The 72,089-nt window shown below is 41.1% G+C and overlaps 1 protein-coding gene across 6 annotated transcripts; it reads left to right on the top strand.

The window, feature by feature from the left end:
- The first annotated feature begins 19,309 nt into the window (after positions 1 to 19,309).
- On the top strand, positions 19,310 to 65,776 carry ADGRF1 (adhesion G protein-coupled receptor F1). Of its 6 annotated transcripts, XM_078446976.1 has the most exons (17): positions 19,310 to 19,632; positions 23,540 to 23,624; positions 35,742 to 35,817; positions 37,778 to 37,943; positions 39,261 to 39,318; positions 41,282 to 41,431; positions 42,678 to 42,851; positions 44,533 to 44,633; positions 45,488 to 45,546; positions 49,668 to 49,828; positions 50,544 to 50,707; positions 52,115 to 52,303; positions 54,978 to 56,351; positions 58,460 to 58,501; positions 59,518 to 59,577; positions 64,141 to 64,207; positions 65,436 to 65,776. In XM_078446976.1, the coding sequence occupies exons 4-17, from the start codon at positions 37,875 to 37,877 to the stop codon at positions 65,507 to 65,509; spliced, it is 2,742 nt and encodes a 913-aa protein (XP_078303102.1). In that variant the 5' UTR covers positions 19,310 to 19,632; positions 23,540 to 23,624; positions 35,742 to 35,817; positions 37,778 to 37,874; the 3' UTR covers positions 65,510 to 65,776. The 6 variants fall into 6 exon arrangements, with proteins under 6 accessions (XP_078303102.1, XP_078303104.1, XP_078303105.1 ...); XM_078446978.1 differs by lacking the exon at positions 23,540 to 23,624 and having other exon boundaries at positions 37,818 to 37,943; XM_078446979.2 differs by lacking the exon at positions 23,540 to 23,624 and having other exon boundaries at positions 64,144 to 64,207.
- Positions 65,777 to 72,089: the final 6,313 nt, after the last annotated feature.

Raw genomic sequence — 72,089 nt, 5'->3', positions numbered from 1 at the left:
TGTGAATTCAAGCTAGTGAGTTTCTCTCCCAAGGATACGTGCAATTATCTCTATAGGTATTAGAGAGGCAAGACACCTTTCTTATCCATTAAATCATTGTTTTAAGCAAAAAATCGTATTTAGGCCTTTGGTTTCTCTTATAGATGTTGAACAAATAACATTACTTAAGCAGAACATACCTCCTTCTTTCACTTTATCTAGGCCTTTTATCTGTTTATTTAACAGCTGTTAGATTATAAAAGGTCACTATCTCTAGTTTATGGTAGCAGGTTCAGCAGTAAGAACTCAACCAAGAACTTCCAATGGATTTGCCCAAATTCTTCATTGCTACTAGAAAAACAATTCACATTATTACATATACACAAAGATGGAGGAGGGACCCTTAGAGGTGGAAACAGCAATCATATCCTAAAGGAAATAGTTGGCAAATTTTTGCCAAATACATAAAGGATATCCTTTGTTTTTTGCAGAATGGACGAATTCAGGACAATTTAACATATCAATTCAGGGAAGATGTATGAAAGCATTTACTAATGTTGATTATAAATTTTTTTTTTCAATAATACAGTCTCCTAAAGAACTTTAAGAGATAACTTGATTTACAAAATACAATTTACCTTTTCAGAAACACATTTTTTGAGTAGACTTAGACCTACCATTGGTACCTATTTGTAACTGTTCTAACATCCCAGAATTAACATTCAGAAGACTCCAGCCAACAAGCTCAACATCAAGAAGTCTGTGAAAAACAGTCCAAGATAGCAGAAACCTGAATAAAGGGAGCTGGAGAATAGTAATGAAAGAGAAGAGATATGATAACAATAGGATGAAAGGATTCACTCATTTATTCTCCAGCCCTTTTCCAGAAGGAAAAATAAAAAAAAGAAGATGGTGGTAAATTACACTCAGAGATTGGGTTTGCAAAAGATGGCCACATCTCCCATTCCACATGCTTTTCCATAATGGGACCTTGTTATGCCCTCATCAATAGGTGGGGTCTAATTCCCCTTCTGCTTGAATGTAGAATGGTATTATGACTCATTTGGAACCCACAGAACTGGGTGGAATACTGTTTGCATGACTTTTATTTGTTTGCTTTCTTGAAAACAGTGGATACTATATTTACCTTGCATTGCTGCATGATGTGTCCTTTTAATTTTTTTTTAAATTAAGCTTTTTACTTTTGATGTAACTATAGAATCACTTATGGTGGTAGGAAACAGTAGAGGGTTCTGGTTTACTTTTACCCCTAATGGTAACTGTAAATACCTTGCAACACTACAGTCCAACATCACAGTGCAATATGGATATTGGCATCGATACGGTCAAGATACAGAACACTCCTCTCACCACAAGGATCATTAGTGTTGCCCTCTTACTGTCACATCTATCTCCTTCCCATCCACACCCCCTTCTTAGCCCTTGAAACCACTCATCTGTTCTCCATTTCTATAATTGTGACATTTTGAGGATATTATATAAATATAATTATATGGTATATAATCTTTCAGAACTGGCTTTTTTTTCACTCAGCATAATTCTCTGGAAATTCTCTCAGAGGACGTTGCAGGTATCAGTAGTTTGTTTCTCTTCATTGCTGTGATGTATTTCATGGTAGGATGCAACACAGTTTGTTAACTATTCCGCTGCTCAGGGATATCCGAGTTGCTTGCAGTTTTTGGCCATTATTTTTTTAAGCTTATTTATTTAGCTTGAGAGGGAGAGAGAGGGAGAGAGAGCTCAAGTAGGGGAGGGGCAGAGAGAGAGAGGGAGAGAGAGAATCCTAAGTAAGCTCCCTGCTATCAGCGTGGAGCCCAATGTGGGGTCGATCCCATGAACTGTGAGATCATGACCTGAGCCAAAATTAAGAGCCGGATGCTTAAACAACTGAGCCACCTAGGTACCCCCCAGTTTTTGGCTATTATGAATAAAGCTGCTCTGAACATTCATGTACCGCTTTTTGTGTGAACATAGGTTTACACAAATGCCTGGGAATGCAATTCCTAGTATACAGAAATATAATTGCCTTTACACGGGAATTCTGCAGATTTGTTAAATGTACGTGGTAGTTCAAACAGTTGGTGTGTGTGTGTGTGTGTGTGTGTGTACAAACACGCACGTGCATGCGTGTATGTGTGTGTGTGCATTTTAGTTTCTCTGGGATTTTCTATGCAGGCAATCATACTATCTGCAAATAGGGACAATTTTATTTCTTAATTCTGGTCTATATACATTTTATTTCCTTGATTGCCCTTTTGCATTGGCTAGAATTTCCAGCATCACGCTGAGCAAGAGTGATGAGAGTGGATATACTTGCCCTGTTTCCAATCTTAGGAGGAAAGTACTCTGTTTTTCCCTATTAAGCCTAATGTTAGCTGTAGGCATTTTGTAGATGTTCTTTATCAATTGAGGAAATTCCTCTTTATTTCTAGTTTTCTGAGAGGTTTTTAAAAACTCTTTTTTTAATGTTTATTTATTTTTGAGAGACAGACACAGAGCGTGAGCAGGCAAGGGGCAGAGAGAGAGGGAGACGCAAAATCTGAAGCAGGCTCCAGGCTCTGAGCTGTCAGCACAGAGACAGATGTGGGGCTCGAACTCACAAACCACAGGATCATGACCTGAGCTGAAGTCTGCTGCTTAACCGACTGAGCCACCCAGGTGCCCCATAGTTTTCTAAGAGGTTTTTTTTATATCACAAATAGATGTTGAAGTTTAATATGGTTTTTGCATCAGTTGATATGATCATTTGATATTTCCTCTTCACTTGTTAATATGGTAGGTTACACTGATTGATTTTCCAATATCAAACTAGTCTTGCATTCCCAGAATAAGCTTCACTTGATCATGGTATATAATTACTTTTATATTTTGCTGAATTCTACTTGTTAATATTTTGTTAAGGATTTTTGTCTATATTCATGAGGCATACTGGTCTATAGTTTGTTTTTTTTTTAATTCTGTGTTTGTCTATCTGTGTATTTGTCTGTGTTTAATCTGTGCAATACTGTCTCTATTAAACAAATTAGAAGTGTTCATCTCCCTTCTATTTCCTGGAAAAGAGTGTGTAGAATTATGTTAATTCTTCTTTAAACATTTTGTAGAATTCTCCAGTGAAATCATCTAGATCTGGAGATTTTTTTTTTTTTTTTTTATGGGCGAGGGCAGTTTCTAAATTACAACTTCAATCTCCTTACTTATAGGGCTATTCAAATTGTCTATTTCATACTGGGTGAGTTGTGGTGGTTTTTAAGAAATAGCCCATTTCACCTAAGTTGTCAACTTTACGTGTATAATGTTGTTTGTAGTGTTACATTATTATTCATTACTTTATTATTCTTTTAATATCTCCAATGATATCCCCTGTTTCATTCCTAGTATTGGTAATTTGTGTGTTCTCTTATTTTTTAAACCAGTCTTGCTACAGGTTTGTTAGTTTTATTGATGTTATCAAAGAACCAGGTGTTTGTTTCATTGATGTTACTATTTTTCTGTTTTTAGTTCCATTGACTTATGCTCTTATCTTAATTATTTCCCTTACAATTGCTTTGGTTTATTTTGCCCTTCTTTTCCTAGATTTTGGAGGTGGGAGCTTAGAATATTGATTTGTGATTTTTCCACTCTTCTATTTTTTTAATGTTTGTTTATTTTTGAGAAAGAGATAGAGACAGCGTGAGCAGAGAAAAGGCAGAGAGAGAGGGACACACACAATCTGAAGCAGGCCCAGGCTCTGAGCTGTCAGCACAGAGCCAGACGTGGGGCTGCAACTCACAAACTACAAGATCGTGACCTGAGCTGAAGTCAGACGCTTAACCAACTGAGTCACCCAGGTACCCCATGCCACTTTTCTGAAGTATTCATGTAGTGTTATAAAATTCCCTCTCTGCACTGCTTTCACTTTGTCCCATAAGTTTCAATATGTTATTTTTTCAAATTTTCATTCAGTTTAATGTATTCTTTTATTCCCTTGAAAACTCCCTCTTTGATCCAGGGATTATTTCAAGATGTATCGTTAGGTTGCTAGAAGTTTGGAGATTTTCTTGCAATTTTTCTGTTATTGGTTTCTAGTTTGATGACATTGTAGCTGGAGATCATTTTCTGTATGATTTCAATTATCTGAATTTTTTGAGATTTTTTCCTATGTTCAGGATATGGGTTATCTTTGTGTATGTTCTATGGGCACCTGAAAAGTGTATATTCTACTGTTTTGGAGTGGAGTGCTCTATAGATTTTGATTAGATTCTGTTGGTTGATAGTGTTGAGTTCTTCTATATTCTTCTTGCTTTTCTGTCTATTTGTTCTATTAGTTGCTAAGCGAAGCATGTTGAAATCTCCTACTATAATTGTGGATTTGTCCATTTCTCCTTTCAGTTCTCACTCCACATAGTTTGCAGCTCTGTTCTTTGGTCCATATACATGTACGGTTGCTATGTCTTCTGGGTAGATTAACCTTTTATCATCTTATAGTGCCTTTCTCTGTCTCTGATAATTTCTCTTCTCTGAATTTTACTTGATTTTATACTAATATAGACACTCCTGCTTCTTAATCTTTTTTTTTTTTTTGCTTAATAATTCTATAACATACTTTCTTTTACTTTTAACCTGCCCATATGATTATATTTTGAAGTGAGTTTCTTGTGATAGCATATAATTGGGTCATGATTCTTGGTACATTCTGTCAATTTCTGTCCTTTATTTGCTGTTTTCATACCATTTGTTTCAGACCATTTAAGGTAATACATTGATATGTTAGGGTACAAGCCTGCCATTTTATTTTTGGTTTTCTGTTTATTCTCTCTGCCCAATCATTTCTCTGTTTTCTTTTTCCTGCCTTCCTGTGGGTTACTTGAATATTTTTATAATTCTTTTTTTAGTTACTTATGGTGTTTTTGAGTGTGTCTTTTTGTAGAGCTTTTTTTAGTGATTGTGTTAAGTGTATATACACATAATACACTCTACTGGTGTTAATCAGTTGGAGTTAAGTGTGGAAACTCTACCTCCTTGTAAATCTCTTTACCTTCTGTCATTTATAATTGTCTTAAATATTTCCTCTTTATACATTTAGAACCACACCAAATAGCAGTATAATTTTTGTTTCAACCTTAAAACATAATTTAGAAAACTCAAAAGAAGAAGAGCCTATTGTATTTATGCATATTTTTGCTTACCAGTTTCCTTCTTCCTTTTTGATTCTCCAAAGTTCCCTCTTTTCTTTTTTTTCTTTAAGTTTATTTATTTATTTTGAGAGAGAAAGAAAGCATGGGTGGGGGAGGGGGAGAGAGAGAGGAGAGAGAGAATCCCAAGCAGGCTTCACATTGTCAGAGTGGAATCTGATGCAGGGCTTAAACTCACAGACAACAAGATCATGACCTGAGCTGAAGTCGGATGTTCAACTGACTGAGCCACCCAGGCACCCCCGAAAGTTCCTTCTTTCATTGTTTCTTATTTAGAGAATTTCTTTTTTTTTTTTTTTTTAACATTATGCTCCATTATTATTTTTTAAGAGAATTTCTTTTAGCCATATTTGTTAGGGTGGGATTGCTATTGATAAATTTTCTTAGTTTTCTTTCATCTGAGAATGTCTTGATTTGCTCTTCATTCTTGAAGGATATTTTTTTGGATAAAGAATTCTTTTCTTTCAATTTAATTGTTTCTCACTATAGGTAAAATATCATTTTCTCTAACTGCTTTTAAGATTTTTTTCTATGTCTTTAGTTTTCAGATATTTGAATTTGTTGTGTCTTGGTGTGAATTTCTCTGGATTTATCTTATTTAAGATTTGTTTAACTTCTTTAGCTTGTAAATTTAAGTCATTTGTCAAATTTGGAAAATTTTCTGACATTTTAAGTACTATTTCAGCCCTGTCTGCTTTCTTCTCTATTTCTAGGACTCCAAAGACTTCAATGAATATTAAATTTTTTGTTATAGTGCCACAGGTCACTAAGGCTTTGTTCATTTATTTCCAGTCTATTTTCTCTCTGTTATTCAAATTGGGTGATTCCTAATGTTATATTTTCAAATTAATTGATTCTTTTCCTGGTGCCTTCTATTTTATTGCTGAACTTATACATTGAGTTTTGTGCCCAAGTCTTATTGAGAAATAATGGATATACATCACTGTATAAGCTTAAGGCACATAGCACGATTGTTTTATTTACGTGTATTATGAAATAATTACCTCAAAAATTCGGCTAACATCCATTTTCTCATATAGCTACAATAAAAAGAAAAAAGAGAAAAAGGAAAAAAAATTTCCTTGTGATGAGAACTCTTAGGATTTGTTCTCTTAACAACTTTCCTGTATATCATACAACAGTGTTAACTCTAGTTCACATTTAGAACATTACATTCACAGTACTTACTTATCTTATACATTGGATTTTTATTTTGATTATTTTACTTCTCCATTCTAAGATTTCCATTTGCTTCTTCTTTATATCTTCTGTTTCTTTGCTGAAACTTTTTATTTTTGCATTTGTTTCAAGCATGTTTATAATTGCTCATTGAAACATTGTTGTTATAGCTGCTTTAAAATATTTGTCGGATAATTCTAACACCTCTGTCATCTCCATGTTGGGATCTATTGCTTACTTCTTTTTATTCGCTTCGTGATCTTTCCAGTTCTTGATATGACAAATGATTGGCCACGGAAATCTGGACATTTTGAGCATTATATTATGAGACAATACAATGGTTTGGCAAGTGTAGACCAAGCTGAGTTTCAGCCTTTACTGTCCCAGGTGCTTTTGGGAAGATACAACCTACATAGTTGTATGCAGTTCCTTGATAATGGCTTCCAAAGACTGCTGCCTTCCCACTGTGTGTGAGGTACAGCGTTGGCTTTGGGCTCATGGCCACTCTCACCAAGGACCTACTCCTGTAATGCCTAGGGCAGACCTGTGGGGAGACAGGACTTTCCTGGTTACAGATTGGATCAGGACTCTTGGCTCACAAATTCCTCTTTTCTCCCGCCAGAAGAAGTCCCCAGTCCCCTCTTCTGTCTCTTTGTCATTTCTCCTTGAGATTAGTCACCAGGCCAGTATTAAAGAAAGTAGACAAGCTGGCTGTCTTTCCCAGAATCCTCCCCATTTATAAGAGGTCTAAACGGCAGGGGCTCTTCCGTCCTTGCTGCTTATTTCCTTTGAGACGGCAGCCAGAAGGAGGGGTGGCCGTTGAGGCAGGCAGGGAGAATAATGTTGTTGTTTAACACTGTTCAGCTCGGCAGATGAAAGCCTGCAGGCCCTTGGCTGAAGATAGCACAGAAAGGGACGGACAGAGCCAAACTTCCATCATTCCTCGTCAGTGTTTACATCAGCAAGCCCTGGGCACTGCCCTGCTGGCAGCCTGGGTTCAAGTAGCTGTTGGCTCATGAGCCGTCACTGACTGGAAAGAGATTCCAGATTTTGGAGGGAGTGGAGGGAAGTAAGAACAACATGTCTTGTTCACTTGGAAGGTATGGAGGCCTCTAGAGAGGCCAGATGTACAGGTCACCTGGCTTCAGGGTGTTGCAGCCTCCCACACCCAGGGGCACACGTGCCAGGAGAATTTCAGATCTGGCGGTGAAAGAGGTTTTACAACTAGGGTATGGTTCAGCTTTCCTACCGCAGCTAGGGAAAATGGGATCCTTCCCATTTATAGGTAAACCAACCAAACCTGGGCTTATCGCGGGTTGTACAGCTAGAGAATAGATTGCGGGGGTAGGAACGTCAGGTAGAAACGCAGTCTTTGGTCCCCTCTTGTGCCCTCCTGGGAACACTCTGACATCCTGGCCAGCCCGGACCAGCATGAGCAGCACTGTGCTTGCCCATTTTGTCCCTTACCCACCAACCAAGCTCCTCTTCAAGAGTCGCCAGAGTCTAGTAAACCTATTATCCAGGGCTTACATGTGTGGTACTGGTTATTTAAAGGAAATCATTCCCGTTAAGAGCCAGAATCGTCAGGGAGAAAGTAGCCATGGAGAAGAGCACTTGATTCAGCCTTTCAGTTCACTACAGAACCTGATGAGATGGAGAAGAGGGAAACGGACATCCATCGGAGGAGACCACTTTAGAAATTTATTTTATTTCATGTTTCTGAAGCCGCTTTTTGTCAAAGCATTTATTACACGCTACTTGTTAGCAAAATGTTCTACATACGTTGTCCTATTTAATCTGACAGCAACCCTCCGAGGTAGGCGCGAGGTGCTGTAGGTTTATGGATGAGTTTAGGGGGGGATGCTTATTTAGCGTCACCAGCCCATGACGTGGCGTTGGATTTTAAACCCGGCGGTTGTCCCCCTGAGCTCTGTTCTCAACCCCTGCACTATCTGCTTCTCATGGTGGAACAGGAGAGACACGAGGGAGTTCTGGGAAGAAGCGGGGAGTGGATTTGATTGGCAAAACGGGCGCAATTTACGTACATTTTCTGCGGTCGGACATGGCTAGGTGCTCAGTACCTCTTTGGGCATCTGTTGATCTAACGCTTAGCTATTATATTAATCCTACAGAAAGCTCGGCTTTCTGTAAACCACGTCAACGAGATCCCCCGAATTCAGTTTCATGGGGTGTAGGGTCAGCTCATTGCGTGGCTAATGAAATGACCCGGGTGAGTCTGCTCATCACCAGCCCTGTTACTCCCCAATTCCCAAATTTATAGGTGAGGTGGTTACACTATTATTATTTGTCCATGTCCTTTATTAATTTGTATGTCCCCTGAGGGTGGGGTTGCTAGTGTTTAGCTCAGTTAAGTCCCTCAGTAATTAAAGAAACTCCGGTTACCTCAATCCCTTCAAGAGGTCCTCAAGTTGAGTTGGTGAAATCAAATTATTTCGTGGTACTCCTTTCACAATAGACACACATGTCGAGTTATTCACATTGTACACTTTAAACGTCCACAATGATATATGTATGTCAATTATATCTCAATAAAGCTGGGGAAAAGGAAAAAGGAAAAAAAAATGTCAGCCATATGATTTTGAGTAAAATTACAAAACAGGCAGGCGCAAGGCTCCCATCGTGTCCTCAAACAGTCAAACTTGTTTTAAGAATCTAAAGCAGTAATTTAGATTTATGTTCTGGGACCCAAATAAAATCTCTGAAGTAGCATTTTTTTTTAACCTGCAGGTTCAGAAAATTTTATGCATTGCACATATGGGGGAATTTCATCCTTTGAAATATCCCAAGACTAATAAAGTTTGCTTTAAACCATATACTTAAAGTCTCATGATTTCTAAATTTGGACTGACAGACATTAAGGCATGATTTAAAGATAAATAAGGAAAAGTTCAGAAACCCAAGGTAGGCAGACTTGATTTCCACAGTCAGCTTTTCTACTGATTCTGTGACCTTGAATGAACTGGCTTTCAAAGCCTTGGTTTTGTCATTATAAAACGGAAGAAAAAATAGAACCCATCATAGGTGGTTGTTGTGAAATTTAATTGAGAAAGTCCATGCCAAAGTATTTCCCGGCATTAGTGTGTTCCATAACTGTAAAATTAGTAGGTGAAATAAATTAGTAGAATTGCCTTGGTTATTTCCATTCAAAGCCTATTTGTGTCCCCTAGGAAGGAGTAGGTGGCACAGGAGGACGGGTGGTTGAAGGAAGCGTTGTGGTCTGTTTGTTGTGGGACAACCACATGGAAAAGCTGCTTCAACAGGTTCCGTGAGTCAGTGGCGGAATTGCATAGGTATTGTTATGCCTGAATGAAATTCACTGCTCCCCATGTCCACATCATAGAGAAAGATAGATCCTCACATTTTCTCTGAATGACAGTTCTCCCTGTTTCTTAGTTTACAAACCTGTTCTATATCATATACTTCTTTTCCAAAGACCACCTGAAATAGTGTACGCTCAGAAAAATCTTTTCTGTCTCTTGGATTTTGTTTCTTGTATCTGGTAGGCAAGCCAATACTTTAAAATGCTTTAATGCAGGGAAGAACTGCTATTTGTAATTCTCAGTGTATTCCCCATTCTCAAGTATTCGCTCTGAAAAGGTGTCACCCTTGGAGACCTCTTGAAATGTTGGGTCATGTTAAACACAGCATTGATGCTTGTTGAGTGAGTCTGAAGGGTCTAGATATTGTTTTAGCTGGTCAGAGTTGTTGGGGACAGTTGGATTTAATATTGGGTTCTTCATGTATTGTGTATCCAAATACCTGATATCTACCAGGTGATAGGAGTTATCTGTGGGATCAGGGTGGCTAAGGTGATCTAGATGAAGTGTCAGAAATTTTCCATGCCATTAACAAAGATGGCAGGTCTTGATCTACTGATGGCTTCTGTGTAATGCCCAATATTTCATTGATTTTTATCTATTTCTGGCTGGTTAAATAGATGAGTCTCAACAAAATAGTACAGTATTATAATTTTCGAAGAATGTGGTAGAAATCATGGGGTGTGGGAGGGTGGGTGAGTGATGGGTATTGAGGAGGGCACCTTTTGGGATGAGCACTGGGTGTTGTATGGAAACCAATTTGACAATAAACTTCATATATTGAAAAAAAATAAACTTAAAAAAAAAAAAAAGAAATCATGTGGAGGCTGATAAGAGTAGCATGAAAAATCCAGAACCTTGGGTTGGACAGTCTGTGGCTAGTTAGCTTGTAATGAGGGTGAAGGTGTTTTTGAATGAGATTAACATTTGAATTTCTAGACTGAATCAAGAAAATTGCTCTCTATAATGTGAGTAGCCCTCATGTAATCAGTTAAAGGCCTGAGTAGAACAAAAATACTGACTTCCCTGTGAATAGAGAGAACATTGCCACCTGATTGATAGAGCTGGGACATTGGTCTTTCCAAGCTTTCAGACTTGGATTCTTTTTGGGTCTTGGATCTTGAACTTGCCAGCTTTCAAACTGGAACTCACACCATTGACTCTCCTGGTTCTTAGGGCTTTGGTTTTGGACTGGAACTATACATCACCTCTCTTGGGTCTCCAGCCTGTTGATGGCAGATCTTGAACTTCTTAGCCTCTGTAATCACCTGAGCCAATCCCTTATAATAAATCTCTTTCTAAGTAGGTATATACATATACCCTATTGGTCCTATCTCTGTGGAGAACCCTAACTAATAATACACTTGGTAAACTAAACATACTTTTGTTTAGCCATGGTATTATGTTCAGGCACTTGATGAGCCATTTAAATTTGCTTTCCCACTTTAAGTAACTGTACTCCTAACTCTGACCTGCTGCCTAACTGTGAACTAGGAAAGAGAATATAGATTTATGAAGATATGTTTACACGACTCCCTAATATCCTTTATGTGGATTTATGTGGATTTTTGTTTAAGTTTTTGTTAAAAGGTTTTGTATATGACAAATTATAAATTAGGTCTCCAGCTTGCCAAGTGTAAGTGTGAGAATGTGTTTGATCAAGTTTATGAATAAAGGCTTACAGAATACGTGAAAGACACATTTAATGTGAGAATACTTTACATAAAAGTCTGCTTTTGAGGTCTGAGAATTAGAGTTAAGTCAAGTGAAAAGAAGTCTTTTAAGAGAGGTTGTCAATAATCAGTGTTGATGCTTACCTGGGGACGGAACACGTATTTCTTTAATTCAAAAGAAAGGTTTTGGATTCACTCTTCATCATCTGCAGTACCCTCCCCCACCACGCCAATGTGAGGAAATGGTGGAAGGGAGAGAGAAAAAAGGGGGGGTAGCAAATGTAGATGGATAATTGAGCATGCTCTGGCCCTGTTGAAATTTCATTTGTGTGCAGGAAAATAAAAGCTGTCTGAAAATACGCATCATACTCCAAGGTCATCAAAGAACAGCAACAACCAGAAATAGCCAGAGCAGCAAAAGGGAGTATATATATTTTTTGTCTCCCTGTCTTCTTTCCTTTCCCTTGCCACCCTTTTCTTATGAAGAAAATGTACCTATTTTTAAAGGCGTATCTTTTTAGAGAGGGTTGATGGAGGGAGGTGGGTGGGGGATGGGTTACATGGGTGATGGCCACTAAGGAGGGCACTTGTTGGGATGAGCCCTGGGTGTAGTATGTAAGTGTTGAATCACTGAATTCGACTCCAGAAACCAATATTGCACTGTTTTTTTTTTTTTTTTAATGTTTATTTATATTTTAGAGAGAGAGAGGGACAGAGAGTGTGTGTGAGAGAGTGGCAGAGAGAGAGGGAGACACAGAATCCGAAACGTGCTCCAGGCTCCGAGCTGTCATCACAGAGCCCAATGCAGGGCTCGAACCCACAAACTGTGAGATCATGACCTGAGCCGAGGTCAGCCACTTAACCGACTGAGTCACCCAGGTGCCCCACACTGTATGTTAACTAACTGGAATTTAAATAAGAATTTGAAAAGCAAAACAAACAAACAAACAAATAAATAAGTAAAATAAAGGTGTATCTTTTACCCATTTATCCCAGAAGCTCCTCTTTGCAATTTCATGATAAACTTGCAATGGAACATCATCCTGAGTGGAAATATTTCTCAACATCAGGTTAGTTTTATTCTATATTTTAATGATACATGTGAGCATGCACACATGCTTCACAAGCTTTGGATGTAACTAAAAAATTCTTTTTTGTGTTCTTTAGTAAATTTAGAAAGATTTCTTCACATTGATCTTGTATATTTGTTAGAATCATTCCTTAATATTTTATTTTATTTGAACTAGAAAATCAAATCATATTCTTAATTATGGGAACTCAACATTCAAAAGACATTAATGGCTCCCAAGTTTATTTATACATTTAACAAAATCTCAATAAATATGTTAATAGATTTGGGAAGGTGGTGTTTGCTGGAAGGAGGGACCCACAAACTGATTTTAAAGTCTATGTGGATGATATGTGGCTACTCTCTGATGATGTTTTTTCCCCAGTGACACACATAAGCAGGAAACATTTACTTCTCTGACACCATATACTTTGGGAAAAGAGACCTCCTTCTTAGGAATATTTATGGTTCATAATCTTCCTATATACTTCTATCATCATCCTTGGTGAATTCAACATCTAGGTTAATGATCGCCTCAAAACATATTTGCATCCATCTTCCTCTTCAACCTTAGTAATGTCTAAATGACTATTATTATTAACCATTAAATTGGTTTCTCTACTGCCTTATTTTCTCTTCTTTAGTCCTTCATTCTTCACACATCATCTTGAGTATTCCTTTTATATCCCAAACAGATCATATGAATGCCCCTCTTGAAATTTTTACAGGATTATGCTTAATATTACTTACAATAATATTTAATTTTGTGCCTTATTTTAAACAAGACTTGCAAGGCCTTGAAATTCCAAACTCTCAAATTCACCTGCTGACTATTAGTGGCTCTCCATTCTCTTGACTTTTTTCTTGTCTTAAATCCCTCTGACATTCTCTGGATTGTGTCATGTTTTCTTCCCGTTTAAAGATCTTTACAATATTTTTTCTCTCTTTCTCATGCTCTCTCTCTGAAATACAGAATATAGTTCCCCAATTTTCCCAATATATTGATAGTAATATAGTTATCGTTCTCATCCTTCAACTTAAATATGAACACTTAGGAAAGAACTTCACTCATTACCCTAATAATACCTTGTCAATTTAGTGTTTTATTCTGTTGTAAACTGCTATAAGACAGAAGCACTATATTACTATTTTTCATAAATAACTATATCCTTTAATACTAAGAGGGAATGAAAGATATATATATACACATAGGATATCTGTATCTCCTAACTTCATATGCTACAATGAAAATAAGCCCCAAATCAAATTCTGTCATATACCTATTATCAGTTAGCAAAACCCAAACAAATAAAATCCAAAACAATTTAACATTCAAAAAATAAATAAAAAATAAAGTCTATGTGGAAAAAGTATTCGAAAGTTTATGTATAACATTAATATTATTTCTTAATGGGGCACCTGGGTGCCTCAGTCGGTTAAGTGTGTTGGACTTTGGCTCAGGTCATGATCTTGAGGTCATGAGGTCTTGAGATCTTGAGGTCTTGAGGTCATGATCTTGAGGTTCGAGCCCCGTGTGGGGCTCAGTGTTGAGAGATCAGAGCTTGGAGCCTACTTCGAATTCTGTGTCTCCCTCTCTTCCCCTCTCCTGCTCATGCTGTATTTCTGTCTCTCTCTCTCTCTCTCTCTAAAATAAATTAATAAATAAATAATAAATAAATAAATAAATAAATAAAAAATATTTCTTTATTTTATTTTTATTAAAATTTTTTTTTAATGTTTTATTTTATTTTTTGAGACAGAGAGAGACAGCACGAGTGGGGGAGGAGCAGAGAGAGAGGGAGACACAGAACCCGAAGCAGGCTCCAGGCTCCGAGCCGTCAGCACAGAGCCCGAGGTGGGGCTCGCACCGACAAACTGTGAGACCACGACCCGAGCCAAAGCCGGACGCCCAACCGACTGAGCCACCCAGGCACCCCAGAAATAAGTATTTCTTAAATGTTTATTAATTTTGAGAGAGACAGAGAGCATGCACAAGCATGTGAGTGGGGGAGGGGCAGAGAGACAGGGAGACGGAGAATCCCAAGCAGGCTCCATGCTGTCAATGCAGAGCCCCACGAAGCGCTGGAACTCACAAACTGTGAGATCATGACCTGAGCTGAAATCAAGAGTCGGACACTTAACTGACTGAGCCACCCAGGCGCCCCTCTATAAAAAATTATTAAACATTGGAAAGAAAAACATTTGAAAAGGAAGAATGATAAGGGAGACTTATTGTATTGGATACGAAAATATATCATGAAGCTACAGCAAATAGTGTTGAGTTTAGTCTCGAGTAAACAGATGAATGAAAAGAACAACAAAGTCCATAAGTAGACCCAAAGATGCCCAGGAATTTAATATTTAATGCAGGTGGCATCTCAAAACAGTGAGGAAAAGATGGATTGTTCAGTCATTGGTGTGGGAAAAATGGCTAGATAGCTGAAACCCCAATTATTAGCACGCCTTAGCTGCTATTGGCCCGCTTAGACTACATGTTGCAAGAAAGCAATGATGAATTCTCACACAGGTGCAAAAAGGAAAAAAAATAGGCAAAAAAATTCCAACTAGAAGATGCAACGTACTTCCACCTCTAACTAGTAACTAATTCCTACCTCTAACTGGTAAAATATAAAAGTGAGATGGACCTTCAGTGATTAGGACCAATTACAGCTAAGACTCATGGCTAGAAACAAGTCAAGGTAGGGCCATCAAACCTGTTGCTTGAAGAGCTGGAATGATTAAGGTGCTTCTTTTTTTTCTTTTTTTTTTAATGTTTATTTATTTCTGAGGCAGAGAGAGACAGAGCATGAGTGGGGGAGGGGCAGAGAGAGAGGGAGACACAGAATCAGAAGCAGGCTCCAGGCTGTCAGCACAGAGCCCGACGCGGGGCTCGAACCCACAAACCGTGAGATCATAACCTGAGCTGAAGTTGGTTGCTCAACCGACTGAGCCACCCAGGCGCCCCTGATTAAGGTGCTTCTAAGTCAATACTCTCCTTTGAAAAAGTGCTCAGGGAAAAGAGGCAAAAGGTGTGCCTCTCCCTCTGAAGCCCGATTCCCTCAAGGTTATCTGTCTGGAAAAGAATTGGGCTCATAACTACTGGCACTAAAAGTTCTGCATCCCGTTCCATTGTGTGTGGGGGAGGGGCAGGGGGCGGGTTTTCCACAGAAATCCAAGCAATTCTTGGACACCAGCTGGGTGTCCCAGAATTTAACTCAGTTCTGACACGGTCTATCTGGAGATAGGGTCGGGTTCCATAGGTTAAGGGCTAGTCTCACAAGACTGTCCCACTTGTGTCCCACACCCCCCACTTCAGTTGCAACTCCATGTTGTTACCTGTACTGCTGACCGACTGGCTATAAATCAGAGGTTCCCATGACTTCCTCCTTGGGTTTGCTCAATTTGCTGGAGTGGCTCGTAAAACTCAGAGAAGCATTTTACTTACTAGATTACCAATTTATTATAAAAGGATATTACTCAGGAACTGCCAGATGAATCAGATGCGTGGAACAAGGCTGGGGAGAGGGCTGGAGCTTCTGTTCCCTCTCCAAGTGTGCCACTGTCCCCAAATCGCCACATGGTTACCAACCTGGAAGCCCTCTGAAACCCGTCCTTTTGGATTTTTATGTCGGTTTCGTTGCATGGACATGGTTGATGAAATCACCGGCCATTGGCGATGGATTCAAGCACCTCCAGCACCAATCTCTTCCCCCGGGAGGGAGGTCAGGGCGGTGGGGTTAAAAGTTCTAATCCTTTAACCACTCAGCTGGTTCTCCTGGCAGCCAGCCTCCCCCACCCTGCATCCTAGTGCTAAACAAAAATCATCTCGTTAACATGAGACAATTTTACTGCATTCATTACTTAGGAAATTCCAAGGGTTTTAGGAGCTCTTTGCCAGCACAGGAAAAAGGCCAAATACATGTTTCTTCTTATTAATCATATCACAGGCACCTAGAGCTAACTGGAATAAGATAGGTAAAAAGCCAAGTATATTTTAAAGAGGCTTGCCCTGTCAGGAGAGCCACTGTTGCACTAAAAGGGATTCTAACTTCTTTGCCTAAAGCCACAAGCTTGGTTAGCACATTATCTGCCATCCAAGTTCATAAAATGTTTCACTGCATTACATACACAGCCTCCGTTCTTTTCCAATAAATTTCCTTGCTTCCTATTGGCAGACCAGAGGCTAATGCCATATATTTTCAGATCTCTCTTATGAGAGCTTTTGCCCCACTCTCAGGACCAATTTCCGTTGTAACTTTAGCTAATTGACATTGTAGTAACAATTTCAGAATTTCAATTGCTTGACACAGACAGGAAAAAGGTTTATGGTTTGAGCATATAACACATTGTAAACAAATACAATCCACCGCATCTATTAATGGAACTTCATACCGCTTCTAATTTCCACATATCAGAAATAATTCTGCCCCGGGCATATTTGTGTGGATATCATTTTGCACATGGGCAAGCATATCTGTAGCTTACATTTCCGGAGATACAGGCATGCTTTGGAGATACTGCCAGTCTGGTTCCTTACCAACGCAATAAAGTGAATAGAGCAATAAAACAAATCAAACAAAAATTTTGGTTTCCCAGTGCATATAAAAGTTATGTTTACACTGTATGGTGGTCTAGTAAGTGTGCAGTAACATTATGTATACAAAGACAGTGCACATACCTTAGTTAAAGAGCAGTTTATTGCTAAAGATTGCCAACCATCATCTGAACTTTCAGCGAGCTGTAATCACAGATCACGAATCACTGTAACAAATGCAGTAACAATGAAAAAGTTTGACATATTGTGAGAATTGCCAAAATGTGACAGAGAGACATGAAATGGACAAACGCTGTTGGAAGAATGGCACTGATAGATTTGCTTGACGCAGGGTCGCCACAAGTCTTCAGTTTATAAAAAAAACACACACATTATCTGTGGAGCACAACCAAGTGAGATGCATTAAAGGAAGGCTGCCTGTAGATCTGCTAAGCCAAGGGACAAGCACGTTTTAAAATTTGATACTGACTTGCTAGTTTATCCACCCACCAGCTGCATATGAGACCACCTGTTTCTTCCCACCTGCACAAATGTTATCATTTCTGCTGAATTTTTTCTCACCTGAGAGGTGAAACATCACTTTTCATCCTTTTAATATATTTTAGAACTATTTGTATTCTTTTTTTGGCTTATTCCTGTTGGCCCATTTGTGTCCTTGGGCATGTTTTTCTCGTTTAGTGTTTATTTATTTATTTTGAGAGAGAGAGAGAGAGAGAGAAAGCAAGAGGGGAGGAGGGGCAGAGAAAGACTCCCAAGCAGACTCCATGCCACCAGCACAGAGCCCGGCATGGGACTTGAACTCATGAGCCATGCGATCATGACTTGAGCCAAAATCAAGTCAGATGCCTAACCTACTGAGCCACCCAGGTGCCCCTGGTGTGTCTTTTTCTTATTGATTTATAAGGACTACTTACATATTCAAGAAAAAGTCATTTCTGATATAAATCAAAAATATTTTTTTAGGTGCTTATTTATGTTTGGATGCTGTTCATTGTATTTTTTGCCAAGAAGAATTTTCCCCCTTTTTATGTAGTCAAATATCAATTGTGTGTGTGTGTGTGTGTGTGTGTGTGTGTGTGTGTGTGTGTGTCTGTGTTTGTGATGCCTGAATTATGGTCTCTCTTTACAAAATGCCTTAATCATAAATGAACATATTATTTAAAGAATACAAAGAAAATAACTTTTTTTGTTTTCTTCTAGTATTTGTAGTTCTATATTTTGTTTTAAAATTTGTAAAACAGATGAAATTAATTTTGATGTGAGGGGTTAGGGAGGGATACGTTCAATCTCTACCTGGTAACAATAGTGAGTGCCTTTGTAGGTGACGATTTGTTGGCTGTAGAACAAGGCATTGCAGGAGACTAATTTTTCAATGAATAGAGTTTTGTAATTTTGACTTTTGTACCCCATTCGTGTGAAATCTACCAAAACTTCACTGAAATAAGTAAATTCTTTATTGTTATGAAACAGGAACAGGAAGGTGAGCAGCCCCTACCCAGCTCCAGTTTAATATCTCCCTACAGCAATATGGAAACCATGCTGTCAGATCTTGTCATTTTTCAAAAGAAGCTGTAATCTGGATTTTCATGTGAAATCCCCTGTTGTTTAAAATGTTAGCAACTAATTCAGAGTTTTAAGAACATTGCATGGGCCAAGCAAAACACATCTGGAGGCCAGATGGGGTCCACAGGGTGCCAGTTTGGGAATTGCGGTCTAGACATTTATTCCTCTCACCCTTGGAGATTCATTTAAGTGACTTTTCTATGGGCTACTATAACGTAGTGTGCTCAGCCCCTATCATGATGTATTTTAACTGATTGTTGCTGGTCTAGTCTTTCTACTAAGCTACAAGATCCTTGAAGGCAGTATATATAGATTTTGAGGTCCCCATGGCCTAGCAGTCTTGTAGCTAGTCAATATTTAATAAGATAGCTGAATGAATGAATGAATGAATGAATGAATTCCACCACAAGCAAGATCCCTGCCAAGCATCTGAACAAAGTAACTCAGGGTCTCAGCGGTTACCTGATTCAGATCACTCCTTCTTTCTACTCCCTTCTGGCCAAGTGCCCCAGTCCAATCCTCAAGGCAACTGAACCTCTGTACCCTACAGTGATTTTATGAACAGGTGGCCTCTTCTAACATGCAAATCTTGGCCACTAGATGTCTCCCTTTGCTTAAAGGACATTCCGAAACCCTGGGGTCAACTGGCAGTTTGCTAAACAGAAACCATACTTCCGCAAAAAATAGAATGTCTTCATCTCAGGCCGCCTCTTCAGATGTTTGTCCTCATGAGGAAGTTGAGTACAGCCACAATGACAAAGAAAAAAATGCCCAGGGACAGAATCGGATTTATTTTGTTCTGGGAGAGCTTCTCACCCACAGGATCTCTCCCTTGGGAGACGGAGTGACAGTCTGTTGGGTTTTAGCCTCTAATCCAGCAGACTCTTGACTGTCGTTTGGGAGCCTTGTCTGTGTTACTTTTGTCTGGCGCTATAAGCCAGTGGAGAAATGCACGTTCCTGTTAAAGGTCTGGTGTTCTAGAACCTGCACAGTCAAAGCAGGATTCTTGTAAACTGCATCAGATTGAGCATTTCCACTGAGGCTGCCCCGACCCGCGGATGGATTTTTCCACATCACGTTGAGTGTAAGTGGATGGGCTCTGTTGCCTGTGACTGCACTGTCCCCACCACACCGGGAAGGTCCCTTGAGTCTAGAGAGAAGGCTGCTTGATGTTGTGTAATTCTCATTTTAAAGACAGGCAGAGGGAAAAAAAGCAAAGTTCATGATTTTCATAGTCAGTGTTACCTCTGGCATTCAAACCCTGTAAGCTCTGAACTGATGACAGGCAATGGGGGAATTCTGCTTGGCCTTGCTAAGTTTGTCCAGGGCTTTGAATTTAGGGACACGTGAAGCGTACTCGCTGAATGAAATGGAAACGTGGATTCTCTCCTCGGGCTTTGGTGGCCCTTCATTTTACTATGAAAGGTTCAGCTGATAAGAATGCTATGTCTCATTAGTGCCTAAGACCATAATGTTGCCTTGGTCTTTTCTTTGGTTATTTTGGAAAGGTTGGACACTTCTGTTTGTATTTCTCACCTGCCTTTTCTCACAGGGTGCCTTGGTGGCTCAGTCGGTTAAGCGCTCAACTCTTGATCTCTGCTGAGGTCATGATCTCATGTTGCGTGAATTCGAGCCCCGTATCAGGCTCCACACTGACAGTGCATTGCCTGCTTGGGGTTTTCTCTCCCATTCTTTGTCTGCCCCTCCCCCATGCACTCTGTGTCTCTCAAAATGAATAAATAAACTTAAAAAATTCACAACAACAAAAAAGAGGAACACAGACTTTGAAGGCAGGCCCATCATTTACTTACCTGCTCTGTCCCTCCATTTCCTCACCCATAAAAGGGGAATGACGGTGGGAACTGCCTCGAGGGTTGCTGGGAGTATAAAAGCACTTGGAAACTGCTCAGAACACTACTTGGAACATAGTAAGTGCTTAGTAAATGGGGGCTGTTACTACGTGCTTGACTGTTGATCTCTTCTCTGATTTTCTGCCCAGGCCAGTGTTCATGTGTATAGATTGCTACACTTGTCTGTGATATGGATGGGAAAAGATTTCCTACAGTTTTGTGAGCTCTCTGTTTGTTTATTTGAGTATACCTTATATTCAGGCTAAGTAGCATTACAATGATTAAATACCACCCCCAAACAGTTTCTCATAAGCCCCTTTGACTAAGCTTTATCCTCAAATAATTTAATAATTCCCATCTCTCTTTATTTTTTAAGCCCTGGTGTTGAGTGTTAAAAGACTGTATCAGTTTTGATAAAATCTTTGTTAGTTAGGAAAACCTTCTCACTATAATGTACATTTTACACTCAACTCTTCTCTTTACTGTTCCTTTCAGGTTTGTGTTTTTTGTTTTTTTTTTTAAATTATACTTGAAATATTTCTTATTGCATTTAATCATTTCACAGTGTGGAATAAAGCCACCCGAAACAGCTCAGGGACTATCACACCCTCGAGTTACCATATCATTCAAGGCGACCAACTGTGTTTACAGCCCCTGGATTAGAGCTTCTCTAAGACCAAGGGCAGAGACCTCCTAGCACCTCTGAAGGATAAACACTGCCCTCCAGGATCCTCTCCAGCTCACCTGCTGACCACATTCAGATAGTGCCTCACACCCAGTGATAAGGTGTGATAAGATTTAGAAAACTAGTTCCAATAACGAGATTCTGTTCGCTTCGTCCTTTCTCCGGGGCCTCAGGGTTGTTGCTATTTATTGCTGTGACTCTACTCTTTACCAGGAAAGCAAGCCATCAGACTGCCCAGGAAACCAACGCAAACAGAGAGATGATTTGACAGGGTTCAAAGTGCTTCCTCGGCCCCCTGGTCTTCCTCCTGTTCTCTTGGGCATCTATCTATAGGATGCCGGGGCTGGGGGCTGGTTTAGTCAATGAAGTTCTGAGGTCCAGATGAGCAGACGATGTAAAATATACCAGAGGGACCAAAACACATTCGTTTAGCTGCCTTTGGATGCTCAGGTGGACACCTTGTACCTGCTTCACAGGGGAGTGTGTGCGATTTTGCAGCCAAAGGAGAGTTGCCGTTGTACCGGAGGAGCAAGCCTCCCTCAACTCTGCCTTCCCAGAAGACCAGCTCTCCTTGGGCTCAGAAGAATGATATGTCACCATGCTCCACACTGTGCAAAAACCCGTGTTACTCTCTTTTGCTTTCTGTCCTCCGCAGGGACTCCGGAGCCCTATAACCTAACCAGGAAGTATCGAATTCAGCCTCGCATGTGTTAGTAGATGGTTAGGAGGAAACTAGAAGGGTTGAGTAAGTGGCTTACTGGTGAGTCACCCATCAGTAATTCAAAAGCACACCCTATTTGTGAAACAACCTAAATATTGGGCATACTATGATCTCCTTCCATTAAATGCGGAATTAACAATTAAATATATTCATTTGTTTGGATTCAGATTTTCTCCAAAACCAATCTACTCAAGGAATTATTGATGTCTATTGGGTGCCTAATTTTCTACTATCTGCTAAAGTGTTTTCGGTCTAAGAAGAAACTATAGGGGTCCCTTTGGTTCCAAGGGCCACATGCCAGCCCCTAGGAAGTTGCTGGGCTTTGCAACATGATGAGCTGGAGGTCACTAACAGACCTTCTATCTGAGCTTCAAGCCCTCCCCCATTAAGCTCCAGAATGATTGGCCATTTTGTCTGTCTTACTCCTTCGCCTGACCCCCTTCCAATTCCACGGGCACTTTCCTCCCTAAGTAGTTAATAGACTATTAGTACCATTTTATAAACACATTCCCACTACAGTGTCAGTGACTTCTGTGCTCCTACATGCACTTGCATTTTAACACAGACAATAGGAAACAAATAGCACTGAACTGAAAAGATGGCATTTAATCCTAGAACTTCAGACATCAGATCAACTGAGTGAGGACCTTCTGGAAGCCCTCGACCTCCTTCTGTACTGAAAGGAAATTTGGTCTCCATTTGCAATTGGTGGATCTGGAAAATGCGCAAAACCCTGCAGAAAGAGCACAGCAGAGAGTGACATTGACTTGATTAGATTATGAGATCAGCTCTATTTTGCCCAGGCTGGTGGCCGACAAAGGAGGGATGACTGATGCCTTTGAACAGTTAGGGGTTGTCAAGTTGTCTTTGTCCTCTTGATAACTTCTCCACTGGACCAGACTTAGACCTGATCATGAAAAATTATGCTATAGACCAAGTGGCTCAATTGGTATTGGAAACAAGAAGGTCACATTGTGTTTAGGCCTTCTTGACACCAAAGGTCTTCAGCATGAAATTATGAGCTCCAATTTTATTCAGAGAATTGTTCACTCTAAAAGAGATATTTCTATTAGAATCCAGTGCTCTGAAGACCATTTTCTCCTTCTGAAGAAGATGAATGTTTTCTCTTCTAAGAATAATGTACCTGATTGACTTCTCCTTTTCTTGAATGCTAGGAAGCTCTTCTCCTAAAGTTAAGCTTCAAATTTATAAAATAGTGTAGATACCTCATAGGTTTCTATTTGCATTCTTTTTCTTCATTGACACTCTACTTTATAGCTTCCCTTTCTATCATTTGTGTAGTGTACATAGAACTTTTATAGTTCACGTTTCCTTATTTCTAGTCCAATATAATGTTTTTAAATGCATTGACAGGGTGAGCCACCTCAAGTCATTTGCAGAATATAAGGGTGTTAGGGGCACCTGGGTGGCTCAGTCAGTTAAACATCTGACACGCGATTTCAGCTCAGGTTATGATCTCGCAGTTTGTGAGTTTGAGCCCCACCTCAGACTCTGTGCTGAGAGTGCTGAACCTGCTAGGGATTTTCTCTCTCTCCCTCTCTCTCTGCCCCTCCCCTGCTTGTGCTGTCTTTCTCTCAAAAATTAATAAAGAAACACTTAAAAAAAATATATGTGTGTGTGTGTGTGTGTACGTGTGTATGGTAATTTTCAAATCAGATGGGTCCTTAGAAAGCAAAGAAGCATTTATTAAAAAGTTAAAATGATTCCATTCTAGGTTTTCTAAGGCCAAAGAGCATTCCACCCTCAGCATGTATGCTGTTGTTCTCTTTTGCCAGCCCCCATTCCATATTATCCCACGGGTAAGTCTGAGGTTCCTTTGTCTGGGAAAGAAGTCAGAAAAGGAAAAATAATATTGACCCCTATCTTCACTCCACTGGAATTGCCCACCTCCTCCGCCATTGGAATTATACATGAAGGGCCGCATTCCTTCCGCTTTATGGGGTGTGACCCGCGGGTGTCCTGAGGCTGGACATGAAAGCTCGACAGAGTGGCATTTGATAGCAAACTGATCTAGGACAGAAGTGTTCCGCGTTCCCCTAGAGCATTTTTTTTCCCCCACTTTCCTTTTGTGGTTTCAGAAATCTGTCTGCTGCAAGAATCGTTAGGTCTTGGGCTCAGATCTCCTTCCTCTTACCAGGCCTGGTATTGACTCCAAGTGGGAGGGAGAGGCAGCATAAAAGTATTTCTCTTTTCCTTCTTGAAGGGGGTGTGTCCTGGGCTTGTCTGCCTACAAGGGCAGCAACATGCACCAGGAGTTGCTTATGAATCAGTGGACCTGCATGAATGCCTGTGAGCTGCTGGTCAGATATTAGCGATGTCTTTCCAAACAGCATTAAGAAGTGATTGAACCACAGGTACACTGGAGGAGGGGCTCCCTAAGGCTGTGATGTGAAGAGAGGAATCACCAGGTAAGCCCAATAGCTGAGATTTGATTCCTTAGACTGTGTATTGCTATCACCCAGTACTACCTGTTGAGTTGAGATCCCTTTCCCCCGGGGAAAACTCTGATTTCAACATCCCATTTCCCAAAGAAGGCTAAATAAAGGAACAGAGGATGGAAAAAGCAACAAGCAGAGACGAGCAGAGAGTTCATCCTCTTGGTGACTATATAAATTGAGGGGATTTGCTGATTCGCAGACTCCAGGTTTGCTGACTCAAAGCACACACGTCTCCCTAACGATTATAACACAGAATAAGGGGTACCCTCTTCTTCAGGTGTGCCTGGGAGGTAGATTGGCTGGAATAAAGAAGGTGCCACCAAGGAAACTTACAAATATCAGTCTCACAACTTCCACTGGTTAGTAATATATTAGCTTTAGCAATCTCTTAAAATACAAATATGCTCGAGAAGATTAAATTTATTTTCACTTTAGAATGAATTCATATAAGCTTTGCATGAACCAGTATAAATCTGGAAAGTACTTTGCAATTTAGCTCCTTCCCTGAACTGAGAAAAAATCCAAACATTGACCCTTACAATCATTTCCCTGCTCCTTCCCACTAATATATATAAAGCGATAACTCTCTATTTTCTGACTGATGGGCCTTGAAAATTGGTAATTTTTCTTTTCCTTTTCCTTTTTTTGAAATGAAAAATTCATTTATGTGAGCCTGATATCCTAGATATGGGAAGTCACTGGAGAAAGTACAGCAAGAAGATCAAGGTGGAAGAGATATAGATAAACGATACCTGTGGCTTTTCCGTGCCGACACCTGTTAAACTAATCTTGATAATAACACACATTGGTGCGAAATTACAGATAGGAAAAATAATAAAAATAGATAAGCATATATTCTATAATTTATTAGAATATTTTCACAGCCTTTTGTTTATTTTTTTCTTTTTCTGTAACAGACCACTGCTACTTATACAACCATAATCAAAATTAAGAGCAATCTTACAAAGTGGCTACACTTAGTAATACTAGCAAGGGTTATAACCTTGAGCACATTATTTAAGCTTTTCGTGCTCTGATTACTAAATTTGCTGAATGGTGGCAATAAGCATTAGGACTTAAAATCAGAGCACGTGCATGTTGAGATTTACCAGGTTGACTTGCAAACACTTCTGTTTTGTACACAGCCACAAACTGATGGGAACTGTTGTTGACATGCCTCACCGGTGTACACGCCCTGCCCCTCTAAAATGGCAGTCAATTTCTATAATTTTTTTAAATTTTATTTTTATTTATTTATATTTGAGAGAGAGCATGAGCAGGCAAGGGCAGAGAGAAAGAGAGAGGGACAGAGAGAATCTCAAGCAGGCTCCATGCTGTCAGCCCAGAGCCCAATGCGGAATTGGATCTCATGTATCTCGTGGGGCTCAATCTCACAAACCTGAACCTCACCTGACCTGAGCCGAACCAGAGTCTGCACTTAACCAGTTGAACCACCCAGGCACCCCTATTTATTTTTTAAAGTAGGGGTAGGGTTCCCATTACAGACTTTGTCTCTTGCTGTGCTGAGGGTAAGGGGAACACCAGATTTTTGCATCCACATGCCCTCTGATGTCATTCATTCATTCCACAATTAAAGGAATGTAAATATTTTCCTAAAAAAATAAACGAACACATTCATTTAAACTAGGGTCTGTAAGTGACCGATTTAGCACTTTGATTGGGAGCAACAGTAAACCGGAAGCAGCCAGAGGATACTGAGTATCGAAGGGCATTACCAGCGGGAGGGGTGTGCCATAAAGGGTGAAGAATTCAGACAGTGGAGAAGTGGAATCCTGGGTACAATGTCACTGAATTCTCAGTTTTGCTTAACGCCCGCTTAGGAAACTGTAGTCCAGCCAATCTAAACATGTATTTACCACTTCAACAATATTCTGCCTTGTTTTCTTCCTCAAGCTCTTTGACAGGAAAAACCCATAGCTACAGAAAAGGGGAACCTGTTCCCAAACACATCGGGGAGTTCTAGTTGTGTTTGAGCAGGGAAGTGCTCACAGGATGTCAGGGTCTCTACAGTTCAAGGATAGATAGACACCTGTTCTTAATAGTTATGAAAAACACCTAGAAACTTGGAGGGATAGTGGAAAAGGTCTATAGTATCATGGCCTGAAACATAGTCTGTCACATGCACGGCTGATTCTAGCTTTGCTGAATGGTACACAAAACCCGTGGGGAAGGGAGGCCCTCTTACCACCCCTCTCCCCTCAAAGCCAAAGATAATCTCAGGGGGTCCTGTTCAATGGCAGGTGGAAACCTGGGCTCTGAGATGTTGAGAATGAAATTCCGTAAGAATCAGTGTGACAGTGCCTGGAACTTCATAAGGTTGGAGTAAATTCCCCACGAGTAGGCAGTTGAATAAATAACAAGTAAAGAGGAGAATAGCAGTGAGGTATGTAGCCCTCAAATTGTGAAACTGTAGTGAAATCTCGTTGATGAGGGTTCTCAGGCCCCCATGGTGTCTCTGGGTCCTCATTGTAAATGTCAGTTTTTAATCTCTGAGGCCCACACACCTTGGAAACTCTAGTTTTTTTGTTTTGTTTTAAATAAAGTCTTTTAAAATTAAGACGTTAAATAAAGTCTAAGATAATTTCCTTATTTGCTTTTTTATACTAAGATTAAATAAAAAAAAAAAAACCCTGATCATATAAGTTCCTTTATTGTTTAGGGATAAGCACCCATTTACTGTAAATTTGTGGTATTAGGATAACTGGTCACAATGGAACAGGTTCACACCTGCGAAGTTTTGGGTAAAGAGACCTTGTCTCAAGGAGATTATATTTTCTATGAAAACCTTGCACACTTGTGTTTGTAGTTTAGCCTAATTTTGTTTGAAGACTTTTGTATACTTAATCTCTTAGCGAATCTGGCTAATTGTTTCCCATAAGAAACTTAACGATATAATTCTTAGGCATATAACACTCTACTGTATCGTTGATCAAGATACCAATTAAACAAGTAAATGGCAAAAAAACAAAACAAAACAAAAAAAAACGACACAGTGGTACAATTCACAGATACATAAATCAGAATTTCACTATGTGACAAGGTGGCTTTTAAAACTGTCAAAGAGGGGCGCCTGGGTGGCTCAGTCGGTTAAGCGGCCGACTTCGGCTCAGGTCATGATCTCGCAGTCCGTGAGTTCAAGCCCCGTGTCGGGCTCTGTGCTGACAGCTCAGAGCCTGAAGCCTGTTTCCGATTCTGTGTCTCCCTCTCTCTGACCCTCCCCCGTTCATGCTCTGTCTCTCTCTGTCTCAAAAATAAATAAATGTTAAAAAAAAAAAAAAAGAAAAAAAAGAAAACTGTCAAAGAATTATCAAGGTGTCTTGAAAAAGAATGGTTCAGTTAAGAAACATAGTTGGGATAACTGGTTGTTCATTTGGGGGGGGGAAATGAAAGTAAACGCCTATTTCATACCAAAACCTAAAGTAAGTCCAGAAGGATTAAAAGTTTAAATGTATTTTAAAATGAAAGTTTAGAAGGAAACATAGAATATTTTTAATTTTTTTTTTTTCAACGTATTTTATTTATTTTTGGGACAGAGAGAGACAGAGCATGAACGGGGGAGGGGCAGAGAGAGAGGGAGACACAGAATCGGAAACAGGCTCCAGGCTCCGAGCCATCAGCCCAGAGCCTGACGCGGGGCTCGAACTCACGGACCGCGAGATCGTGACCTGGCTGAAGTCGGACGCTTAACCGACTGCGCCACCCAGGCGCCCCCATAGAATATTTTTATAATCATTTTATAAAACATTTTTTTTGAGGTTGACTTCTAGTTTAAAATACAAAATGGGAAAGATCAACAGATGTGATTTCATGAACATTTTGAGCTCTTGTGCAGAACATAAAAAGTTAAAAGACCAAAGACAAATGGACACAGATTTATAACAGAAGTGAAAAAAAAGCCAATATCCATGTTACATAAAAGCTCCAAAGAAGCAGTTCTTAAGAAAAAGTAAACATTTCAATAGAAAAACCTAGAACAATGACTTAAAAAGTCAAGCCAGGAAAAAAAAAAATACAAATGGCTAATAAACATCTGAAAACCAATGCTTATTCTTAGTGATAATCAAAGACATGGAAATTAAAGCAATTAGAAAAAAATTTTGCTTATCGATTTGGCAAACACTAAAAAAAGATGCTGGGGACAGGGTGATGAAACTGGCATTTCCACACCTCACTGGGGTGTGGACAGGGGTACAAACGAGGAGGGCACGTTGGCCATGCGGATCAGAAGTCAAAGTGCATAGAGGCAGGACTTCACTCTAACCTGGAAAAATCCCGATTTGCTTGGAATTAAGGATATGCAAGAAGTTTCACAGAAGGAACTTTTGAGGGCAGATGGTAAGAGTCCAAATAACGAATTTGCCACCATAATGCGTCTTTATCTGAACATAGAGTGGAGCCTGGAAGGTTTTGGAATATCAACTGCCATAATATTTGCAAGGTAGGGGGAATGCCAGGAAACTGGTTCTATTTCTAGAAGAATCACTTGGGGAATATGATTGAAAAACTTTTACTCATTGGGAAATTATGATGAAAATACTGTTACTAGGCATAGGGAAACAAAGAATGATTGTTTTTTGGTGTATTTGATATAATTAAGATTTACCACTCTATGGCTCTAAGCATTGAATGGAAGTTGGATATTTGTGTTATTTAAAAAGATACCCAGGAAGAGCTTGTTACGTCTTTAATCTGAACTTTCAATAAGAAGTTGCCACAAAGCCTGTTCTCTGGTTCTTTCCAGTAGGCCTGATAAAGTGTGTTTTCATCCGTTGACACTGAAGACACTCATATTTGTTAGAAGGATTGCTTTGAAATGTATACTCTTCTTTTTCTTGAACAAAGAAACCTTATTCGTAAGGAAGTCAGATGGAGATCAAATTAACAATCAGGATTTTCTTAAAATCATCTCCCAAGCCACAAAATGCATTGGCTCAAAGTCCAAGAGGAAGGTTAGATTGTTTTGGGGAGAGAAATTTAGAGAAATAGTTGATAAATTCTTTTTAAAGAATAAAAATCTCTTTAAAGAATAAACATAAAGACATAAAGACATAAAAACATAAAGATAAGTCTTTATGTAGGATTCAGGCCTGCCCTTTTCATTTTCTGCAAGTGTGAAATGGAAATAATTCCCACTTTATTTACAAGATTGCCAAGATAACTAGATCAATCCATATGAAAGTATTCTGTAAACTAAAAAGAATTATTCTTATTTCTTCTTCTTATGTAACCATCACCTCCCTCAAGTGCTATGCAAATACTTTTTCAAAGGAACAATATGAGAGGAAGTTCACATTCCTCTCATGGGTTTTACCCATGGAGTCATGTGACAAAGAGTGGAGATAAACCCCATCTGGGGATTCCAGGAAGGCTGGGTCCCCATTGCTGAGCTGAAGGCTTGGCTGGAAGAAACAGCTTGGCACCTTCTCTGGAATGCCATTGATCATCGTTTAAGGGCTTGGTGGTAATGTTGACTCTACCGAACCAAGAGTGACAGGAGAAAAGTTTCAGTTACAAGGCGTTGGAATAGAGCCAACCCCTGAGGCTGGCAGTCAGGCTCTTACAAAGGGATTGAGTTGGACTTGTCTGTAGGAAATGAACTGTATTAGAACATCCATATTGGGTGATGAGCTCAGAACAACAGTTCATCCTGTAACTAAGACACAAAGCACAGATGGAATGACTTAAAAAAGCCCAGAATCTTTGTTCGTGGGGAACACACAGCCGTGCTAGGCTGATAGCACCAGCATTAGGAGTAATCCCCTGCAACTGAAGTTCCCATGAGTGGCAAAGGACACACAGACTTGTAAAACGTATGTTAATTTTTGGAACAAAAAGGATCAGTGGAGGAGGTAGGGTCACAAGCTGGACTCTGAAGGGAGATCCCTTCAATGCAACGTTGGAGAGTTTAAATAGGAAACAGAGACCCCAGCAACCCAGAAGTTCTTCTCAAAAGTGGGTCTGGATCGCTGCTTTTGGAGTTTCTCTTAATGGGTAGAGTTAGGGTGTATGAACAGCCCGCCTGACTGTGCTGTGAACCTCCAGTGCTTGGCACGGTGCCTGGGAAATTGGAAGCTCTCAAATTAGAGTTTAGCAGATTGGTAAAGTGTCCTGGGGAAGGAATGACTGAGCTAAGTCATTCATTCCTTTGATCTCTTCCAGGCTTAAAGTTTTAGGATTCTTAAAAATCACACCTCTATTCTCAACCCAAGGGCATCATTCTTAGTAGGTTTTCAGCCCATTTCCAAAGATGTTCCAGAATTAGAATAACCAGTTTGAGGAGAAAACAGGTATAAAGCCCAGTAAATTTTTTTTTTTAATCTTTCCCAGGTTCTATTTGATGACTGACACACACTAAGGAAAAGAACAATAAATAAATAATATGCAAATAGAACTTGGGAAATGGGCATATAACAATAGAATCTGAATGTGAACGGATTGGAACTCACCTTATTCTATTGGTTATTTTATAGAGGAGGAAACTGAGTCCAGCAAGGTTTTGTTTTGTTTTGTTTTTTAACTTTCACAAGTTCTGACAGATAAGAGACAAACCTGGGGTTGGATTCTAATTAATCTAGGTCTTTTCCACTATGTTTATACAACAGAAGCATGCTAAAAAACCGGCTAAAATGTGAAATACGGGCTTAAAATTTACCGCGCACACATATTTATGCAGATACTGACTGAGATTTTAAATAACTTTAAATTAGAAAAAAATTTTATTAATGTTTACTTATTTTTGAGAGAGAGATAGACAGAGTGCAAGCAGGGGAGGGGTAGAGAGAGGGGGAGACACAGAATCTGAAATAGGCTCCAGGCTCCGAGCTGTCAGCACAGAGCCCGCCACGGGGCTCGAGCTCATAAGCCGTGAGATCATGACCTGAGTCGAAGTCAAATGACTAAGCCACCCAGGCCCCCCAAGATTTTAAATAACTTTAAATTGTAGTTCTTCCAGGAGTTTGTCTAGCTCATAAGGTTCACCAGACCTCCCAGCATTTTTCCAGATGTGAATGGGTTGCCTTCTCTGTCCCCACCTATCTTTTCACCTTTCTACTATATCTGCCTACTTAAAGGAGCACAAAGAAACTTTTCTCAAAGGCAAAAGGCCCAAGGATTCCTACACAAAGACAGATCCAATGAAAATGTTACCAAAGAGTTATAAAATAAGACATGAAATAAAACCAAGGTTGTATAGGTCCTCTGCCTGTAAAACAAGCACTTCTATTTGAGTCATGATTTCTTTCAGATCCTAGCTGGAGATCTGCTCTTTGCATTAGCATGTGTGTGTGTGTGTGTGTGTGTGTGTTGTATACACGTGCCCATGTGAGCCCAAGACAGAGAGGAGGGAGACAACTCTACTAGGATTTCTTCTATTTATGGAGGAAGAAACAATCCCATAAATATTGGTGCCAAGAAAGCAGCCCAACGGGTCAACTGTGCCTAAGATTAGAATGTTGCTAAAAATTCTGGGAAGTGTAGGTGTGAGCAGTTCCAACTAAGGACTGCTGTTGATAAGGTGACAGCTGTTGACATAAATAAATAATATTTGGAGCCCATAAATACATAACTGGAAGAATGGAGAGACAATGGACAGCCTTCTCCACAGGCGTAACAGCAAATCTTAATGATTGTTCTCTGCAAACTGAAGGACAGGGATTATCAGGAATGAATTCACTTAAATGAATTCAAGGAAGTGACGAGAGTCTTGCCATGGCCAAGCCTTCCCTCTGCAGCCAGTGCCAACACAGCTGTGGCTCAGGCATCATTGGCCCCCAGCTGCCAAAAGCAAGTGATGTAAACACATATACTCTGATGACAACAACAGCTTCTTGTTTGTGGCTAAGGCACACGGATTTAGAGAATTTTTAATAATCAGGACCCTTTCAGTTTGGAAAGGAAGTCCTGAGAATACCACAAAGGTTGCCTCCAGTAAAGGCGATGTTAAGTGGGATTTAAGATTACCATACCCTACACACACACACACACACACACACACACACACACACACATACACAGAGTATTTCTTGACATCTACACTGTTGATGACTCTCCTTTGAGTCAGATAATTCAGTTACTATGAAACTGTATTACCTTGAGGCTGAAATCCATCCTTCTATTTACATAGCGGGGGCCACCGACCTGGGAGCATCTTTATTTGGTAAGTTAATTTGGTTCACAATCGAAGTCAAATTCTGACACAATTCAACAAGTAACTGTAAAAACTGGTGCTGAAATTGAAATATTAGTAATGTTCATTTTAACCACTAACATAATTGAGGCTTATCACCCGCCAGGTATGTTTTGGTTACTTTGTATGCCATAATGCATTCAACTCTCCTAAGAGCTTCTGAATTATATACCATTTCCTCCATGTTATAGGTTAGTAAACTGAGGTACGGAAAGCCTGAGAAAATGTCAGAGGGCATCTACTTGATAATATCAAAGCTGGTAACTGAACCCTGGACAATTCAACTACAGTGCTTGTTTTGATCCACGTGCCTTGAGGTACCATTTTCCCACCTGTGACTAGTTGGCAAATAGAAGATGCCCAGTTAAATTTGAATTTCAGAAAAACAATGAATAATTCTGGACAATGAATCGTGTCCCAAATGTTGTATGGCACATACTTAACACTGAAACATTAGCCATTATTTACCTGAAATCCAGTCTTCCAACTCTATCTAAGGAGGAGGTGTTTACACCAAGGAAGCAAAGAAAACATTTTGATTAGTTTGAGCTTTGGTCCCAAACCCCAAATTAGAATTGAAATCACGGGGTTGGCCTTAGGGCAGAACTCCTTTTTCCTATCCCAGAACCAGTCTAGAATAATAACTCTCAAACCTGCCTGGAGGCCAGCATCTTTTGGTAACTTTAATAATGCACATGGCTAGGCCTAGCCTGTTTGAGATTTAGTGCGCTTAGGGTGGGATGCAGACACTTGTATTTTCTAATGAGCTTCCCAGTGTTTTCTTTTCTCATCCTCTTCTTCTTTCCCCATCTTGTTTTATAGTCTAGCTATTCATGATTGGCCTACAGAGCGGTGACTGGGAATCACTGTTCTGAAATCCTGACTGTAAGTGACAGTTTACCATTTCTAGCAAGTCCGAGGAGCCAGCCTGGAATACACCCTCCACATGGGAGGAAGAGTGGATAAAGAGGCCAAAAGTATGAGAAAGAGTTTCCTTACGATGCCCAGGCTGTCATGTAGGCCTTATCGGGTTGGGTTTGCAGCCTCCAGTCTGGACAACATAGGTGAGAAAGAAGATTTTTCAGAGAGAGATTGAGAGGGAGAATTGAGAGAAAGAGCCATATGAGGGCAAGCCTCCCACTGGGACACAGACCCTGGCACAAGGACAGGATAGATCACACCTTACATGCACAGAGACTGTTTCCCTCTTTGAAATCTTCACCACTACAGACCGTGGTCCAAACAGTGCTCAGGAACTGACATTAAAATGTTTTCCCTGGAGGTGGAGAAAAAGTGAAAATGGGGTTGGAAAGAGCACAGGCTTCCTCTGCAATGTGGCTGCACTCCAAGAAGGTATTGGAACTATTGGGACTTGATCAAGATAAAAAGTTTCTGCATAGTGAAGGAAATAATCAACAAAACTAAAAGGTAACCTATGGTATTAGAGAAGATATTTGCAAGTGACATATCTAATACAGGGTTAGTATCCAAAATCTGCAAAACAACTTAACAAACTCAACACTCAGGAAATGAATAATCCAATTAAAAAATGGACAGAAGACATGAATAGACATGTTTCCAAAGAAGACATTCAGGTGGCCAACACATACATGAAAAGATGCTCAACATCACTCATCATTAGGGAAACACAAATAAAAATCACAATGAGATATCACCTCACATCTGTCAAAATGGCTAAAATCAACAACACAAGAAACAACAGGTGTTGACGAGGATGTGGAGAAAGGGGAGCCCTCTTGAACTGTTGGTAAGAATGCAAACTGGTGCAGCCACTCTGGACAACAGTATGGAGATTCCTCAAAAAGTTCCAACTAGAACTACTTCACTATCCAAAAATTTTACTGCTAGGTATTTCCCTGAAGAATACAAAGGGATACATGCACCCTGATGTTTATAGCAGCATTATCTACAATAGCCAAGATATGGAAATAACCAACTGATGAATGGATAAAGATGTGGTGTGTGTGTGTGTGTGCATGTGTGTGTGTGCATGTGTGTGTGTGTGTGTGTGTGTGTGTGTGTGTGTGTGTAATATTATTCAGCCATAAAAAAGAATGAAATCTTGCCATTTGTTATGACATGGGTAGAGTTGGAGAGTATTACACTAAATTGAAATATGTCAGTCAGAGAAAGACAAATAGCTTTCCACAAACATGGAATTTAAGAAACAAAACAAATGAGAAAAGGGAAAAAGACAGAGAGAGAGAGAGATAAACCAAGAGACTTTTAACTAAAGAGAACAAGCTGATGGTTAACCAGAGAGGAGGTAGGTGGGAGGATGGGTTAAATGGACAATGGAGACTAAGGAGGGTACTTGCTGTGATGAGTGCCAGGTGATGTATGAAGTGTGAAATCACTATTTTGTACACCTGAAACTAATATTACACTGTATGTTAACTAACTGGAATTTGAATAAAAACAACAGCAACCGGGGCGCCTGGGTGGCGCAGTCGGTTAAGCGTCCGACTTCAGCCAGGTCACGATCTCGCGGTCTGTGAGTTCGAGCCCCGCGTCAGGCTCTGGGCTGATGGCTCGGAGCCTGGAGCCTGTTTCCGATTCTGTGTCTCCCTCTCTCTCTGCCCCTCCCCCGTTCATGCTCTGTCTCTCTCTGTCCCAAAAATAAATAAAAAACGTTGAAAAAAAAAAAAAATTTAAAAAAAAAAAAAAAAAAAAAAAACAACAGCAACCACACACACAAAAAAACAAATAGAAATGTCCAAGGGCACGTCTCAGAAATTATTAAGTTCCGTTTCACAGAATTGTTCTGTTATTTAACTATTCTGTTATTTATACATACATACTCCTACATTTTATTATATGTGTGTCTATACATGCACATGTTATAAAATATATTTCTTTTTATCAAGCCTGGTCAAAATATTTGAAAAACACTGCCCTAAGCATAAATATCCATCACTTTGAGAACGCACAGAGCAGGCCAGAAGGAATAGGACCCGAAGAAGATACATTTTGAGAAGCAAGAATCTATAAGAACAATCTGGAGCATAGGCTGCTGCTCAGAGAAAGTTAACATCAGTAGATTTCGAAGGAGTTTTGTCAAGTGGGAAGGTAGCGACGGGAGAGGACCGAAATTCACCTAAGGGGAGAAGGTAAACACAAAAGTTGTATGTGGTTCATTGCTTATTTTTCTTACTTCCCTAGAAAGCCCTGGAAAGGATCGCTGCTGACACGTAGGCCACGCCTATGGTAGTCTTTATCCTGTCCCTAATGCCTTTTTTCTCTTCTTGCAGACCAGAGGGCCAAGTGTGGGCGCCTGTCAGGGATGTCAGGACTTGTGTGAGGGTTAAGGTACACCCAGGAAACCAGGTAAGAGCTGGAAGGCAGGGTCCAACTCTGCGTTTTCTGTACTGCTGGTCAAGCACACTTATTCTAATGGTGGGTTATCGAGGCTAGCAATCCTATTTTTTCGTCGTTTCCTATGGCGATGTGAAAGAATGTTGCGAGCCCATTGCACTCCTTCATTTCTGTCGATGCTGTCCATTACCACTTTTCAAACATTGTGGGAAAAACCCCACGTACAGTAAAATGTGCCATCTTAACCATTTTTAAGTGTGTGTTCTCAGTAGTGTTAATTAAGTATATTCACATTGTTATACATCAGATCTCTGGAACTTTCTCATGTGGCAAAACTGAAACTTAGACCCATGAAATAGCAAGTCCCCATTTCCCCCTCCCCCAAGCCCTTGGCAACTGCCATTCTACTTTCCATTTCTATGAGCTTGACTACTTTAGATACTTTATACAAGTGGAATCATACAGGATTTGCCTTTTTGCAATCGGCTTCTTTTTCTTAATATGATGCTCTTGAGGTTTACCCATATTGTATCATGGGACAGGATTTCCTTTTATTTTAAGGCTGAATACTATTCTGTGCCTAATAAAACTTTTGGCAATGACAGAAATGTCCTGTGTCTACACTGCCTAACACTGGTAGCCGCCAGCTACATGTGGTTATCGAATGCCTGAAATGTGGCTGGCGTGACTGAGGTGTTGCATTTTTCATTTCATTTTATTGCAATTAAAATTAAAATTCAGACTGCCACATGTATCCAGTGGCTACTATATTGGACATAACAATTCTAACTTACAGTGATTTTTTTGTTGTTGAAACCAAATAACCCGGGTATAAATGATAAATTTTGTGACCCTGACCATGTGCTGAATTTTGTCTCAATTCTTCTGACATAACCATAAACTTGAGGATAATTTGTTGATAATTACGTCAACTATAAAGAAAGAAATTTGCTGCATCGCTTGATTATTACTTTTATGCTTAAACACTGATTCCATATTATTCCATATATATTCCAATATATATTCCATATATATTAACGCTTCTAAGGATCATTGGTTATTTTAATGCTTGCTTTTACTGATAAAAGGGAAAGCGTGAAATATAAAAAGGCTGGATGTTGAATGCATTTAGTCACAAAGTTAAGCAAGTCATAATTTAAAAAAAAAAATTTTTTTTTTTAACGTTTATTTTTGAGACAGAGACAGAGCATGAACGGGGGAGGGTCAGAGAGAGGGAGACACGGAATCTGAAACAGGCTCCAGGCTCTGAGCTGTCAGCACAGAGCCCAACGCGGGGCTTGAACTCAAGGACCGCGAGATCATGACCTGAGCTGAAGTCGGCCGTTTAACCGACTGAGCCACCCAGGCACCCCAAGCAAGTCATAATTTTAAAATAGCCTGTGTTGGGGCGCCTGGGTGGCTCAATCGGTTGAGCGTCCGACTTCGGCTCAGGTCATGATCTCACAGTTCGTGGGTTCGAGCCCCGCATCAGGCTCTGTGCTGACAGCTTGCTCAGAGCCTGAAGCCTGCTTCAGATTCTGTGTTTTCTACTCTCTCTGCCCCTCCCCCGTTCACTCTTTGTCTCACTCTGTTTCTCAAGAATAAATGTAAAAAAAATTTTTTTTTAAATAAATAAAATAAAATAGCCTGTGTTTAGGCAAATTTGAGTGCTCTTGAGCAATTTTCTGGGAAGTTTGGAAAGACAGAGACTTAATACCTTCTGCTACTGGAGCGAAAGTAATGGTATCTCAGGCTACACACGTGAAATGGAAAAATCATCAAACACTCAGGGCTTCTGATCTGCTCATTTAGGCCCAACCACTGTGTGCATTTTTAAATTTTGGCTTGAACGACTTGTTTTTTTGTTTTTGTTTTTGTTGTTGGTGGTGGTTTTTTGTTGTTTGTTTTTTTGGGTTTTTTTTGTTTTTGTTTTTGTTTTTGTTTTTTTGTTTTTTTTTTTTTTTTGCATCAGCTTTGCAGCCTTGCATGGTACATCAATCGTCTGGCCACAGACCGTGACCCCGGTTGTTCATGGTTGAGTCCATGGTAAGGAGGGAGACCAGCTGAAGATGAAATTCCACATGCTCTGGCTCATCTCTTTCTTCACACTCACCGATGGCCTGGAAGGCTTCCTGGGGGTGAGTTGGCACATGCCCCATTTTTCCTCCTTATCGCCACTCTTCTCTCCCTCTGCACTTTGAGAACCTATCACTCCCTCAGCAACTGGAGCTATATAAGTTAGTAGACTTGGAATTAGAAGTCCTGGGTTCTTGTCTCAACATTACCAACATGAGCTGTGTAGCCTTGGACAAACAGTTTCATCTCCTGGAGCTTAGATGATCTAACTACAAAATAAGGAACTCAGACTGAACCATCTTGGAGATCTCCGCTAGCTCAGCACATTCCTTCCTATGGTTTCTTTGACCAAGAAAAGGCATACAGATTGGCATGGGCAATCCTTGGACTCTCTTCCCTCTCTACGCTCACTTTCTTGATGCTTTCATCTAGGATCATGGTTTTAATGTTCTCGGATGGCTCCCCAATTTACATCTACCTCTCAGCCTTTTCCCCTGAACTCTAACCCCATGTATCTACTACCTACTTGCTATTTCCAGTTGGGCGTCCAATAGGCCCCTTAAGTTAATGAGTCCAAAATTAAATTCTTGAGTTTTTCCTTGCCAAGCCTGCTTCTCCTTTCTCATTTCAGCAAGTGGTGCCATTGTCCCTCTAGGTGCCTGGGAAGAAAATTTATTTTCGTGCTTGGCTCTCCTCAGAATCCATATCTAAACCATCGGCTCTTGTTTTGTTTTGCTTTATCTTTATAACACACCCAGAATTCAAACATTTCTCATTACCTCTATGGCTACCACCTCAATCCACACCTTCAGTATCTCTCACCTGTGTTATTGCACTAACTCTTGAGATGCTCTCATTGCTTTTGTGCTTGTCTGTTCCTAACATGGCTGCGGGATTGAACCTTCTAAAAGGTAAAGTAGAGCACTCTCACCTCTGTTCAGAACTCTCTGGTGGGTTCCTATCTCACTGAAGTAAAAGCTAAACCATTGCTATAGCCTATAAAGATCTACACAGCCTGTCTCCTTGGAGATACTCTCTGATCTCACTTCCTGCCCCTCTTCCCTTACCCATTCCACTGAGTTACTCTGGCCTCCTCATTCTGTCCTCCCATGCCAGGCATGTTCTCATCCCAAGGATATTGCATGTACTGTTCCCTCTGCCTGGAAAGTTCTTTTCCAGGGATTCTCAGTTCCTCACCTCCTTCAGGGTTGTGCTCAAAAGTTGCCTCAGTGAGGTCTTCTCTGGCCACCTCTCCACCATCCCTGGCTTGGATTTTTAGATCCATAATTTCAATTGTTCTGGGAGTTCCAATAGTGCCTTATGAAGTACATCATTACAAGGCCATGTTGTAATTATTCTTTTGTTCCCCTCTTAAATAGAGAAACGAAGGCATGAAAACAAAAAGAGGACTCACTGTGAATAAGAAAAAGCATCCAGGTGAGACTCCTGTAGAGTGTGGTGTGATAGACACTGGTGCCAAGGGACCAGGGTTCAAACCTCAGTAGTGCTTGTGACTGGTGGTATGACCCTAAATCTGTGAAATGAGAATAACAGCAATCCCTACTAGCAAAACATTTGTGAAGGTTAAATAACATACGAAGGCATAGCATCCTGCACCATACCTGACAAATAGCTCCCCCTTTCCTTCCTTATCTCAATCCTAACAAAGTCATTAGTGGGTACAACTCTCAATTGAGAAATGGGTTGTGTTCTGAAATTTAATTTGTCGTTCTGATGTTTCAAGCACCAAATATATTTCTTGGAAATAATGATGTCCACAGATGGTTGTTCGGTTCCTGGGTCAGTACACAAAAGCCTTTCCCCCGTGCAGTGGTCTGTCATAAAACAGCGTTCTAATGGTGCCATTGAACTTACCACCATGCAAGGCTGGCTATGATTCTTCAGAAAGTGAAATAAAAATTCAATTTGGAATGCCATGAATACATTTTCCCTCGGAGTAAAAATACAGCTAGTATTTATTGAGCTGTTACTAGATGCCAGGCACTATTTTAAGTGCATTAGACGAATTAAATCCTCACATTGACCCTCTCATTTAGGAACAGTGGTGATCTTTATTTTACAGATAGTGAAATTAAAAACAGAGCTAGGGGGCAAATGGAATGATTAAAACCCAGTCAACCTGGCTCCAGAACCAGTGCCATTAACCTCTGACACTGACCATTCCCCCACCTCTTACCTGCTTGGGCAGTGGGAACAGGAGTCCCCTTAGCTCTCTCTACTTGGTGTGGCTCCCAAACCTGGGGCAGAGGCTCCAGCCTACAAAGGGAGGGGAGAGAAAGAGGCAGGGCTGAGGCTTTATGGAGTGAGATGGTGGAAGTTATGGCAGATAGGAAGCTCTTATAAATGTTCTGGAACATGTTAGCCTCAGCCAGCTTCCTGCCTTCTGAAAAGTCTAGGGGTTGATCTGCTGATTTTTTTCTCTACAAATTTCCTTTTTGCTTGGACATCCCCACCGGGTCCCTAAGAAATGGGACAGTCTCATAGAAGCTCCCAGCTCATCTGTCCCTGCAAAAAGCATGGATGTCTTGAGAAATCTAAGACTTCTAAGAGATTTCACTGCCAGTGGAAATCAAAGGAGACCCAGGATAAAAGGATGTTCACCTTTTCCCCCTTTTTCTCTAAGGTCCTTCACATTCTCAATCTGGGATCCATAGATGAACTTTGGAGGATCTTGAAACCTCATGAAATCAAGCACTAACTTTCACGTGAACGTGCCTAAATGAGTTCTGGGTGAGAGAATACTCACAGGACTCATATTCTCTCTGAGCCCAGAACGCTTAATGGCCTCTCCTTAGGGAAACAAAAGGTGCTCCGCAGTGATAAGGCATTGATCAGACTTGAGTAGGGTCTGGTTTCGTTTGGCTTTTGCACATCACATAAGGTACTCAAACTTGGCTAATTGCTGGAACCTCTTCCCAGGAGAAAAAAGGGCTCTTTGCTAAGTGTGAGACTGGGGGTTTTATGCCAGAGATACTTCAAGGAGCCCAGAGCTGGGAGAGTAAGAAGGAAGAGTGACTCGGATTTTCTCCCATCTTCTCCCTTGGGTCTTGATCCCTGAAACGTGACCTTGGACGTGTCCTGAGGAACTGTGTAAAGTCAGCAGGGGGAGGCCAGGGTGGGTCAGGGAGAGTGGGAGCAGCTGCCTGAGCAGAGGTGGGGGGATAGACATATATCACTCACATGTGGGACTGTCTGCAAGTGTTTGCTCTGGACGCTCATTTGCACTTAATGTCTAGACGAGCAGATGTCAGTAACAAGCTTTGTGGCCTAGCCTGTGACCCCCCAGACTACATGTGATGGTTGCTTCATGGTGGTTTCCTTGACAATATTTGTCTCTCAGGCTGAAAGAGGAGACTCCTGACTCTCTTCCTCTCTTTAGGCTCAGTCCAGGAATATGAGCTGCTGCTTCAGGTGGCCTACAGAGATTCCAAGGAGAAGAGACGCTTGAAGAATTTTCTGAAGCTTTTGAACCCTCCATTGTTATGGTTACATGAACCAATAAAGATTATCAGAGCAAAGGCCACCACATGTAAATCTCCCCCCTGGGAACTGGGAGTAGAAATGGGAAAGGTGGGTGTATCAGTCAGGATAGGTTAGGTTATGCTATGGAGACAACCACCCCCACCATATCTATGGCTTGAAAGAATACATGCGTTCTTTCTTCTTCACGCTATATCTCTACTGCAGTTTGGCAGCATGGTTGTGTTTGTGTCACTTGGGAATCCAGACTAATCAATCAGAAACTACCTCAAATGTACCCAGTTTGAGCCAAAAAGAAATGGAAACATAGAGGGTTTCACATTGGCAGTTGAATTCTCCACCTCAGAAGTGACACACATTAGTTCTGCTCACAATTTAGTGGCCAAAACTGGTTTCATGGTTCCATTCAGCCTCGGGGAAGGGGAGGGGGTAGGGGCAAGATATGTAATCTTACTATGTGCCTGGAAAAGAGCAAGAACTAATTGACAAACAGCACTAATGACCACAATGCTGGGGTTCAGAGATGTTAAACGATTTGTCTAAAGCAGTAGTTGTCAAAGTATGGTGCCCAGATTAGCAGCAGCAGCATTATCAGGGGACTTAATAGAAATGCAAATCCTTGGCCCCATCCCAGACTTACTGAATCGGAAACTTTGGGATGAGACCCTCCAGGTGGTTCTGACACATGGCAAAATTAAAGAATCATTCACTGCATATCATCATGCATGTTTTCACAAAGATGTCTGGTGACTTTGTTCCAGTTTTTTGTCTATTATAAAGGAATGCCTTTTGATGGGGCATTTTAGGTCAGTTAGTAGGAACTGAGACTACAGAATTGGCTGATGGAATTTTTCCTCATGACTCTCAAAAATGTCTCTCGGTGTTTGCCATCTTGCTTAAGGGGCCTACCTAAAAACGGTGTCAGGTAGATAAGAGGAGCCTGCAATGAAGTAGTGGAGAAATACCTTCTAGAACTCTTAAATAACTATCAGGTTTATATACCCTCTTTTGCTTCTCTTTGCCATGCCAAGGGCTATCTACTGGGCATTCATCCTTCCTTTGGATGCTAGACCCAGCCACTTGATTTTATGTTTGCCAGGCGTTTGATATCAGCCTCAGAATCTATTGAGTTGGACGTTTCCTTACCTTAAACACATTGCCATCCTAGTTTTATCCTTCTGGCTTTTGGTGGGAAACACTGGGTTCAGACTCTAAGTCAGAAACAAGGATGAGAACTCAACGCTAGTCAATTGATAAATCAGACCCCGTGAGACCAAGCTCTGTTTTCTGTGCAGACTGTGGGCGCCAGAATGGGGTCCTGCAGTGTTCCTGTGAGGACGGCTATTCCTGGTTCCCTCCCTCATGCCTTGATCCCCAGAAATGCTACCTTCACACGACCGGAGCCCTCCAGAGCTGTGACTGTCATCTCAACAACCTCAGCCAGAGCCTCAGTTTCTGCGAGAGAGCAAGTAAGCGCATCAGGGTGCTGGGAGGAGAGCTCCAGGCCTGCACCCCGGCACCCAACAAGCCATGGAGAGGGAACCCTAGCTCTTCACCCATGTATTCCACTAGCAGAGCTAGCAGAGCTAGTATTTGCAGGGTCATCAACAGGTGGTAACAGTATACCCCACTAGGCTTAACTGCACACAGTGAGAACATCCTAATTGCAGAAAATTCAGACATGCAAGTTGATATTTCAGCATCAGTTCAACCCTGAGGTTCATCTAGCTGAGCTCTGCAATTCTCTGATTTTATTGAGATTTAGGGAGATGCACTGAAATCCCAAGTAGGGGAGCTGCTTGAGTAAATGATTTTCTTTCCTGCCTTCTTTCGTTTCTTTTGACAACATCAGCTTTCAGAAAAGGGAAGTCTAGAGGTGTGAGAGCAGGGAGGAGCACATAGTGGTTATATTGAAATACATGTTGAAAACTGCCAACAGGTAGGTGTACTGAATGCATTACCAAACAAAACAAGAAATTAGAAGTCCATTTTAGGAAACCAGTGGAAGCTGAGTGAGCTGTCGCCTTAGGTTTATGTTCAGTGGGTGATGAGGTGAGCCAAATGACATGGGCTTCAGGGCTTGAGGTCTTTAAAAAGTTTCCTCAGAGATTACTCCAGTTATCTTGAAGCTTTGGATTTGGGCAGAGCTGAGCAAAGGGTGAAGGAAAAACTGAAATAGCCCAGATCTTCTGGACATTTCTCGCTCCCCTTCCCAGGACAATGCCAATTCACGAAGGCAATGCATATTTATGAAACACCATCTTTATACCCGGATCAGAGGCAAATTCTGGGAGGACACAATGAAGCACTTCTCTCTATGTATGAATTAGAAGGCTAGTTGGGGAGGTTAGGCTACAATACAAGAAAGAAGATAATATATTTTCCTCAACGAATTTGAATGAAACTCTACCTTTTGAAGGGTGGTCTGTGTCTATTCCATCTTGAAGAGAGACAACCATGGATGAGACAGGGATTACACTCACAAAGGTCTTCCCAAAGTGGAGCAGGGACATATAAACGTGAGAAATGCTCACAAATAGATATGTCTGTACAAGAGGTTGTAAAGGGGGTACGAACAAAGGACTGTAGGAATTTAGAAGAAGGAAAGAATCTTTGCAACTGGGGATCAAGGGACGGCTTGCACAGGAAGTACATTTCACTAGGTCCTTAATGAAGGATAAATGGTATTTATCCATATAAAAATGGGCAACAACTTGTCCCTGAACAAAAATGTACCAGCAATGGGTAAACAAGCATATGCTAGAGATAGCAAGTAGTGTTTTATTGTTTTGTTTTGTTTTTTAATTTTTAATGGGGACAGTATTTAAGTTCAATGCCTAGATGGGCATATATTTCAGGGTTAAGTGACTGCTTTTTTTTTTTTTTTAAACCACACATGGTGGCCACACGTTTACCTACTTATAAAGTTGTCTTGATCACCAGCACTTTCCTGTTACGTTACAAATTCACGGTTGAAAATCTAGTTTTATGTACACTTCCTATATTATTTTAGGTGAACATTCATTACAAAAAGAAATTGAAATACTGCTGTTAAATAGATGGGCTCCAAATGTACTTCTGTAATTTTATGCTGTCATAAATTCAAGCGAATAATTTTTATATCCATCAACCTCTTTTTATTTCCCGTAGAGGTTTGGGGCACTTTCAAAATCAATGAACGATTTACCAAAGACCTTTTGAATTCATCTTCTCCTTCATATTCCAAGTATACAACTGGAATTGAAATTCAAGTAAGCACTTTCTGCTTATTACATAAGAAATTGTTGGCTAAACATAAGTTCAAGTGTTTTCAATTCCGCGTGTTTATTTAATGCATATTCTTAATCATTCACATTCAATGAGTTATTACAGAACAGTTAATCACATAGCTCACAACTGACGTACATTGAACATTCTCTTTCTGGGAGAGTTTTAGTAATTGACTTCGTTCCATTTCTCTTGTGTTCACTTTTGCTCATTTATGTGAGTCATATCCTACCGAGTCTTCTTGATTGTTTTCTGGTTTTTTTATTTGTCAAAAGAAAATTTTCATGATCTAGGCTCAATTGTCAGCATCTGGGATTTGTTCCGGAAAGAAGCTTCTCTTGTTAGAGGCTAAATAGAATTATTGAGAAAAATTCTGGACTATATAATGAAGTCATCCAAAAATTCGGTTAGTGCCCGTCTGCCTCGGATGATGGTTCAGATGTGATTTTCACTGAAGACATACACAGATACTTTCCAATAGATTCAGTTTCAATGCATATGGAAATTCATGTGGTATTTTTATGAGAGAGAAAACATACATTTCGGGGGTAAATTTGTGTTATCTGGCACCCAATCCCCCCTTATAACAAATTGGTTCTTCCATCTTTATTAGCAAACTAAAAAATAAATGGCGTGACTCGTGTGTGTGTGTGTGTGTGTGTGTGTACATTCTCAAGTGCCATTTGAACTATATTTGTATAATAGCAACTACCTCTTGTAGTATCTCTTTGCTCAGTGGTTCTGTTGGTTTATTTATTATCTCCATCAGTTTTTTGCTTAAATATCTTCCTCGAATGGGGGCAAAGATCAACATGTCGCCCTTTTTTCTGTTTGTAAGCTTAAAGAAGCATTCAAAAGAATTCAAGATTTTGAGTCGGTTCATGTCACCCAATTTCGGTAAGTAACACAATGGCCTTAGAAGGGCATCCTCAGAATTGTGCACCCATCCTGCAGAATTCCTAGTGCTAGGTTCCCAAATGACCTTGACAGAAAATAGGGCAGAACTGGTCTTTCTAGTATTCTTACTAAAACTAGACAAAAGTCTGTAATGCTTTTAAATGTCAGAAGAGGAAACTTAAATATTGAATGGCGTTCTCCAAGCTGTAGATTAGAGACTGCAACTGCAAACCCACAGTGGGAGAACTTGGGATGAAGCAGGAGATCGTGGTGTGCACGTATGGAACAGGATGAGGGGTGGAGATGAGGGTTATGGGTTGCAGAGGGATGGTTTTTCTCTGTCCTAAGCACAGGGAGATATGGTACAAAGCTGTATAACTGGGAGCCGTGGGGGCAGCCTACGGCGAACCATTATATTTTTCTGCAGGTATCATGTGTGCACCATAACTCATAACCCAGTAGGCATTGTCTACAGCAAATAAAGAGATATTTAGTAAATTATCTTTTTGTTTATGCTTTCATTCCAAAAGTTATATGGTTAGTTAGCCATGTGTACATTGATTACTAACTATTTATAATCTGCTGGATAGAGGAAGTGGCTTAGAGGTCAGAGAACTTGACTTCATATATATATATATATATATTTTTTTTTTTTTTTCACAGTTAACTTAAAGAATAGCTATAGGAAATTTTCAACAGCATTTGTCATCAATATGCTGTCCTGGATATTATCCTTCCAGATATCCCATGTTCTTATATAAGGGCCCATGTGGATAATTTTCTTTAAAATTCAACACTAGGAAGGACACTGCTTCTTTTTTCTTTCTTTCTTTTTTTAATGTTTATTTATTTCTGAAGCAGAGAGAGACAGAGTGTGAGTGGGAGAGGGGCAGAGAAAGAGGGAGACACAGAATCTGAAGCAGGCTCCAGGCTCTGAGCTGTCGGCACAGAGCCTGATGTGGGGCTCAAACTCACAAACCGCGAGATCACGACCTGAGCTGAAGTTGGACACTTAACTAAATGAGCCTCCCATGTGCCCCACTTCTTTTTTCTTATACTAACGTCTATACAATGAATCATATTTTCCTTCTGACTTTGCAGTCACTGAATGCATAGACAAACTTGAAACTTAATCAGTAATTTTTGTATTCAATATTCATATTTTTCTTTACCTTGGGCCTGGCTTTCCATTTATATTTCTTCAAAAAAATTTTTTTTTCAATGTTTATTTTTGAGAGACAGAGAGACAGAGTGTGAGTCAGGGAGGGGTAGAGAGAGAGAGAGGGAGACACAGAATACGTAGGCAGGCTCCAACCTCTGAGCTGTCACCACAGAGCCCGATGTGAGACTTGAACTCATGAACTGTGAGATCATGACCTGAGCTGAAACTGGACGCTTAACTGACTGAACCACCCAGGTGCCCCTCCATTTATATTTCCAATGTATATTCCATTCTAAATGTCTTATAAGCTATCTCCAATAATTTGTAGAAAAAAATCAAAGCTAAAGTAGGCATAAGTCTATAAAATACTATTATTTAAGTTTCACTCTTTATGTATATGATTTAAAGTAAGTCTTAATTTCTTAGTGTCTCAATTTACTTCTCTGTTAAACAGTACTGTTAACACATGTGGAATCTGATTTAGCTTCATTAAATCAAATGAAATAATAGGCAGGAAAATATTTTGTAAACAATGTTTTCTTGATAGAAGAACCATATTGATGCAAAGACATTGTGATTCTCACTACCTAAAAGAATATTTGGATTTATTCATACATTGTGAGTGGTAGTTCGGTGTAGTGATTAAGAATTTGATATTTGGAGTATCAGTTAATAACTAATAATTGCTTGACCCAACTTCTCTTTAGGATTCCAGCTCCCTCATCTACATAATGGGGCTAATACAATGTGTACCTCATGGAATTATTGCAGGATTAACTTAATATATGTGATCTCACTTGTTTTCATGACTTCGAACACCATGTGTATGCTGGTGGCTTCTAAATTTATTACTTGAGCTTGGCTCTTCTCATAAAGTCCAAACCCAAATATCCAATTGCCTGTTAGCATCTCCACTTGATGTTCTAGCAGGCACATCACATATAATGTGTCCAAAACAGGGGTCCTCCAACTTTTCTTCTCAGAACCTTTAACCTACTTCTCCTGCTATCATGACCATCTCAGTTACAGCGGTGCTAGTCTTCCAGTTGCAGAGACCCAAACTTGGAGTCATCCTTTGTAATCATTTTTTACTGAGATATAATTATGTACAGTGATACGCTCAAACCTCATTTGTGCGGTTGAATAAGCTTTGACAAATGCTTGCATCAGCCACCTTTTAATAAGACAGAACATTTTCATCACCCCGAAAGTTCCCTTGTGCCTCTTTCTAGCCAATTCGATGCCCCACCTGCCACTAGAAATAACCACTGCTCATTTTTCTATCATCATAGGCTAGTTTTGTCTATTCTAGAACTTCATACAAATGGAATCACCCAATGTGTAATTGTTTTGTGTGTCTGACTTCTTTCCCTCAGCATAATGTCTTCGAGGGTCATTCTTGTTTTTCTGAGTGTCAGGGGCTGCCTCCTTTTTATTGCCAAGTGCTATTCCATTGTATGAATGCACCGCAATTTGTTTTTTCTATCCCTTGGAGTCATTCTTGACCGGTTCTTTTCTCCATTCCCAGCATCCTTAGCAATTCCAGTGGCTCAGTCTTCAAGTACAACCTGGCCATTTCTCTCCACATACACCGCACCCAAGTTCAAGCCACCATCACCTCTTTCCTAATGGGTCCTCCTGTTTCCCCGCTTCCCTCTCTTCAGTCCATTCTATGCAGCAGCCAGAGTGATGCTCTTCAGCAATAAACCTGAGCATACCACTGACTTTTACTAAAGAATAAAACCTTTTAATAAAAAATAAAATTCAAACTCTAAGGCCCTATTCGATCTGGCTCTTGGCTGCTTATCTAATATCATCTTCTACCATTTCTCTCCTGCTCACTGAAAACTTAGTTATGCTAGAATTAGTTAATTAGGTAATTAATTAATTTTTGTCTTCTAACTTATACTGATTTTATTGAACCCAATGTATTCTCCCTGGATATTTGAAACCTACATTGAAGAATTTGCACATTGAGAAGCAACTTCGGTTCTTGACCTGGCAGCTAGACTTTATTTTTTTTTTTGATTGTTTTTAATGTTTATTTATTTTTGAGAGAGAAAAAGAGAGAGAGAGAGAGAGAGCAAGCGGGGGAAGAGCAGAGAGAGAGGTAGACACAGAATCTGAAACAGGCTCCAGGCTCTGAGCTGTCAGCACAAAGCCTGACGCAGGGCTCGACCCTAGGACCAGTGAGATCATGACCTGAGCCGAAGTCAGATGCTTAACTGACCGAGCCACCCAGGCACCCCTGGAAGCTAGTCTTTCAATGTATCCCACTCATAGACATTTTCCTGCATGCGGGCCTTCACACCTGCTGACACGCTACATCGATGTTCTTTGCAATACTAGCTTTTCTTCTCATCATTTGGGCCTCAGCTTCAGAGACTCTCTGCACAGAAAAGCCTTTTCTACCCAGCCTTATTTAAAGTGAGCCTCATCTCTACCTGCTATTCTTATTTTTTAAAGCAATTTTATTTTATTTTATTTTATTTTATTTTATTCTGGAAAGAGAGAGAACACACGAGCAGGGGAGAGGGGCAGAGGGAGAGAGAGCATCTCAAGCAGGCTCCATACTCAGCACGAAGCCAGCTTCAGGGCTTGATCCCATGACCCGGGGATCATGACCTGAGCTGAAATCAAGAGTCAGACCCTCAGTCAGCTGAGCACCCAGGTGCCCCTCCACCTGCTATTCTTATCATTGCACCTGTCTCTCATAACACTTAACTAAATGTATATATTATATATATATATATGTATATTTTTATGTTATATAAATTATGTATAATTGTTTATGTATGCTGGTCACTTGTTCCCTATTTGCCTTGTCTTCTCCACTAGAATGTAAGCTTCATGAAGGCAGGGACCAAATCTGTTTGATGTGTTCCTGTGGACCCAATGCCGTGCATACACACAGCAGGCCCCGCGTGACTGAATGAATCTCATTTTTCTTTCCACATAGTCATTATAGGGATGGAAGCATCATTGCTGGGTTTGAAGTTGTGGGTTCCAGCAGCACATCTGAGCTGCTGTCAGCCATCGAACAGGTGGCTGAGAAGGTGCAGGCAGGCCTTTGCAAGCTGTTCCCACTAGAAGACGGCTCTTTCAGAGTATTTGGAAAAGGTACTACCCAATTCCCTTCCCTGGCTCAGGTTACGGGAGTCCCTTAATTAGTCGCTTACTTGTGTCTTCGGGGAGTAGACTGGAAATGTTTCTGATACAGGATTGTTCTAAGACTGACTTTCCATAGACACAGTCAGCCTTTCCCCCGTCACCATGATGAAACTCAGCTTCAGTGGACTATTTCGGTGCGATCTGGTCTCCAGTTCCCAGGGCAGACACTGTGGAAGATGGGCTTTTCAGCAGGCTGTGGTGGAAACGACTGAAACTCGTGACTGGTCACAATGTGAGAAGCTTTCAAAGGAACACACGTGCCACCCTACCACGGCAACTGCTCCTCTTTCAACCGTATCATTACTACTTTGTTCCCTCGCTCCTGGAAGAGTTTCTGATTTTCTGACACTTCCTTGCAGAGTGAAACTCTTTCCTGAGAGTGATTGCACCCTGTCTTATTTCCACCTGCGGCTTACTAGCTGATAGCCCATCAAAAGCAAGAGTGCTGGCACAGATCAGACACCAGCCAGCCTTGGGGAAGGCGCCAGAAAGGACAAAAGGGTACTGACAAGGCTGAAGCTGGGCATCAAGGACAGATTTCTACTCCTAAATTTTGCCTGGGTTTTGTCTCTGAAAATATGACTTCTAAAGCACTGCCGTATGGTTTATACGGCACGCCGGGATATTTAGGCACTTTTCCTCTCTGTTTCCATTTTTTTCCCAGCCCAGTGTAACAGCATTGTCTTTGGATTTGGGTCCGGGAATGACGAGTACACTCTTCCCTGTAGCAGTGGCTACGCTGGAAACATTACAGCCAGGTGCCAGCCCTCTGGGTGGCAGGTCCTCAGGGAGACATGTGTACACTCTCAGCTGGACGAACTGAAGAAGGTGAAGCGTGTCTGTCTCGTGTTTTGAATTTCACGGTGGGCATCCCCCAGTGAGCGTGGGCTAGGCAGTAGATAATATATCAATTTGTCTCGGTGGTTAGTGCACAGAGGTCGAGGGTGTTATCAGAGCCTGGCAACCCCAGGGAGTGTGGGCATGGGTAGCAGAGTCCAGGTGGAAGCCGAGAGAGTCAGAACAAGTCAGAGTTGATGTTTCTAGTGGGGAGGGTGCTACAGACGAATGAGTCAATGCTGAAGAGTTCTAAGATAGCAAAACAGCAACTAAGCTGGCCTTAGAAGCCCAGAAAGCCGGGGGATCAAAGATCTAAGTGAAGGTGTGAGTCAGAAGCTGTAAACTCAGAACAAGTGAGAGGATCACACATCAGAAACCTGGGCAGGGAGTGGGTCAGCCAGGGGTGAACCATATACGATGACAGAGCTGCAATGGATCTCAAGGGCCATCTGGCTTATCAACCCGTTTTTGTTGATCAGGAATTGAAAGACTAACAGGCTAATGGTCCCTCTGGTAGCAATAGCACTGAACTAAAAACATGATCACTTGATATCCAGTCCTGGACTATGACCTCCACATGATGTTTCCTTAGAAAGCTTCAGGTCCTTAAGGCAAGGTGGATAGAAAGATGGAAGCAAATGGCGAGGGATTAGAACTCAAGAAAAAGAAAGAAGGGACTCTGAGATCAGTTCACAGACACTATTTTGCAAATCGATGTCCATATTGAGCAGAACTTATCTCCCAGCCAGAGACCCTGCTATTGTAGATGAAACTCAGAATGATCTTTCTCAGAAGACTATAGAAAGTTTACTGCTTCCTTTCTGAGTTTTCTCATCTGTAAACTGGGGAGGGAGATTGGACCAGATGGCTTCTGGAGTCTATCCTTGTTCTTGCCTTCTCTACATCGGTTCCAGACAGGGACCATAGCTGGGACTAGTCCCCTCCAAGTGTGAGGGCAGGCAGATCCCAGGTGCTCTGAGTAGAGAACAGCACTGTCAGTTGAGGAGAGCAAAAAGGAAAACAGATGGGATCTGATTCCTGGGTTGACTTTGAACGGAAAGGAATATCCCTTCTTGGCTGCCTTTCAAGCTAGCTCAGTGTAGCGAAGGCAGAGGGGAGCCTGAAGGAAGAAGCAAAACTCCTAATCCAATGACAAAGTGTAGTCCTATCTCCACATATGTCCTTTTGTCTTCTCATCCCACAAGGATTTCTTGGCATCGTATGGTGGATATAACACAGGACTTAGTGCCAGTAGAGCCTACCTTTCCACTTCCCGCTGTGTAGTTTGGAAAGTCACCAAATCTCACTGAATATCAGTTTCTGTATAATCAGGGTAAAAATGTATATGAAACACAAGCATTTTGTTGTTCTCTAGAACTTAACCATTTTTATTCCTAGAATTTCAGTGTGATCGCAGGCAATGCCACTGAGGCAGCTGTGTCATCCTTGGTGAGAAATCTTTCAGTCGTCATTCGGCAAAACCCATCAACTACAGCTGGCAATCTGGCTTCAGTGGTGTCCATTCTGGACAACGTCTTGTCTCTGTCACTGTCAAGTCATTTCAAGGTGTCTAATTCAACCATGGAGGTATGGTCTGCCTGTGCTAGAAGAACTCACTGTATTTTTTTTTTAAAGTTTATTTATTTATCCCGAGAGGTTGGGGAGGGGGAGAGAGAGAGAGAGGGAAAGAAAGAATCCCTGATGTGGGGCATGGTCTCCTTAACTGTGAGATCATGACCTGAGCCTAAACCAAGAATGGGACACTTAACTGACGAGTCACCTAGGCATCCTAAGAATTCACCTTAGGTGTGCTCCGTCTCTTAGGAAGAATGATAAAAGCCTGAGTTGAAGACGCACCACTGAAAAAGACCAAAGAGGGTGGATTCTTGATTCTGGCTCAGGTCACAATCTCTCAGGCCCCACATCAGGCTCTGTGCTGACGCTGTGGAGCCTGCTTGAAATTTCCTCGCTCCTCTCTCTCTGCCCTTTCCCCACTCGTGTTCTCTCTCTCTCTCCCTCTCTGTCTCTCTCAAAATAAGCTTTGGGAAAAAAAGACTGAAGAGTCATGTAACAGTCTTTGTATGAGCTTTACTGCTTCCTCCACAGTGTACAATGAAGTCACAGGATTGATTATGTGAGTTCAAAGAGGGGCTGCCTCTAGGCAGGCTTAGAGGAAGGAATGAGCTTCTCCACTGTGTGGCATAGGTGCCAACTTTCTCCTGTCTCTGCAGTTATATTTCCTGTGGCTAAAAGCTCTAATTTTAGTAGTATATATTTTAAGAACTCCCTCATTTTGACCGGGGAATTCAAGGTTTAGTTTGGATATTTAAATTTTTTTTTTTTAACGTTTATTTATTTTTGAGACAGAGAGAGACAGAGCATGAACGGGGGAGGGGCAGAGAGAGAGGGAGACACAGAATCAGAAGCAGGCTCCAGGCTCTGAGCCATCAGCCCAGAGCCCGACGCGGGCTCGAACTCACGGACCGCGAGATCGTGACCTGAGCTGAAGTCGGACGCTTAACCGACTGAGCCACCCAGGCGCCCCTAGTTTGGATATTTAAAAATTAGTTTAGGGGCACCTGGGAGGCTCAGTCGGTTAAGTGTCTGACCCTTGATTTGGCTCAGGTCATGATCTCATGGTTGTGAGATCGAGCCCCATATCAAGCACTAGGCTGGGCATGGAACCTGCTTAGGTTCTCTCTCTCTTCCTCTCCTTCTGCCCCTCCCCTTCGAGCGTGCACATGCTCTCTGTCTCAAAAACAAACAAACAAACAAACAAACAAAAAATAGCTTAAAATTTATGCAAGTAAAACTTGCTTACTAAGAAATGCAAATAGGCAAAAAATAATAATAAAGATATGTAATCTGGTCACCCTAGAATAGCCATTGCTTACATTTCAGGTATCACCTCAGTGCCTAGAAAATGACAAAATGACAAGTAGCACATAGAAGGTACTCAATAAATATTTCTTAACTGAATGTCCTTCCAACCATTTTGGATACATGCATTGTGTATGTTAAAGTACATAATATTTTACACAACTGGATTATAGAATGGATATGTCAGAGATGACATTAAATATAAATAGGCTAAACTCCCTGAATCAAAGGAAAGATGCTCAAAAAAATTTTTTTTAAAGCCTGGCTTTGTGCTGTTTACTAGAAGCCAGCTAAAACAAAACGACACAAAAAATTTAAAAATAAAATGAAGAGCACAGAGCAGGCAAACAGAAACCAAAAGAAGGCAGAGGTTCCAAGGGGCAGTACAAGAAGCATGCTATGGGACTCAGGGCAAGAAGCCACAGAGGGCTCATTTAGGGTGAGACTCAGTCAGAGTGACAACGCCTGGGGCGTTGACAATGCCTGGGAACCTGAGCCATAAGCCAGAGACACGGTCCACCTTTCAAGGGCTTGTTAGGAAAAGGAATCTCTTAAACTAAGACTGACACTTAAAACCCACAACAATTCCATGCTTCTTGGTTGCTTGTCCAGTTTTTAAGGATTTTTACTTTATATTCTCTTCTATTAAATGGTCATAAACACACATGGATTAAAACTTGAACGTCCATGACATGAATTTAGAACTTCTGATGTTAGCAAAAGAAACATAATGTTGGAGAGCAGTTCAAAATAACATCTTACTCCTTGAGCCTCAGCTGAACTATTAATAAGGCAGCCATGTTGGTCATCTCTGAGGACAGAAATGGGCCCTGATGCAACCCACATCACAGGATTCTTTGTCAGCCATGCTGGATCCCCAGTGTGCATATGAATGCCCCCGGGAGATCACTCTGAGACTTCTATGATTCTGCTGACCCAAGTTTCTTAACCCAAAGCTTCCACCGTGCAGAGCAACTAAGCTGATTATTGCTGATGAATTTGAATGTGGTCCTCAACCGAGTCAACTCTCTGGGCATTTGTACTATACTTTTTGAAAAAAAAAAAATTTTTTTTTTTTTGCATTTATTTATTTTTGAGAGACAGAAAGAGGCAGAGCACGAGTGGGGGAGGGGCAGAGAGAGAAGGTGACACAGAATCCGAAGCAGGCTCTGGGCTCTGAGCTGACAGCACAGAGCCCGATGCGGGGCTCGGACTCACAAACCGTGAGATCATGACCTGAGCCGAAGTCGGACGCTCAACCGACTGAGCCACCCAGGCGCCCCCGCTATTGTAGTATACTTAATATTCTAATGACTCTCTGCTCTTAGTCCTCTGAACTGCTTATTCAAAATGCAAACCGACTTTCATCCTTGTATTTCAGGATGTCATCAGTATTGCTGACCACATCCTTAATTCAGCATCAGTAACCAACTGGACGGTGTTACTGCGGGAAGAACAGCATGCCAGCTCACGATTACTGGAGACACTGGAAAACATCAGCAGCCTCGTACCTTCGACAGCTCTGCCCCTGAGTTTCTCTCGGGAATTCATTCACTGGAGAGGGATTCCAGGGTCCCATAGCCAACGTGAGATGGGTTACAGCTATGAGGCTAAAATATTCCCCCCAAATACTTCCATTCCCATCAGAGGCCATGTGTTAATTGGGTCAGACCAATTCCAGTGGTCCTTTCCAGAAACTATTATCAGCATGGCCTCATTGACCCTGGGGAATATTCTATCCATCGCCAAAAATGGAAATGCTCAGGTCAATGGGCCAGTGATATCCACGGTTATCCAAAACTATTCCATAAATGAAATTTTCCTGGTTTTTCCCAAGACAGAGTCAAATCTGAGCCAGCCTCACTGTGTGTTTTGGGATTTCAGGCATTTGCAATGGAACAATGCGGGCTGCCACCTAGTGAATGAAACTCCAGACACGGTGACGTGCCAATGTACTCACCTGACCTCCTTCTCCATACTGATGTCACCCTTTGTCCCCCCTGCCATCATCCCCTTTGTGAAATGGATCACTTTTGTGGGACTGGGCATCTCCATCGGAAGTCTCACCTTATGCCTAATCTTCGAAGCTCTATTTTGGAAGCAGGTCAAGAAAAACCAAACTTCCTACACGCGCCATATTTGCATGGTGAACATAGCCTTGTGCCTCCTGATTGCTGATGTTTGGTTTATCGTTGCTGCCACTGCAGACTCCACAGTAAGCTTTTCTGGAGTCTGCATAGCTGCAGTGTTTTTTATGCACTTTTTCTACCTCTCCTTGTTCTTTTGGATGCTCATGCTTGGCATCCTGCTAGCTTATCGGATCCTCTTTGTGTTCCATCACATGGGCCTGCATTTGATGATGGCTTTCGGGTTCTGCCTGGGCTATGGGTGCCCTCTCATCATATCTGTCATCACCATTGCCGTCACGCAACCTGGCAATGGCTACGAAAGGAAAGACGTGTGTTGGCTTAATTGGTCTGATAAGAGCAAACCCCTCTTGGCCTTTGCTGTTCCTGCACTGACTATTGTGGCTGTGAATTTGGTTGTGGTGCTATTAGTTCTCACAAAGCTCTGGAGGCCCACTGTTGGAGAAAGGCCGAGTCAGGACAACAAGGCCACTATTGTCCGCATGGGGAAGAGCCTCCTCATCCTGACCCCTCTGCTGGGCCTCACCTGGGGCTTTGGCATAGGAACAATAGTGGACAACCGGAATCTGGCTTGGCATGTTATTTTTGCATTACTCAATGCATTCCAGGTAAGAACAATAAGAATAACTTCTTATATCATCAGGTGATGGGAATGATTATAGAGAACTGAGGTTGGTAATACCACTCTGGAGGTTATCTCCTCTCCCGGCCCCACCAGGTCTGTAAACCAACACTGCCTGGCAACAGTGAATAGAAAACAAACAAACAAAAGGATCCATATTTTCCAAGAGTTATTCTTATACTGAAGCAGAATATTAGACTTCTTCAGTAATCCATCCCAGGATTTTAATTTTTGAGAGAGAGACAGAGCGTGAGTGGCAGAGGAGCAGAGAGAGAGAGAGAGAGACACAGAATCTGAAGCAGGTTCCAGGCTCTGAGCCATCAGCACAGAGCCCGATGCGGGGCTCGAACTCGTGAACCATGAGATCACCACCCGAGCCGAAGTCGGACGCAACCGACTGAAGTCACCCAGGCACCCCTCCATCCCAGGATTTGAAATCTGTTTGAGTTCATATAGCTAACGTTAATCCCTCTTGCTGCTGACTCAGTCCCCTTTCTCTTGGGCAGACCTCTCTGCAAAAGCACACAGGGAAAGGGAAAGAAATCAAGAGTGATTGTTGACTCTGCATGGTGCAAAGGAAGTCTCTAGAGCATGACAGAGCAGGAGCTGGCAAACTGTAGCCAGCTCTGTTTTTGTAAATAAAGTTTTATTGGAAGACAGCCACAACAGTTTTTTTAGATACGGTCTGCGGCTGCTTTCTTTACACTGGCAAAACCGAGCAGTTGTGATCGTATGACCTGCAAAGCCTAAAACATGTCCTCTCTGGCTCTTTCCAGAAAAAGTTGGCCTACCCCTGCTGCAAAGCATGGGTTTTACATTCCACAACCAGAGAGTGGTCAGAGAGGAGGTAGACAAAGTAATCTTTAGGATTTGATGAGTCTGGAAGAGAGCCTTTAATCCTGGTTTGACGAAAATTTGCTGGTCCCCTCTGGACAATGATTCGGGAAGGTGGTGGTTAAACATTTGAGCTCTGTACTTGAATAGGTCTCAGCTCAAATATGTCACGTTATCAACTGTGACCACTAAAAAAAAATTATTTAATCTCTCTTTCAATTCTTTCATCTGTTAAACAGGGATAATATCATTACCTGTATCATAAAGTAGATATGAAGATGAAATGGCATAAGTTAGCTCTTAGCACAGTGCCTGGCACATAGCAGACGCTAATAACGTCTTCTAAAAGCAAGTGGTTTTCCACCTATGTTAGCATACTGGTGAATGTTTTCAGTGGTAGGACAGAGGGCAAACCTCGAAAGCACGGACCTAATGGTGACGGGCTTAGGGAGCTTCTGTTGAGGGCAGACCCGTGGTGATATGCTGTGCGAACAGGCACCAGTTGAGGGTGCTCTGACAGGGAAGAGGATTCCAAGGTACAAGAAAGCCTCTTCCAGGGGTTCCCCAAGGGTGGACCTGATGGAAAGGGTGCAGCTAAAGGTCCTCCGTTTGATCTTAGGGTTGGACCTCAATGCCCACTGCTGTCATAAATGTTTAGTCAATGTTTATTTAATGCCTATTCTAAAGAAAGACTAAGATATAGAGGCAGATGGAAGTGATTTGTATTGGGTGTAGGATGACACAAAGGGGAAAAGAAATCTCAGCATGTATTTATTTATTTATTTATTATTATTACTTTTTTTAACGTTTATTTATTTTTGGGACAGAGAGAGACAGAGCATGAACGGGGGAGGGGCAGAGAGAGAGGGAGACACAGAATCGGAAGCAGGCTCCAGGCTCTGAGCCATCAGCCCAGAGCCCGACGCGGGGCTCGAACTCACGAACCGTGAGATCGTGACCTGAGCCGAAGTCGGTGCTCAACTGACTGAGCCACCCAGGCGCCCCTCAGCATGCATTTAAAACTTTATTCACTCACTTCTTTATACATTCGACACAAACATTTTTGAGTGCTTGTGTTATGCCAGGCATTGGGGAGTGACCCAGGGTCCTTGCCTTCAAGGAGCCCACTGTCTAGTAGGAAGACAGATAAGAAAACAACTTCCATGTTGGGTGATAGAATAGTAGTACATATCAGTGCTTCATTTTTCTGGAAAAGATAAGACCATGCACGTGATCTATTCTTTTTTTTTTTTTTTTTAGGGTTTTTTCATCTTATGTTTTGGAATGCTCTGGGATAGTAAGGTATGTGTGTTCATTTCTCTCTTTATCTCTTTCTTCTTCTAATCCAGGCATCCAACCCAATAAGATTTCTGGGCTCTTATTCACAATAGAGATGAGACCCTGGGTACTTTTGTAATCAAATTTTATAATTTTATAAAAGGCAGACTCAGGAAGACTCAGTGGAAATACTCACCTCTGAAAATAAAACTATATAGAACTAATCACAACATATAATGTGAACATTGTAGACAAAAAAGGGAAATTGTTTTTACTTTTCATTTTGCCACTTTTATCCACCGTTTGGCAGTCATTGAAGAGCGAAAGTACTTTCAGGAAGGTTGAATTTTCTGTTTCTCCTCGATTAAATGTATGCATTTACTTAGAACATGCTGGAAGGAGTATCTCCTCCCATATTTCTAGAGTTTTATATGGTAAATATTAAATAGCCTTTAACATTAAATAAAATCTCTAATGAAGGACAACCAATGTGAGCAAAAGATTATAGAAAAAATTTTATATCAACTTGTTTCATTATTTTGCCCAAGCTTTGAGCAAGTCTGTTGAGAGACGTAAAGACAGTAAGCTAAGCGATATGGACTTTGTTTTAATAAGAAGATAAGAATATTTTATAATTAGCACAATTTTAGCACATATCCAAAATCCCTGTTTACAGAGAAGCAATTTGGTGTTCTTGAGGAGACTAAATAATTCTCTTAATGGCATCATTCACATGGTCAGGAAAGTCTTTACTTCAAAGATAAATTTCAACTTAGCAATTATTATAAATTACTATTTGCCTAGGATCTGAATTATGACAGCTTTTGGTACTGTTGTTCTTTGTTGAATCTTAGATTTGTTTATAGGTAAAGCAAACAAATATAACAAATCCTTTCATCAGATAGTCATGGTTAAGGTCTATTAAGTGCTTCCAGGAAATACCTCTAGTAAACAACAATTCCAATCTGTAGTTTTGTTCTGGATTTGTCTTTTATGATTGAATATGTGCCTGTCTTCAATATTTCTTTGTTGCCTTATAGCTGCGACAATTGCTGTTCAACAAATTGTCTCCTTTAAGCTCTCAGAAGCAAGCATCAAAGGTAATCATCTGCTGCCATGAGTCCAATGCCTGAAGTTCCGGTTTCATACTTTTCTCTGTGTGCAGTTTTATAGCAAGCCCACTTTTGCATAACCCCTTGAGTTTCCGGCACCATTATATTTCTGTTATCTGGCATGGTTCCTAGCACAGCGTCAATACTCATAAAGTTGAGTGAGTGAGACAATGAATGAGTGAATGAATGAATGAGTGTATAAATGAATGAATGAGAAGGCAGGGAAAGTTACAAAGATGTTCAAGCACTGAGGTCTGTGGGAGTTCTTGTGGGCAACTGCCTTAGAGCAATCATTTGCTTTAGTCTGACTTTTCTGCCAATATCTAGAGTCAGTGAGACCCTTTTCTCTGAATGACTTTCTGGACCTCCTGTAGACCATTTTGCTTTCATAAAAGTAAACGGTGAAGTCCTTGATTAACTTCTAATATGTGAAATGTCCTCTCTGAGTTTTCCCTCTTAAGTGGGTATAACTGTCCCTTGCAACTGTAGCTGTTAAATCTACAAACTGAGACATTTGTATGGCAACAGAGGATTCCTGTTTCATTCTTTGCCATTATAGTGCAATCCATTTAAGGAGAATATAGTAGGAACAAACTCCTTTGTGTTCATATTTTGCATTTTTTTTTTCAACGTTTTTTATTTATTTTTGGGACAGAGAGAGACAGAGCATGAACGGGGGAGGGGCAGAGAGAGAGGGAGACACAGAATCGGAAACAGGCTCCAGGCTCCGAGCCATCAGCCCAGAGCCTGACGCGGGGCTCGAACTCACGGACCGCGAGATCGTGACCTGGCTGAAGTCGGACGCCCAACCGACTGCGCCACCCAGGCGCCCCAATATTTTGCATTTTTGAAGTCAATTTAGTCTTTTGCTTTTCAGCAAAGCACTGAAGGCCTTTCAGAACGAGCTCTAAAGCAGAGATTTTTGTGTTTGATAAAAGTCAACTGACTTAAGTCGATGTAAACCTACATGGTGTTTAGAGATTTTTATAAGGGACAAGATAATCTTTTGAAATAATAATAGTAAAAAAAAAAAAAAAAAAAAAAAAGCCCAACTGTGAAGAAATTAACCTTTGACCTTAAAATTTTTCCCTGGCTCTGCATTTCCTAGTACCGGGAATTGCTGTGAGTTAGGGATCGGTGGCCCGTGAGAGCATACCTGCCCTGTATTTCTGACTCAGTAACCAATTGGCTGAATGATTTTAGGAAAGTCACATGGTACCTTTTGGTTTTAATTTTTGTTTCAACTGTTAATATTAACTGTTGGGCTGGTCACTCAAAGCAGAAGTTCTGATTTTCTGTGATTTTGAGTTTATGTCTTGAAGAACCAAACTCTTCAACCAGGAAAAGTGAAACTAAGAAATCACTCACTATTCTTCAGAAAAGGAGGGAGCTACAGCATATGTGACTGCATTATAGAAAAACCTAAAGTTAACAAGGTAACACAGGACACCCCCCACCCCACCAAGCAAGAAGTCAGAATTTTTCTCATTTGAAAACCAAAGAGAGAAAAACACCCCAACATAAATTATAACAAAAACAAAAGTAAGGATGCCCGACAGTGTTTTTTCTCCCTGTTTCTAATGTAGAGTGTTGACACTGGTCAGCAGGCAGCTGTGGTCACTGAGGCATCTTGTGGATTTGTACTCCTTTTCCAATGTCATTTTTAAATCAGATGACAAAAGTGGGATTTTGTTTTCGGGTTAGGTGGCTCACTTGCTTTAAAATAAATGTATATTTGGCAGAATAGAAGATGGGTGTTCGTAATTTCCCAAGGCTCATGGAGACCCATGGTGTCCCTTTTAATTTCATCACAAATTACCACCATTTCCTCACTTAGACATTATGTAAATTGATGACATTGATCATTGGGGTCATGGGGTGCAGGAGTGTGGCTAGATGAATACCAATTTTGTCCTTACCAGAGAGTCACTCCCCTTGTGTCAGCAACTGAGCAGTGGGCATGGGCCAGGTATTAGGTATCCCCTCCCTCTAAAATGTTCTTGCAAAGGGAGAAGCCACCACTTGCTATGGGTGAGAAAGCACTGTCCCCTCCAGCTGTGACATGCATTGTTTTTACTCTCATCTATTGGCTGTTGCTAAAGTCAATGATATTCAGCTACAGGAAGACTGATATGTATGTTGCAAATAGTTGCAATATGCCTGGAGGAGAAGAGTGGATCAAGAGGGATGAGGAAGAGGTATTGTGTTACAAGTTAAGCTGAAGCCGCATTTCAATGCTGAGGAAGTTTGAATGTAAAACAGGAACCCAGATGACCCCGGGTGAGGAATGAGAAGGGGAGGAAAAGATACCTCTGTGGGAATGTTCCTGCAAGAAACTCGTCATGAGAGAAAAGAGAGTGAGGGTGGAAAGCAGACGCAGACTCAGGACAGCAGTGATGGTAGAGCTGAGTCACAAGGACGTGAGCAAGTCCATATGCTGGGAGGGATGAGCCAGCAAAGATAGTCTGAAGACAAACGGGGGTTGGGAAGGATGACTGAAGGAAGAAGATTCTTGGGAAGGCACATGGAATGGCTCGACTTAAGACAGAGGGGTCAGACTCTTCCCTGGACACAGGAAGCATCAGTTTGATGCAGATAGAGCAACGTGTGCAGATTGGGTCAGGGGGTGAGAGAATTCAGACCGGGATACTTTTTTGTTTTGTTTTGTTTTTATAGTAGGAGAAAAGGCTATCCAATAAGAGATGGAAAAATGGATGTCAAAATAGGGGTCTTAAAAGGGCAGTGAAATTTGGGTTGTTGGCTGAAAGGAATGAAAGTAGTCCACAGTGTTCTCCACAAGGACCATCCCTCAAGCCGCCATGACACTGTGTGGACCCATGGTGCAGTTTCTCTCGAATCCTTGCTGAGGGCTCAGGGACCCTTCTTGGCCCTTCCATCGTCTCTAGCCATGTTCTCTGCAACTCTTCACCAAGAGGCAGACACTGGTGGCCCCTACAGAATTTCCCTCCAGAGAGAAGTTATTTAATTGTTTATGGTTCCAATGATTCAGGTCCTTTTATTTGACCAAGAGCTTAACCCCATATATTCACATGTCTGAAGAGGCTGCTTTATCCCAGACCATGTAGAATCCCTGAGTGTGTTGAAATCTAAGCAATCTAAGATTCTTCTCTCTCTATGGGGCAGGATGCAGTTTTAAAAGCAATGATAATGACCGTAGAATTTTTCTTTAGTATATGTTTACTAAGTCCTGAATCTAGAAAATAAATTATTTTGCTTTGGAAGTTTCAGACATTTCTCATTCCTCTCTCTATGATAATCTTTTTCCAGAGCTCAATGTGGGGTAGCAACTTCTATATTTCCATGAAAATCAGGAGCTATCACTGGGTTGCCCACTGCATATAACAAGAACCTTTTTTCTTCCATCTTGATTTAGCTTCCTCATGATATGGACAGTGATAGAAAATGGATCTTATTCTTTCTAATTATTCCTGGTGCCTAACATAGTGTCTAGCATACAGTGGTACTCAATAGGAGATGTTAAATTGATGAATAAATCAACTGCTGAGTGGAAAAGGATACAGTGTATCTTAACACATTTACCTTTCCCCATAAGAACATATTCTTCATTTTAAAAATTTGATTTCAGTGAGATAATTCAGTTTTCAAATTTTTGAACTCTATTTAGCCTCTGCAGCAGTTGCTAAAGGATTATTCACAAAGGGATTTGAATGCTAAGATGAGTGAGAATAAGGCAAAGTTTTATTTGAGACCATTTTTATAGAACTATTGTTTTTCCCCCCTGGGGTTTCTTTTCTAGTGATACATGTGTGAACCAAAGAAATGTAAGCATAGACATGAAAAAAGATAATGCCTTCTTTATTTCATTTATTTATTTTAATGTTTATTTTTGAGAGAGAGAGAGTATGAGCAGGAGAGGTGCCAAGAGACAGAGGGAGACACAGAATCTGAAGCAGGTTCCAGGCCCTGAGCTGTCAGCACAGAGCCCAACATGGGGACCCACGAGCTGTGAGATCATGACCTGAGCTGAAGTTGGACACTTAACCGACTGAGCCACCCAGGCAACCCAATAATGCCCTCTTTAAAACTTCTTTCTGGTTTGGGGCGCCTGGGTGGCTCAGTCGGTTGAGCGACCAACTTCGGCTCAGGTCATGATCTCACAGCTCGTGAGTTCGAGCCCCACGTCGGGCTCTGTGCTGACAGCTCAGAGCCTGGAGCCTGCTTCGGATTCTGTGTCTCCCTCTCTCTCTGCCCCTAACCCACTCGCATTCTGTCTCTTTCAAAAACAAACATTAAAAAAAATTAAACAAAAAAAAAACCCCTTCTTTCTGGTTTGTTGTTAGAAGTTGTGAGAATATACAGGAACACAAGATTCACTTAGAAATAAGTCCTTAGACATTTTAAAAAGATTAAAGCAGGAGAAAGCGTAAGAAAGGAGTACTCTAATAAAACAGAATAGTGCACCATGTAAATGGAGTAAAGGTTCACTAATGACATTAAGATGTCGGAAATGCAGAGCATCACTGAACGAATAGAATTAATTTCCGAATGACTTGTTTTTCTTTTATGCAGCAGAACTCAACAGATGTATCTGCCAAACCCAAATTCCCAAAGCCTTTCAACCCACTGCAACACAAAGGTGAGTTAACAATAAGCCAAAGGTTAATAAAAAATAGAAGAAAGAATATGAATATATCACATGAGGAAAATTGAAGGGGTACTTTTAAAAACCTCAGGTGGGAAGTATAGGAATATGAGCTGCTCATATGTCTGAAGTTCATCTGGATGGTGCTCAGGGCTGACCGAACATTGTTAGGGATTTGAGGGTCATGGAGACCCATGGTGTCCCTTTGAATTTCATCACAAATTACCACCATTTCCTCACTTAGACATTATATAAATTGATGACATTGATCACTGGGGTCATGGGGTGCAGGAGTGTGGTTAGATGAACACCAATTTTGTCCTTACTGGAGAGTCACTCCCCTTGTGTCAGCAACTGAGCAGTGGGCATGGGCCAGGTATTAGGTATCCCCTCCCTCTAAAATGTTCTTGCAAAGGGAGAAGCCACCACTTGCTATGGGTGAGAAAGCACTGTCCCCTCCAGCTGTGACATGCATTGTTTTTACTCTCATCTATTGGCTGTTGCTAAAGTCAATGATATTCAGCTACAGGAAGACTGATATGTATGTTGCAAATATTTGCAATATGCCTGGACGAGGAGAGTGGAACAAGAGGGGTGAGGAAGAGGTATTGTGTTACAAGTTAAGCTGAAGTCACATTTAAATGCCCAAGTCTCACTACATGTTAAATTAGGTTAATATCTTTATGAGGGCAGAGAAATGGGCCACTCACGTTAGATTCTAAGAAAAGTTATTTGAATTCCAAATAAAGTTCAGGTGCTTGAACTTGAAAAGGCTTCCCTCCCCAAATGTCCAGTGTGCCCACCCAGAAACCTTGGGTCCTGTTATCACTGTCACCAACCAGCCTGAGTGTTGTTTACAAATCTCTTAACCTTTTTGGATGTTTGTCCCTCGTCAATAATATGAAAAACCTAAGAGATCACAAAGTTTCCTTCTAGCAATTACATTTGATGATCTCAAACCTACTTTATCTCATCTCTCAGCCGTATCTGAAAGCTGTGGTGCTTCTCTTCTCAAATGAGAGATGTCTGATAAACGCAAGTCTCTTGGAAATTAATGAAAATGTGGCTGCCTATCAGCCAACTACACATTCTGTAGCTTTCCCTATCATCTTTCCGGAGCTGTCCAGAGTTGTAAGGACCTGGCTAGGCATATTTTCATTTTGGTCTCATGCTTGATTCCGACATAGAAGCAGTAACTCTTATTGTGTCTTTCCTCTCCTAGGCATTTATGCTCTTTCCCATACTGGAGAATCATCAAATGACATCATGCTAACCCAGTTTTTATCAACTGAATAAGGCTGCGAACCATAAAATCAAGGGAAATTTTTGGTGCAACTTGACATTTAGAACTAAATGTCAGTGAAAAAATTAGCACAATATTAGATGGAATTTTCTGATGTGGGCATCTGGAATAAAATGAGAAGGTTTCAGCGGCTCCATCACTGCTCTTTTTATCTTCATTTAAACGGAACCATTTATTTCCATGTGGTTTGACTCAAAGGAATTGCTTCATAAACGCAGGAAAGTAGGTTTTATTAGAAGCTGCATCTGTTGTACCAGCTTTTCACTGCCACAGACTGCAGTTTCCTTTTTCATGAAATAACATTCTTGTCGCATTCCCAGGCATCTGAACTGCAGTCAGAAAACGTCACGAAATCACCTGAGATAAATGGATGGCCCACGTTCACTTCCTATCAAAAATTCATTGGTGCAAATTTCCTAGAGAAGAGGCATTTCCCTCCCAAATTTTCCAGTGGGATTTTATCCTTTTTTTTTCTTTTTTAGGTTCAGTCACTTACCTTTGAAACTTATTCAGAAATAAAATGAAAAAATTCTATTTCACACAGCTTTGTAGCCATTAGTTGGGAAGTATAGTGATATGATTGTAAACATAAGGCAGTGTTTTTCAGTCTACACCTTGTAATTTTATCCGGCCCCCAGTCCAGTGAAGTGAGGTGTCCAGGCAGATGTAAAGCAGAGATGAGGAAACGGATGTTCAACGAGGTGGAGATTGTGTAGCCAGTAAAGGGGTACTGAGGGCTTTTAGGGCTTTTGGTTCCTAGTCCAGTTCTATGGCCCATAACAGCCTTAGGAATGACCTTCAACCTTAACAATACTTATAAGGTCAGATATGAGTTTCATTACTCCCAGAATTCTTTCGATGTAAGAGGCAAATTGAGGGAGAGTTTGGTTGTCACCTTCTGGGGAGATACCCTAACACATCCTGGTTTTCTTTTTTTTTTTTTTTCCTGGTTTTCTTTCATAACCACTGTGAGTACTTTTGGGGTTGTTTACATGTACAGCCAATGCCACTTTCAGATGAGACAGAGAGCAGCAGGTGGACAGGCACCACACGAAGTGACATTTCCTTTCCATACTTTCACCCCCTGGGCTCGCCAGTGTTTCAACCCTGGTCACTGGGCCCAGAAAGACTGAGCCCTATCTGACTCATCCCTGCTTCTAGAAATCTTAGACATCCTAAAACTCTGCAAGGGCAGATTTCTTTCAGCAATAATCGTGATGACGATGGTGATGGTGACGATAATGGTAAGAGGTCAAAGAAGAAGAAGCAACATTCATAGACTGCTCACTCCCTGCCAGGCACTAAGTGCCTTGCATATGTTAACTCTTAATCTTCACAAGAAGCTTGGGAGTGGGGAACATTACTGTCCCCGGTTTACAGCAGCAGAAACGAAGGCACAAAGGGGAAATAATGTGAGCAGGGCAACACGGATGATGAATAGCCGTTATACATATAATAGTCGTGGATGTTAATTTTAACAGGAAGTGGGTTATATAAGTCAGACTAGAAGGCAAGGGCACTGCTTATTTAATTGTAATTAGAATCTTACACTCTCTGGTCTGTGAGCGATCTCAAGCATCATCTAGTCCCTATTTTACATGTAGTCCTCATGTCCCGAATCTCAGCAGACCATGATTACAAGATGAAGTCATGTCCACTTTTAATGGCTATCTATAGTAGTATATTAACTCAGACTGCTATAACAACATATCACAAACTGGGTAGTTTAAACAACAGAAATTCATGTTTTTCACAGTTCTGGAAGCTAGGACTTCCAAGATCAAGCTGTCTTTAGGGTTATTTTCTGATGAGACCACTCTTCCCGTCTCATAGACAGCCACCTTCTTGCTATGTCCCCACATGGTCTCTTCTCATTGTATGCTAATAGAGGTCTCTGGTGTCTCTTCTTCTTTAAGAGCACCCATCCTATCAGATGGGGATCCCACTCTGATCACCTCACTGAACCTTAATCACCTCCTAAATGGCCTTGTCTCCACATACAGTCATATTGGAGGTTAGGGCTTCAAAATATGAATTTTGCAGACACGCAGTTCAATTCCTAACAAGCAGCTGGGGTTCTTATCTGTTTAATTGAACTTAGGGTCTTTCAACATATCCTCTCAGTTATTTCTTGAAGTCCCCAAGGGAATGATGAAGGCCAATCTCAGGTGCAATGACCATAGTTTTCCAAGGTCACCACATATGGCTTTACAGGCCGTGTACTCAAGAGGGTGCCATTCTCACACCTGTGATATTAATGGTGCCAACTAAAGTTGTCTAGGCCATAATCTGCGTAGTCACTCGTGGTAACCCTAATTAGGTCCACCCGCCTTGGCCTCCCTTTCTTGTTCTGCCTCTCACTCATCCACAGTTGCTGCTTACAGAATCTCTTTGATGAAGCCTCGCCACCACGCCCTACCTCTCATGGACGTGTCAGTGCTCATGCCAAGAGTTTGATCCTAGAGGTCTCTAAGGCTCCCGTTGCTCATGGCATCAGAGTGGGTTGGGGTAGCTTCCTCCCAGTCTCCACCTCATATTGCCTGGATATACCCACTGTCAACAGTTCTGTCTGGCAAGCTAGAGAGGTCAGATGTGAGTGCCAGCACTTAGTGAAGAGTGAGCCCATAAAGATCAAACTCCAGGTTGGACAGTCCCTGCCCCACATTCTTCCACCTTTCTACTGACAAGGGAGGAGATGTGGATGCATTTTCATTATGCCCATTGGAGTCATTGATGGAAGAAGGCAATAGAGCATGTGAATTTGTGCCAACCATTTGGTTCTTAGACCAGGCTCTCTACTGCAATAGGTCCCACTTAGGGCAGTGCATCTGAATTCAGCCCCATGGACACAATGAACATTCATTAGACATGTTCAAGTAGGACACAGAACAGATTTCTGAATGGGCTATTTTGAGATTTACAGAGTCTTTTTAAAATTACTTTTTGTATTTAATTTTTTTAATGTCTATTTATTTTTGAGAGAGAGAGACAGAGTGTGAGTGGGGAAGGGCAGAGAGAGAGGGAGACACAGAATCTAAAGCAGGCTCCAAACTCCGAGCTGCCAGCACAGAGACCGATGCAGGGCATGAACTGGGGCCCTGGTCTGGGGCCCTAAATGGACTCTGTGTTGAGACCAGCCTACATGCCTACAGTATGTCAGAGTGAAGCATGTGTGTGTGTTTCTTACGGAGAATGGTGAGACAAGCAAGCAAGAGAGAGACAATACCGGGTTGTCTTGGGTGCTGTATGAGGGGGCCACCCAAAGTGGTGGAGATCGAGCAGAAAGAAGTTGGAGGTGAAGCCAGATTAGGGGATGAGCACCTGGAATATAGATGAATTTGTATGAGCTAAAGGAATTGCATGTGAGAGAGGTCAGGGATACGAAATTTCAGAAGAGTTCCCGAACACTCCCTCCCTTCCATCCAGAGAGACCTGGAACCATATGAAGGCAACCCCATCTTGTAATTCAAATCTCTCTTCCTGGACTTGAGGGAAAGGAGGTCAGAAACCCCATTGCCCAAGGTGGGGCGGGTAGAAGGAGAGGAAGAAAAGTTGAGCAAAAATGTCCATCAGCAAAGATGTGCCAGTGCCAAGAGCCAACCCAGAGTAGGACTCAGTTGGAGAGGGAGTTGGGGGAGAATAGAAATTCAAGCCAAATTATTTGTAGTTATTATTATTACATGAGACTCAGCATCTTAATAACCAAACTGAGAGTGTGTGAACTATCCAAAGTGACCACAAAGCTGCTATTATTGGAGCATGTTGGAGTAATTTCTGGAACATATCTGGTGGGAAAGAAAAGCTTTTACTCTTGAATAAATTTTATAAGGATAATGAGAGACAAAAAAAAAAGGGTGTTTGATCACATGTCATAAGCCACGTTTGTCTAATCCACTGATTACACACACGTTCATCTCAGATACTTCCCAAAATGCTACTAAAAACAATAAAAGAGTCAGAAAAAGAGTAAAACATTGCAATAGTTCCTATTGCTGAATTTAAAAATTGCCACAAACAAGGGCTTAAAGCAACACACATTTATTATCTCACAGCTTCTGAGTCAGGAGTCCAGACACAGCTAACTGAGTCCTCTGCTCAGTTTCACAAGACTGTAATCAAGGGCTGCATTTTCAGCTGGAGGCTTGACTGGGGAACTCCAACTCCTTCAAGTTATTGGCAGAATTCATTTCTCTGCAGTTGTGGGAATTAGAACCTTGACTTTTTGCTGACTTATTGGTTAGAGGTTACCCTGACACCCCAGAGGCTGCCTATACTTCCCTGACACAAGAGATTCTCTAACATGGCCACTTATGCCTGTAAGCCTGCCAGAACAGTCTGTTACTCCAGTGGGCTTTTATGACAAAGTATAACATAATCAGGTGAGTGACATCTCACAACTTTTACCATATTCAATTACTGGAAGTAGGTCACAGGTCCTGGCCACACTGCAGGAGATGATAGGTGAAAGACCCACAGTTAGGTTTGTGCCCCTCCAAATGCATATGTTAATACCTAACCCCCCAGGTGATAGTAGTAGGAAGTGGGGCCTTTGGGAAGTAGTTAGATCGTGAAGGTGGAATCTTTGTAAATGGCATTGGTGCTCTTACAAAAGACTCCATAGAGCTCTCTTGCCCTTTCTACCAAGTTGGAAGTTGGCAGTCTGTATCTCAGAAGAGGGTCTTGCCAGAAACCGACAGTATTGGCATCCTGATCTTGAACTTCCAGCCTCCAGAACTATGGGAAATAAATGTTTATAAGGCACCCAGTCTATGGTATCAGGTTATAGCAGCTTGAACCAACTGAGATGACAGCATTGTGAAATTTCTTCTATGATATTCTGTGACAGAAGACAAAAAAGAAGAACAAAACGTTTTCAGAAGGGGAAAAAAAGGTTTTACGTAAAAGGTCAAAATCAGAATATTATCAGACTCCTCGCAGTAACGTTGTAAGCTAGATAACGATGGAGAATGGTTTCAAAACGTTGAGAAGGAATTATTGCAACCCAGAAGCAGTTAAGTGTGAGGAAGAATAAAGATAACTTCAGCCACAGAAATTCGCCATAAATTTTCCTGCAAAGCTTCCCTTGCCAAAAGCTGTTGGGAAATAGTACCAAACGTGACAATTGACCTAGAAAGGAAAAGGCTTGGGACCCCAAAAACAAAAGATGCTATGAAAGAGAGAGCAGAGGGACTATCTAGGGTGGGCTTAAAAGGAGTTTGTACCCAGACAACAACCTGGGGCAGATCCAGGCTAGAGCTGCAAGAAAGATTGCTCAAGAAGATGAAAGCGAGAGTAGGATACCTAACAGATCTGAGTTTTACTACTTTTTTAAGTTATCTATTTTATTTTATTAATTATTTTTTTTTAGAGAGACACAGAGCACGTGAGCAGGGGAGGGGCAGAGAAGGAGAGAGAGAATCTCAAGCACACTCCATGCTTAGCGTGGAACCCAGTGCAGGGCTCGATCCCACAACCCTGGGATCATGACCTGAGCCGAAATCAAGAGTTGGACACTCAACCGACTGAACCGGCCAAGCACCCCTGAGTGTTATCTAGAAGAGATTTACATACCCAGGGGTGGGTTTGGATAAATTTTTGATATGAACACAGAAATCCAAACAAGTAAAAAAAAAAAAAAAAAAAAAAAAGCGTTACATCTAACAGAAACAAAATGCTGTGCTGAAAAGAAAAAGTACTTAAACATACTACCTAACACAGCTATGAATAGAGTATACAGAGTACCAATAATGAAAAGTGATTTTGATATAAGCAAGACAATAACACCATAAGTGTTTGGGAAAGTAGAGAATAGGAAGTCTATTTTGAGGGATGGCAGAAGAGCTCTAAATCTTTCTTTGTGTTTGGAAATCGATAAAACTGAGAAACCAAGAAGCAACATTATAATCAAGATATTTGGAAATATGGAAATAACTATCAAAGGAATAAAACAGTTAACAGAGATTTTCTCCGGGAAGCAGGAAATTAAAGGTTTTTTTTTTTGTTTTTTTTTTTTGTCTTGAAACCATATCCCTGTAACTGTGGTTAAACATAAATAAATGTGGAATGTGTGTGTATGAATTGAAGAAGGCATGGGCTATCTTAAAGTTGTAAGTCCCCTTGATTCATTTCCTTGAACTCAGAAGTCACAGTTCAGGTTTTTGAGATGCCTATGAGAGCTCCAATTTGAGATGTCAAGTAGGCCACTGGGTATAATAGTCTATTGTCAAAGGAAGAGCGGGGCTAGAGATGTTGCTTAAAGCCATGGGGCCAGACGAGATCACCTAGTGAGTATAGGGCAAAAGTGAAGAGGTCCAAGCACTGAGCCAGGGCACCCCAGCATCTAGAAATAGGGAGAGGAAAAAGATCCTGGAAAAGGGAATGAGCAAGAGCAGCCTGTGAAGCAGGAGGGAAACCAAGAGAATGTGGCATCCCAGAAGGTAAGAAAAGCTTTCAAGAAAGATTTCAAGGATAGCAACCGGGTTAAATACTGCTGAGAGTCAAGACACTGACTTGCTCATTCCCATCTTGTATCAAGATATAAGAATATAATAGGCACTCAGAATAAGAAATCCC

The sequence above is a fragment of the Panthera onca genome, chromosome B2 (genome assembly GCF_046562875.1).
Source record: "Panthera onca isolate mPanOnc1 chromosome B2, mPanOnc1 haplotype 2, whole genome shotgun sequence".
NCBI classification, from domain to species: domain Eukaryota; kingdom Metazoa; phylum Chordata; class Mammalia; order Carnivora; family Felidae; genus Panthera; species Panthera onca.
The sequence above is the reverse complement of the archived record's forward strand: the minus strand, read 5'-3'. Positions and strand labels throughout refer to the sequence as shown.

Coding starts and splice junctions, on each gene's coding strand:
- ADGRF1 (XM_078446978.1), top strand. CDS start 37,875: ATGAAATTCCACATGCTCTGGCTCATCTCTTTCTTCACACTCACCGAT. Junction 37,944..39,260: donor GCCTGGAAGGCTTCCTGGGG/GTGAGTTGGCAC, acceptor CCTCTTAAATAG/AGAAACGAAGGCATGAAAAC. Junction 50,708..52,114: donor AGCTGGACGAACTGAAGAAG/GTGAAGCGTGTC, acceptor TTTTATTCCTAG/AATTTCAGTGTGATCGCAGG.